The 72060-nt window shown below is 40.9% G+C and overlaps 1 protein-coding gene and 1 long non-coding RNA gene across 2 annotated transcripts in view; one reads left to right on the top strand and one right to left on the bottom strand.

The window, feature by feature from the left end:
• Positions 1–15887: 15887 nt before the first annotated feature.
• Positions 15888–57153, top strand: LOC149313444 (cell division cycle 5-like protein). Its single transcript, XM_089519120.1, has 16 exons — positions 15888–16031; positions 17999–18102; positions 20056–20217; positions 21015–21142; positions 22964–23063; positions 24977–25195; positions 26672–26816; positions 27216–27404; positions 28536–28684; positions 29225–29387; positions 31790–31954; positions 36685–36765; positions 39897–40142; positions 42186–42383; positions 51665–51877; positions 56688–57153. Exons 1-16 carry the CDS (start codon positions 15987–15989, stop codon positions 56790–56792), a joined length of 2412 nt encoding a protein of 803 aa, XP_089375246.1. The 5' UTR covers positions 15888–15986; the 3' UTR covers positions 56793–57153.
• A 9877-nt stretch (positions 57154–67030) lies between these two features.
• The window catches only part of LOC149313443 (uncharacterized), a 14935-nt gene continuing 9905 nt past the window's right edge, over positions 67031–72060 (bottom strand). Inside the window, exons 2-3 of the long non-coding RNA XR_016281072.1 lie at positions 68895–68954; positions 67031–67366 (exon numbers count right to left, since the gene is read on the bottom strand). This is a non-coding gene — a long non-coding RNA (uncharacterized LOC149313443). The remainder of the gene's footprint in view (positions 67367–68894; positions 68955–72060) is intronic.

Raw genomic sequence — 72060 nt, 5'->3', positions numbered from 1 at the left:
TATCAAAAGCATATGCCCCTGTTCATGTTCCCTGTGTAGGTCAACTACCCAAGTTGTTTGTCCCATAGGCAGGCCTGAAGTGAGACTGAAATTTATCTAGATAATCTGTTTAATCCAGGAATGCTTGGAGCTGGGAGGCCACCACAAAGTCCAGTACTTTGCCCAAAGAAATGATATTGCAGACTAGCCAATAGTTCTCCAATATGGTGGGATCCAGGGACAATTTTTTCAACAAGACCTTCACCACAGCCTCTTTTAAATACAATGTAAATCTTTCTCGCTGTGGTGAGGCCCTTACCAAATCCACCAGTCCCCCTTGAGCTGCCAGGAAAAGAATGGGTCTGGTATGCACATGTGGCTCTCATCTCTCCAAGGATTCCATCCCGACCCTCAGGTTGCACAAACTGAAACATATCCAATAACACTAGACAAGCAGGGGCCAAGGTTACATCCACTGTGTCTGTATCAACTACAGCATCCAAGTCATAGTGGATCCAAGTGACTTTATTTTCAAAGTGTTGTGCAACCTCTTCACAATGGGCTGCTGAGTGGTTTATATACTAATTTGCAGGGCAGAATGTTAAAGGCCCCTTACCACTCAAGATAGCTCTACTGGGCAGCACTGTGAGGATGCTGGTGACAATGGTGACAATAAAGAAGGATTTCTTCACTGCTGTCACTGCCACAGCATTGGCTTTGGACATGTTTAATCCATAATACACAGTGTTACTGTTATAGTGATGGTAATCGCACATTTATGAACTTCTAATGGCACCCATTTTTATTTCTTATTGTATTATATGTGTTTGTTTAACAGTTTAAAGTATTTAGGTTCAAGTACTTTATGGTCACCTAATTGAAAGGGGGATGAAGGTATTACAGACATAAAGATTTCTTCTAAAGCAGCTGCATACCCATATTCACATGAACTTTCACAAGACTTTTAATTCTCTATGAGGAATGTGGTGAACAAATAGTATCATTCAGAACAATATTCATGCAAAATTAATTTTTAAAGGATGGAAAATATTATCAATGGGATGTTGTGTTTTGAACATTCACCATGAATCCTTTGCCCAACTCAAACCCATTTTACAAGAGAGGATATGAGCAGCGGACAACACATTTCTAAGACACAATTCTGCAGTACATTTGGGCTACATAATGTGCTGACAAAGTTATGCGATAAATTGATTTCAAAAATAAAGTAACACCAAGGCTGGTGTGATTTACACAACAAATATATTCTAAATTCCTTGTTCGAGAGACTAAGTTTTTATTGGTGTTCTACCTGAGAGGCCTAGATAAGCTCCCTAGGAATGGTGGACTTTGTAATTCTTGACTTAAAGTTACAAATTTATCTGTCAACCATTCTGTGATCTGTTTTGTCAAAGCCCTTTTCCCATATGATGAAGACACGGTGGTAATAATTTTTCAGGATTTATCTTTGGAACACTTTTAATGGAAGCTAATCTGGGCTTTGCAGAAATTCAATGTTGACTGACTTTCAAAAAAAGTTATCTTCCATGATCATCCTTCTGCAGTACAAGCAAAAAAAGAAAAAGAAAAAAGCATAGAGCACACACTATTCATGAGGGCACCTGCTGAAGGTACAGCTGACTAGGAGAGTCTTCTTCATAAACTGTATAAACACCTAGTATTAATCCCAGAATCTACAGCAATGTGTAATATATGGAAGCTCCAGAGTTATGGATTATGGATTCCATTTATGAAGATGAAACACTAGTATTAGAAGAAGTCAGTTGCTTCCCCAGGGAATATAAGTTTCTCTGTCTTAATGGACAGCTGATGGGAGGCAGTGTTGCTATCTTTCTTTTTATACCTATAAATAAGGATCAAAGTGAGAAAAATGGCAGACAAATTTTATTTTAAAATAAAGGACAGCAAGAAATAGTAATAGTTACTTCATGCACATTAATCTATTAATAGTTTTAAAAATCTGAAGTGAAATAAAGTAAAAGTAGGAAAAATTGATGTGCTCAGATTTATGCTGTGAATTCTGTTCACTTAAATATTCAACTCAGTCTTATTTTCACTAGCTCCAAAAAGGCAGCACTGATTCTTTGACAATGATATTACACCACTGCTTTATTAAGAGAAGAAAAATAGTTTTTTTATTTTGAAATCTTATATTCCACTATTCTCTTAAAAATAAGATCAAAGTAGCGTGGAAAACTGTACATGCAGCTAGGGTTGCCATAACCCGGCTGCAACCGGGTTTTTCCTGGTTTTGGCGGCACCTGCCCACTCCCGGCATGGGTGCCATCCAAAAACCGGGTAAAGCCCGGTTGCAGCGGGGTTGCGGAGCAACCCGGGGGGCCTCGCTGCCCTCCTCCTCCTCCACCGCGCATGGCCGCGTGGAGGAAGAAAAGGGCAGCGAGGCCTGGGGTGGAGGAGGCTGCAGGGAGGTGGCGCCTCCTGCGCGCAGCCACGCCAACCTCCCCGCCTCCCTGCAGCCTCCTCCCTCCTTCCTGGCCTCTGCGGAGGCCAGGAAGGAAGGGAGGCCCCGGCGATCACTGGCAGCCTCGCGCCTTCCTCCGCGGCCTCTGCGGAGGCCGGGGAAGGGAGCGAGGCCTCGGCGATCGCCCGGGGCCTGGCCCTTCCTCCGCTGCCTCTGCGGAGGCCGGGGAAGGGAGGGAGGCCCCGCAATCGCCCGAGGCCTGGCCCTTCCTCTGCGGCCTCTGCGGAGGCCGGGGAAGGGAGCGAAGCCTCGGCGATCGCCTGAGGCCTGGCCCTTCCTCCGCGGCCTCTGCAGAGGCCGGGGAAGGGAGGGAGGCCTCGGCGATCGCCCGAGGCCTGGCCCTTCCTCCGCAGCCTCCGATCGCGGCGAGGCCCGGGGCCCAGGTGGGGAGGGACAGCCTCCTTAAGTGGAGGCTTTCCCTCGCCGCTTGGCCTCCGCTCCCCTCCGTGGGAAAATTTTGTCCTACATTTTTCCCGTTTTGGAGGTCCGGAGTTATGGCAACCCTACATGCAGCAAAAGGTGATCAGGTCCTTTGGGAAGAACTTGCTGCAGCCAAGGAAAATCAGGTTGGCTACAGTAACCCGGAAGGCCTTTACATCTGCCACTCCTAGGCTATGGAATGAGATCCGTCAAATTACTACTTTTGAGGCCTTTAGAATCATAGAATCGTAGAGTTGGAAGAGACCGCAAGGGCCATCCAGTCCAACTCCCTGCCCATGCAGGAACTCTCAATCAAAGCATCCCCAACAGATGGCCATCTAGCCTCTGCTTAAAGACCTCCAAGGAAGGAGACTCCACTACACTCCGAGGGAGTTTGTTCCACTGTTGAACAGCCCTTACTGTCAGGAAGTTCCTCCTAATGTTGAGCTGGAATCTCTTTTCCTGGAGCTTGCATCCATTGCTCCGGGTCCTAGTTTCTGGAGCAGCTGAAAACAAGCTTGCTCCCTCCTCAGTATGACATCCCTTCAAGTATTTAAACAGGGCTATCATATCACCTCTTAACCTTCTCTTCTCCAGACTAAACATCCCCAGCTCCTTAAGTCGTTCCTCATAGGACGTGGTTTCCAGACCTTTCAACATTTTAGTCGCCCTCCTTTGGACATGTTCCAGTTTTTCAACATCTTTTTTAAATTGTGGTGCCCAGAACTGGACACAATATTCCAGGTGGGGCCTGACCAAAGCAGAATAGAGTGGCACTATAACTTCCCTTGATGTAGATACTATACTTTTACTGATGCAGCCTAAAATCACATTAGCCTTGTTAGCTGTTGCATCGCACTGTTGACTCATGTTCAACTTGTGGTCTACTTGGACTTTCAGATCCCTTTCACATGTAGTCTCGTTCAGCCATGTGTCTGTCCCCCATCCTATATCTGTGCTTTTTTCCACACCCTAAGTGCAGTACCTCACATTTCTCCCTGTTGAAGTTCATTTTGTTAGCTGTGGCCCAACTTTCTAGTTTATTCAGGTCATTTTGAATTTTGATCCTGTCCTCTGGGGTGTTAGCTCCTCCTTCTAATTTGGTGTCATCTGCAAATTTGATAAGTATGCTCCCAATTCTGTCATCTAAGTCGTTGATAAAGATGTTGAATAGCACTGGGCCCAGGACAGAACCTGTGGGACCCCACTGGTCTCTTCTCTCCAGGATGAAAAGGAGCCATTGTTGAGCACCCTTTGGGTTTGGCCAGTCAACCAATTACAAATCCATGTAACAGTTACGTTGTCTAGCCCACATTTTACAAGCTTGTTTGCAAGAATGTTATGGAGAACCTTGTCAAAGGCCTTACTGAAATCAAGATATACAATATCTATAGCATTCCCTTTCCAATGAGCCCTAGCCCATTTTCAGTTGGACTCACTCTGAGTCTTCTGTCATCATCATTCTAGTTTCCATTCCACTCATTTCATCACTGCCAGCTCCCTAGTGAACCAGGGAGCTCACCTGGCTCTATGTTGTGGGAGGGGACATTGAGGGGCAATCGTCTCCATTGCCCTGGTCATTTCTCTATTCCAGAGATCAGCAAGTGCTTCAACAGGATCACCTGCCAAGGTAACAGAAATCCATCTTGATTCATAAGCCTCCTGGGGCAGACCATCGTAATCCACCCCACAGAAGCACTGAGTCTAAACCCTATCAGGTAGTCATAGAATCATAGAGTTGGAAGAGACCACAAGGGCCATCCAGTCCAATCCCCTGCCATGCAGGAAATCCAAATCAAAGCATCCCCAACAGATGACCATCTAGCCTCTGCTTAAAGACCTCCAAGGAAGGGGACTCCACTACACTCCGAGGGAGTGTGTTCCACTGTCGAACAGCCCTTACTGTCAGGAAGTTCTTCAGTCCATGACAACAGAACTACAGAGAATTCTTCTACTCTCAGGTCACTGTTATCCTGCCCAGAGCAAAAACAAAAACAAAACAAAAAAAACAGGTCCAGAGTGTATCCTGGCCCTAAATATTACTTGGGAGAGCCCCATGATTGTCATGGCAGACATGAATTCCTGAGCCGCAGTACAACAATCTGAGGGGACTCCAACAGCACTGGGGAGATCAAGTCAGCCAGCTCAGGAAAGGGGATTGTTGTGCAGCGGGGTGGGTGGTACATCAATAGAATCCCTATTCTATCCCACCTTTAAGTAGACACACTCATACCCAGTAGACTGTGGGTCAGAGCACCTGGTAAGAGAGATTGAATCCCGATAAACCACTGAAACTCCACCCCTCGCCCCCCAGGCCTGTCTGTGGCTGAACTAAGAACCCAGGTGGACAAAGTTGGGAGAGATGGACATATAACACTGAGCTTCATACAGCCAAGTCTCCATGATACAAGCCAGGGTGACATGCTTGTCCAGAATCAGGTCCTGGATCAGATATGTTTTTCCATTCACCAACCTAGCATTGAGCAGCAACATTTGCTATTTCTCTTGTTTTGATCCTCACACATGGTAAGCAAGGTAGTTCTTTGCCTCCCTGCACAAAACTGGTACAGACAAAAAGATGTTGCCCTAAACCAAAAAAACCGTATGGCAAAGCAAAAAGTCTAGGGAAAAGTGACAATGCTGAAATGGATAGCTAGATTTTATTACATGAAGTATTCAAAAGATAATATAAGCAATTATTTTCTGACAAACAGGCAAGCAAAGCTGTGCGCTTTGCCTGAAGATGAGAACAGTCAGTGGTATACAATGTCGGTTTGAATACAGAATAGAAATACAAATATTGCCCTATTTATGAATTGAGGAAGTAGACTGAAATCTATGAAAGCTCATGCTGACAATTTCTTTTTTTCAGTTAATCTCAAAGGTGCTACAAGATCTCTCTACATACTGATTCTACAGACTAACATGGCTATATCTTTGAATTCTACTTATGAACTGAGTGGCTTCCCTGAGCCATGCTTCACTCACCTTACTGAAAATTACTCCAAGTTTGGAAGATAGGGCTGAATATTTGGGAGAAATGCCAATCTCCTGACTAAATTCAGAGCCCCTGTCACAAGACTAAATTTCTTCAGCAGTAACACACCATAAATGATTGAAAACAGAACAAGCTAATTTTGTATAGTTGCTAATGCTTTCTATAACACTAGGGACAGTCCTGGAAAAGAACAAGAGTATAGAGTCGTTTATCACATAAGCAAAAAGTGTTGTCCACATCCTAAGAGATTACTAAATGCTCACTGTTGTGCTCATATGCTGTTTGGGGAGATAAAAAGAAAGAAGAGAGAGACGAAGCTAAGAGGAAAATAAGACATCAGTGATGTCAAAAAGTGGAGCCCAAACCACTTATGCACTAACAGCCCTACACTTGTTGAATAACTCCCAAAGCTAAAGTCATCAGGGGATTCTTTAAAATCTAGTAAGAGCTGTGTTTCAGGAAGATGGGGAAGCCAGACATGGATATTTGCGTTGCTCTGGTTTATTTTTGTTTATTTTTAATTCCTCCATTTCCCTCTCCATTTTTCTCCCTTAGCTAATCATAGAATCATAGAATCATAGAATCGTAGAGTTGGAAGAGACCACTAGGGCCATCGAGTCCAACCCCCTGCCATGCAGGAAATCCAAATCAAAGCATCCCTGACAGATGGCCATCCAGCCTCTGTTTAAAGACCTCCAAGGAAGAAGACTCTATCACCTTCCGAGGAAGTGCATTCCACTGCCGAACAGCCCTTACTGTCAGGAAGTTCCTCCTAACTAACTTCCTTATATGTTTGGCAAGCTGCTTGATCTTTTTGTTTCAATTTTTTTATCTGTGTGGTTGATAGTTTACTAAACTATCAGAGGGCTTAAACCAAGATTTTGAATACTGAATCATTTCATTCATTCATTTACAAACAGAGACCAAATATATAAGTAAAATACGTAAAGATACACACAAATATAGCTAAAATTAATAAAACCTGCACTAAGTACACATTTCTAACAATTTCTAATACCTAAAAAATAAAAGCTGAGGAGGGTAAAGTTTCATAGCTAGCACATTTAAATATATAACTTGGGTGTTCAAATTAAAATTTCTCCCTTAATATTTGTCTGTAATATTACTAATAGCAAATCTCTGTGACTTGAGAATTCAAGTCACCAAGTAGCAGGGAAAGAGAAAAGCTTTCTGATCTCCCTGGAAATTTTTGTAAAATTGGAGTGATTAATCCAGAGCAAGTATCTTGATAAAAGGAGCAATACAACAGAACATGAACAATTGACTCTACTGCTGAATTTAAACATGGGCAGGTACATTTGTCATATGGTATTTTATAATATATATATTTACATTACAGCATGGTTGATGGCAGCATGGTAAGACGTGCTGCAGTAAAAACGCATCTAAATTTAGGATTATTTTTAATTTGATTTTTATTGTTGCATTTTCACACAAATACAAAAAACAAGAAGACACATTATAACATCACATCACATACCCTTTTACACAATAACAATAACCCTAACAATACACATACCACTACAAGATATGACCTATGTCTAACTATTCTTATACTAAAAAACATATAACATAAAAAGCAAACTTCCAACCACCTGAGTCTTTTCTTTTTGTTCCTTTAGTATTATTTATAGTTGTTTTGTCTATATATTATTCTCACTGCTGACTTTACACTTTCTGATCCAATTCAGAAATATAGTTCTCGTTGCATTTAAATTTGGTTGCTTAACCTACTTCTGTGCTTTTCTTTTGAGTAAACTCAATTTCTCTCCAGTTTACATAATTAATTGTATATATGATCTCATTTTCTATGATTAAGCTATATCTTCCTCCTATAGTTACATTCTTTCCTTACATTATACAGAAATTCTGATTACGATCTTATTTCTCAATTGTTATCTCCTTCCATCTTTTTTCTAGATAGTTATAAAAGTCCTATTCTCTCTTTGCTTTGTCTTCATATTTATCCTTCATCCAACTTGTCATGATGTCCATTTCTGCCATCTCATATGTCTTAAGCAGCCATTCATCTGTGTTTGGTGCTTTGCTTTCCAATGTTTGGCATAAATAATTCTAGCACATGTTAACAGGTAAAATAACATTTCCCATATTTCTTCTCTATCCCTTGTTCTACAATTCCCAACAGAAAGGTTTCTGGGTAAAATGATATCTGTATATTCAATTCTACTGTTAATATATTAAAGATTTCTAACCAATACTTCTTTGCTATCTTACATGACCTCCAGATATGGTAGTATGAACCTATGTTAGCTGCACATTTCCAACAGTTTGGCTTGGGTTTTTTGTACATTAAAGAAATCTTTTGTGGCGACAAGTGCCACCTGTAAATCATTTGTATACATTTTCTTTTAGTTCTTGACAGACAGTGTATTTCATTTTCCTTCCCCATATCTCTTCCCACATATGATATTCTATATTATGTCCTACATTTTGTGCCCATCTTATCATACTTGGGCTTGTTACAGACTGCCAAAATAAAGCTGCTTCGGGTCTCTTTGGAGGTATGCTATTTAAATGATGCATGGGTCCTAAGAGTCTGGAGGTTGCGCCAAAGCCACACTCCATTCCTAAGCACTGGAGTGCAGCTTTGGTACAGCTTCCGGATTCTTAGCATGCATGCATCATTTAAACAGCATACCTCCAAAGAGACCCGAAGCAGCTTTATTTTGGCAGTCTGTAACAGGCCAATGTCTAATTATTTCTTCTTCAGAGTCCCATTTCAACAGCATCTTACAACATCTAGCAATCACTTCCCCCTTCTTTTATTTACTATTTCGTCCCATTCGGAGTATCCATTTAATTTTTGAAATACCTTCTCTTCCAAACAATGCTTCATGAGGGGAAAACCACTGCGGTATTTTCATACAAAGTCTGGTTTTATATTTCCCCCATACATTTAATAAAGCCTTTCTCACTAAATGATTTTTACTTTCTTTATGGATTTTATCTTTACCAAATAGCTGTGCCAGCCCAATCTCAATTGGTCTCCTTCTAAGCTTAACAGTTTCTCATATTCTAAAGGTAATCCATACAAGCAAAGTAATAAAGCTTTAAATTTGGCAATCCCATTTCCCCTCTTTTTTTTATCATCACATAAAATTTTTAATTTTATTCTAGCTCTTTTCTTCTTCCAAATAAAATTAGTGATTTCTTTTTACCATATGTTTAGAGGTTTAATATTATGTATTATTGGCAATGTATTATTGGCAATATATCAAACAAAAATTTGGGAAGCACCTTCATTTGTATTACTGATATTTTGCCAAGTAACGAGAGTTGCATCTTATCCCATTGTTCCAAGTCTTTTTTTTAATGTCTCTCCATACTTTCTCGTAATTGTTGTGGTACAAGTCTGAATTTTTATTTGCAAGATTATACCTAAATACTTTTTTCCTCCACATTATATCCACTCATTTCCTCTAAATTCTGTTCCTCTTTCCTAAGCATATTTTATTTATTATTGTTGTTTTCTCTCTATTCACTTTAACACCTGAAATAGTTTCAAATTCTGTTAACACATCTGTTAATGGTTTCATACTCTGTTGTGGGTTCTCTAAGGTGTAAACAATGTCATCAGCAAATATTCTCATCTAAAATTCAAATGTTTAAATTTTTATCCCCTTAATGTTTTCTTTTTGTCTTATTCTGTTATTCAAAGTTTCTAGGGCTAGAATAAATAGAAGGGGGGGGGGACAATGGGCAACCTTGGTGGGTTCCTTTGGTTATTTTAATTTCCTCTGTTTTTTCCAGGTTTACAATTATCTTGGCTTTTTGATCTCTATATATTGCTTTGATCCAGTTTAAGTATAGGGGTCCCACCTCTAACTTTTCCAGTGTTGTAAATAGCATATCCCAACTTAAATTATCAAATGCCTTTTCCAGATCTACAAAGATAAGTACAAGTTTTTTTCTCATGTTTTTCAAAGTATTCTATTATGTTCAAAATGTTTCTTGTATTATCTCTGAGTTGTCTCTTCAGTAGAAATCCTACTTGATCTTCGTATATCCATTCTTTAAGTATTTTTTAATTCTTTATGCCAAAATCAGAGTGAACAACTTATAGTCCATATTCAACAACGAGATATGTCTGTAGTTCTTTACATCTCTATGACATCTCTGTTTTCCTTTGGTATCAATGTTAAGTTGGCATGTTTCCATGTCTCGGGTAAATAGTCTTCTCTGATTGCATTCATTGTCAGTTTAAGTGGTATAAGTAGTTGTTCTTCAAATTTCTTATAGTAGTCTGCAGTAGTCTGCAGGGAATCCATCTGGACTTGGTGCTTTTTGTTTTTTAATTTTTTTATTACTTCTATTATTTCCGCTGTTGTAATTGGACCATTGAGCACATTTCTTTGATGTTCTGAGAAGGGTTTTAGTTTAGCTTTTCCCCCAAAAAAATCTGTTATTTTTTGTTTGGGAATATGAGTTCCTTTATACAATCTAGTATAGCATTCTTCGAAACATTTTTTGATTTTCTTTTGATCTGTTGTTACTGTTGTATCTTTTGTTTTAATTTTTATTATGACATTTCTTTCTTTCAACTTCCTTAGCTTGTAGGCCAACCACCTTCCTGGTTTATTTGCCTGTTCAAAATAGTTTTATTTTAAATATTTCAGTTTATTTTGTAATTCGGCAGCTTCTTCTATTTCTACTTGTTTTTTTAAGTGTTTTTATTTCTTTTAGTATTGTAACATTCATTATATTATCTTGTAATTCTTTTTCTTTTTCCTGAAGTTTTTAATAGATGGAATTTAGCCTTTCTCTTTTTTGCCTTTGTATGATATGGCTTTGTTGGATTAAGTATCCTCGCATTGTGGCTTTTGAAGCTTCCCAGACACTTATCTATATTTTCTTTCATGTTCTCTTCAAAATACCACATCAAAGTCTCTTTCCCTTTCTTGACTATTTCTTCTTTCTGTAACAAAAATTTGTTTAATCTCCATGAAAATTCTCCCCGTCTTGCCTTTTTTTTTATTACAATTGGATTGTGGTCCGATATTGTCCTTGGTTCACAGTCCATTCTTAATATGTCTTTGTGTAGTCATTTGGTTGCGAAGACGTGATGACCATGTCTGAATGTTGTTGTTAACTGCCCTTGAATCAACCCCCAACTCAGGGCAACACTGTGGATGAGACATCTCCAAGACCCCCTATATTGCACTGCTCTGCTTAGTTCCTGCAAATCCATGCCCATGACTGCTCTGATTGAATCTATCCATCTGGTGTGCAGTCTTCCTCTCTTTCTACTTCCCTCTACCTTTCCTAGCATCATTGTCTTTTCTAATGAGTGATATGGCCAATGTACAAGAGCTTCAATTTGATCATCTTGACTTCCAAGGAGATTTCAGGCTTTTAAGGACCATTTGTTTGTCCTTTTGGCTCGTCATAGTATCCTCTGCACTCTTCTCCAGCAGTGCATCTCAAACGGGTTGATACCGTTCCTATCCACTTTCTTCACTGGCCAACTTTCACATCCATGTGATGGTGATGGTGAATATGATGGTTTGGTGCTCAGTTATATATCTTTACTCTTTAGGACCTTATCTAGTTCTTTCATAGCTGCCCTTTCCAATTCTAATTTTCTTCTGATTTCTTGACTGTCGTCTCCATTCTGATTGATGTTTGATCCTAGGTACAGGACTTCTATTACTATTTCAATTTTCTCATTGTCTAGGTAGAATTTATGTATTTCTTCCATGGTCATTTTGTGTTCTTTATGTTGAGCCTTTGCACTGCCTTTGCACTATCATCTTTGACCTTCTTTAGTATTTGTGCCCAGTCTGTGATGTTTTTCACTAGTAGTAAGGTGTTGTCTACATATCTTACTGTTGATGTACCGTCCACCATCTTCACTCCTCCTCTTCTGAGTCTAAACCTATTATTTTTATATTTTCTGCATACAAGTTAAATAAGTAGGGTGACAATATGCAACCTTGCCTGACCCCTTGCCAATTGGGAATCATTCTGTTCCTCCATATTCTGTTCTAACAGTAGCCTTTTGTCCTGAGTACTGTCAGAACTAGTTGAACTCTTCCTTCAAACACAGTAAATAAGGCTTCTGTAGATGAACAGTAAGCTGTTTACTTCTGCAGTCATTAAAGGAATAGAAGTGTCTAGTAAGGCATCTTTGGACAGAACTAATGAACAAGGATACATACATCAAATAAAAGCATTTGAAGGCCTTAGTTTCATCTCCCCAAATTGGCGGGCTTATACATTTCACAGTTCTCAAAACAATTAGTTTTCCTTCAGTTATTTTGCCTTTTTACCCAGAGAGTTTCATTTAATGCAGGCCTTCAAAAGCCTATAGCAACCACAAAGGAAAAACACTCCCACATATTCTTTTATCAGGTATTCAGCAATCCTAATTAATACCTTTCTCTGAGGCTGTCTCAGACTAGGCAATTAACATATTTAAAACATAGAGCATCAAATATTCTGCTGTCTATATCACTATTAATCTAACCAAGGTTACTTTTTTGTTAAACCCAGATAACTAATTCTACATTTTCCCCAAACTGTCACAACCAAGTTCTACATGCCATACCAACTAGTAGGAATAAAGCATCACATTGTCATAAATCTATAGCTATGTTGTTGTTGTTAACTGCTCTCGAATCAATCTCAACTCATGGCGACCCTATTGATGAGACACCTCCAAGGCCTTCACTGCTCTGCTTAATTCCAGCAACCCCATATCTATGACCACCTTAATAGGGTCCATCCATCTAGCATGTGGCCTTCCTTTCTTCCTATTTCCCTTCACCTTTCCCAGTATTATTGTTTTTTCTAATGAGTCCTTCCTTCTCATGATGTCTCCAAAGTCTGGCAGCCTCAATTTGGTCATCTTGCCTTCCAGGGAGGTTTCCAGCTTGATCTGCTCTATGATCCATTTGTTTGTCCTTTTGGCTGTATATAGCTCTGCATAACATGTATATAGCTCTGCGTAACATAATATATCATAACATTACATATATATATATATATATATATATATATATATGAGAATATGATAATTCCAGGCATACACAAGTCAGCAAACCTAGTTTGGATCAAATGCATATCATTTAGCACATATATCATGTCATGTCACATACATCTAGGGATGCCATATCCCGCCTGCAGGCGGGGCAATCCTGGCCCAGTCCCGGTCTGGTTTCCAGCCACAAGCGGGACTGCCCCACCCGTGGCCACCCACCTCCTCCTCCTCTCCCCCCGCGCGTGCCCTGTGCATGGCCGCGGCTGCTCATGCAGCCAGCCGGCCATTCACTTCGCCTCCTCCTCCTCCGCCTCTATAGCCCCGCACACAAGCAGGGGCGAGTGTGTTCTGCCGCCGGCCAGGGCCAAGGCAAGCGCCCAGCGCGGTCGTGCAGAAGCACGCAAGGCGGAGGCGGGTAGCTGCCTGACTGCTGCCTGTGCACGCGGACGGGGAGTGCGCCAAGGCAGGCGGAGGCAGAGGAGGAGGAGGAGGAGGTGCCCGCCTGCCTTGGCGCGCTCCCCGTCCGCGCGCACCGGCAGCAGGCAGGCGGCCACCCACCTCCTCTTCCGCCTCGCGCGCTTCTGCGCGACCGCGCTGGGCGCTTGCCTTGGCCCCAGCCGGCAGCAGCACACACTCACCCCTGCTTGCTCGCGGGGCTATAGAGGCGGAGACGGAGGAGGCGGCTGCCTGCCTCTGCCGCTGGTCCTACATTTGAAAATTTTGTCCTACATTTGTCCCAGTTTGGAGGTCCTGACTTATGGCAACCCTACATACATCTCAGTTAACACATCAGAGATAAACCCTCCATTCTTTGTAATCCCCCAACATGTTTGTATACAGCAAATGTCCAAGCCATATCACATGATACAAAACAGGACTGCCTCAGCACTTCATCCACCATCTTGAGGGAGAGAGAGGCAGGCTAGCTCCACCAGACCTGCCTGGAAGAAGAAGAGACCTCCCTCCAGTCCACCTGCCTTGGTCCAGGCCTCAGAGGGAGAGAAGAATGCTGGACCTGATCCCCCCCCCCCCCTCACCATTCCCTTCTCCTTTTGTGTCGTGTCTTTTTAGATTGTAAGCCTGAGGGCAGGGAACTGTCTATTATCCCCTCTGTGGTTGCTCGGATTCCCAGTGACTGGGCGGCATATAAATAAATCCTATTATTATTATTAGTAGTAGTAGTACATATTTCTCATCAGGACTATCAGATGTAGTAGCACTCCCATGACCTTTATTTGAGCTTGAGAGCAAACAGATTCAAACTGAATTGGAAAAAGGGAGAGGTGCTTTTGGTCAGTTGAAAGACAGATGTAGGAATAGGGATTCACCTTTGTTATATGGGTTCACCCTTCATTTGAAAACAGAGGTTCGGTTTGGGAGCGCTCCTGGATTCAGCTCTGAGCCCAGAGGCCCAGGTTTCAGCAGTGACCAGGAGCGCTTTTGCAATTCAGGCTAATGCGCCAACTGCACCAGTTGCTAGAGAAGGGCTTTAAAAGGGCTTTCCATCTGCCTTGGTCCAGGCCTCAGAGGGAGAGAAGAACCCCCTCACCATTCCCTTCCCCTTTTGTGTTGTGTCTTTTAGATTGTAAGCCTGAGGGCAGGGAACCGTCTATTATCCCCTCTGTTGTAAGCCGCCCGGATTCCCAGTGATTGGGTGGCATATAAATAATAATAATAATAATAATAATAATAATAGGTTTTATTAAAATAATAAATTTTAATTTATTATTTTATTAAAATAATAAATCCTATTATTATTATTATTATTATTGTTATTGTTATTATTAAAAGCTGTGCAACTCAAGATGTCAAGGTTTTTATATAGCTTTAAATACATTTTAATTATTTCATGTGTAATATTTTAAACTTTTTAAGATGTTTGTTTTTTAAACTTTATACTTTTCAATGCTTTTGTGTTGTTTCTAATTTGTAACGCTTTAAATTGTTGGTGCCGCCTTGAGTCCCGATATCAGGAGAAGGGCAGGATTTTAATAACTAAAGTAATACCAATAATAATAATAATAACAATACCTGCTACAATTTGCTCTTCTTTGGAGCAGAGCAGTGGATTAGTGGATACTTAGGCCTGTTACAGACTGCCAAAATAAAGCTGCTTGGGGTCTCTTTGGAGGTATGCTGTTTAAATGATGCATGGGTCCTAAGAGTCTGGAGGTCGCGCCAAAGCCACACTCCATTCCTAAGCACTGGAGGGCAGCTTTGGTGCAGCTTCTGGATTCTTAGGATGCATGCATCATTTAAACAGCATACCTCCAAAGAGACCCGAAGCAGCTTTATTTTGGCAGTCTGTAACAGGCCTTAGCCACTTGGTTTGAAGCCTTAAATTTTTTTGCATGGTCCCAAGAAAGTTTCTCATGGGATAATTACAAGATATCCCTGAAAGCAGTGTCTGGAGTGACTTCCAAAACAAATGTGGATTAAGGGGAAATCTGTGCCATTTGGTTATTGGCATTTAAAAAGTTAGCACTTCTTAGTTAAAGCAGCAATATTGCTTCTGGTATGATCAGTCTCCCATTTGTACTCCGCTTGGGCGACTGACCAATGATAACTTCTGCTTCTTCCACATTCCTTGCAAACTCTGTGCTGAAACCAGGAGCCCTAACTGTCCCTTTAAGAGATTTTGGACTTCAACTCCCAGAATCCCACGCTATTCGCCAACACAGCTGAGGCTTCTGGGAGTTGGAGTCCCAAAGCTCTTAAAGGGCACATTTCAGGGAGCCACTGGTCTAAAGAGGAAAAAAAGGCTGAAGCCCCAATTGCGGCTTCAAGATGGAGCCAGCCCAGCCAACCATGTAACGATACGGGGGAAAAAACAAAAGTCACCTAACTGCGCATGCGCACTAATCATCGCGGCAACTGAACGCCGCGCCCACCGAAGGCGCTTCTTCCGCTTCCGGTCCCCGAGTGCGCATGCGCGGCCACCTTTTTTTTTTTTCCCCTCCGGAAACTGCGCCTGCGCGGGTTCGAGAGCGCTTCCCTTTAGCCGCGTTCCGTCCTCTGCGCCGTTTCGCTCCGCTGTTGCCGCCGAGGCTTTCGCTGCCGCCAAGATGCCGCGGATCATGATCAAGGGGGGCGTGTGGCGGAACACCGAGGTAGGCCCCGGACTCCCCCCCGGTGGCCCTTCCCGACGGAGACCGCCTCCTCCTCGCCCTGGGCCCGGAAGGGGGCGGGCAGCTCTGAGCCATGTTTCCTCATAAACCCTACAGACTAATGGAGCCTCCCCGCAAAGGCCTTTTCCTCAGCGGGGCTGAAATGGCTAGCCCTCGCCCTTCCTCTGCCCGCTTTCCTGGTCCCATCCCTACTCTTCGTTCCCCGAACCCTCGGTCAGGTCCCCAAACTGCACCCTTTGTTAAGACATTTTGGACTCCATCTCCCAGAATCCTCAGCCGTGTTGGCCAATAGCCTGGGATTCTGGGAGCTGTAGTCCAAAGTCCCTTAAAGGGCACAGTTGGGGGACCACTCCTTCTCTATATATACCCATACTCATTTATCTATCTATGTCTCAACGTCTATGTTACATATATTTGTACATAGACATACCTATATATGCCCTTTAAGAGCTTTTGGACTCCATCTCCCAGAATCCTCAGCCATCTTGGCCAATAGCCTGGGATTCTGGGAGCTGTAGTCCAAAATCCCTTAAAGGGCACAGTTGGGGGACCACTCCTTCTCTATATATACCCATACTCATTTATCTATCTATATCTCAACGTCTATATTACATATATTTGTACATAGACATACCTATATATGCCCTTTAAGAGCTTTTGGACTCCATCTCCCAGAATCCTCAGCCATGTTGGCCAATAGCCTGGGATTCTGGGAGCTGTAGTCCAAAATCCCTTAAAGGGCACAGTTGGGGGACCACTCCTTCTCTATATATACCCATACTCATTTATCTATCTATATCTCAACGTCTATATTACATATATTTGTACATAGACATACCTATATATGCCCTTTAAGAGCTTTTGGACTCCAGCTCCCAGAATCCTCAGCCATCTTGGCCAGTAGCCTGGGATTCTGGGAGCTGTAGTCCAAAATCCCTGAACGACGAGCACAGTTTGGGGCCCGCTGATTTAATGCCAGGCCAGCCCTGGCTCTAGGGTCGCCCTCTGCTTCGCTCCTTATAGTCATAGAATCATAGAGTTGGAAGAGACCCCAAGGGCCATCCAGTCCTACCCCATTCTGCCATGCAGGAAATCACAATCAAAGCATCCCCAACAGATGGCCATCTAGCCTCTGCTTAAAGACCTCCAAGGAAGTATGCTGTTTAAATGAAGCATCTTAAGCGTCACCTGCAAATGTGGTCACCTTATGCTAATTGTTAACTCGAGAACATCCTTAAACATAATACAGATTTTGGGGATCTCGCTTCAGGGATCACCAAACAGGAAGACAAGTAGCCATCATTGGCAAACAGACACGAGTCCATTTTCTGTAGGAATCATTTGACAGCCGGTTCTGTAAAGCTCCTCTGAAGGTTCAGTTTGAGCTTCAGATCCTCTAAAATGGTTCTCATTGTTATATCATATCAGTTAATTAATTTGTAGTTAGAAGAACTAACACACCTGTTGATGAGTAAAATAGCTTTCTTTTCCTAATAACGTCAAAATGTTGAGTTATCACAGTATTCGGTTGCTTAGTATTTGCTTGACCAGCTGTAGGTAAACTCCTTCCAAAGCCAAAGGCTACACATAGAATATACAGAAAGTTTGCTGAATGTAATTTATTGCCTCTTCACTCCCACAAAGAGCAAAAAATAACAATTTTCAGTTGCTAAAATGCATCTAGGCATTTTGTATTAAGCAAAAAACCCAGTGTTGATATTGGGGAAAAAATCCAGCGATGTTGTGCTGGAAAAAGGTGTGAAGTTCCTTGATTTACACAGTATTGTGATGGAGTTTTGTTACACAGCCTCATGGAGGCTTGCCCACTGTTATTCAACATGTAATAATAGCGTAGTGTAAGGCTGAATATTTTTGTGTTGTCGTATTTTTCTTGTTGTCTGTGAAAATACTGTAAGGAATACAAATAAATATTTCTTTTTTTTTTTTAGGATGAAATCCTTAAAGCGGCTGTAATGAAATATGGCAAAAACCAGTGGTCTCGTATTGCCTCTTTGCTGCACAGAAAATCAGCTAAACAGTGCAAAGCCAGATGGTATGTAATAGGATGTAATACCTTGTGTGTGGAGTGGGGGGCTGGCGGTGGATTGGAGATGCTTTTCCTTTTTTATCAAACCATTTCTCTGTTGTCTCTTACCACACCAAGGACCTTGAGGTGAAGTACAGTATTTAAAACATTGAATACAGTCAGTCAGTCAACTTTTATTAGGCATAGAAAAACAACATGCATTTACATTAAAACTTTAGGGTCGTTGTTAAAATTTAAGCCATAATCTTGTTGCCTCCACCAGAAAATTGGCCATTTAAATTCCTTAAAATTGTTCAAAAGCCACAGACAAAACAGCCTTTGTAGGCATCCCTGATTTTAAGGATTGAAGGCCATATAAAGTAGTTTTTAATAGTTGTCAGAAGTTCTAAAAGGTTGGAGACCTTGGGAGGAAATTCTGTAATTGGAGTACAGTGGGCCCTCAGTATCCGTGGAGGATCTGTTCTAGACCCCCACCCTGCGGATACCAAAATCCATGGATGCTCAGGTCTCATTGTCCTTAATGGTGGCGTGGCCATGTGGCTGCACCACCATTAGGAAGAATAGGACTGGAATCCTCCCATTCCTTATCTCCTTCCTTACCTCCTTTCTTCCTCTCTCTGCCTCCAAGTCTTCTGCCCCAGCTTGGCTTTGGGGGCGGAGTCTTGTGCCAGTCAGCTGGGGCAGGGCTTGAGTCTCAGAGCCCCTGTCCCCAGGCCGAGCACCTGGAATGGAGCCTCCGGGCTCCGAGGCCCAAGCTCCAGCCCTGGCGCTAGCTCCTTCTGTCCAACAGGGCTTCAGAGACAGTGCTAGGTTTTGAAGCCCCATTGACTGGAGGGAGCCAGGGCTGGGTCTTGGAGCCCATGGGCTCTGATACTTAAGCTCCAGCCCCGGCTGACTGTGTGCTAGACTACGTCTCCAAAGGCAAGCCAGGGCAGAAGCATCGCCATTGGGGACAATGTGGGCTTGCCATCCACAGATGCACAAGTCATATCTGAAATCCCAAGTCATATCTAACGAGACTGCTGGCAAAAGCCTAACTGCCATGTTTTGTGTTAGCTCTGACTTCTGGGCACTTTTCAAGAGCATTAGAGTATCCTCTAAGGCATTAAGTACTGTGGCCACATCTGCTTCCGCTCGGAAAAGGTTCAGTTGGCAAACAAACTGATACTGAACTGGGCAAAGGCCACAGAAGTTACGTGGCATTCTGTGCGCAGCACTGGGTGCAAGAGCACACCCAAGTTACAAACCTGATATTTCAGATGGAGTACAACCCCATCCAGAACAGGTCCTAATCCCAACTTTAGGTTAATTTTCTAGTGGCCAACCAAAATTCCATCTTGTCTAGATAGAACCTCAAATTATTCAGCCACATCCAATCCTTCTCTGCTTCCAGATTGTGATTTAAGACTGCCACAGCCTTCTTGGCATCAGTTGTAAAAGAGAAAAAAACCTGGATATCATTGCCAAACTGTTAACTTCCTCCCCACAGGTCTGGATGACCTCTGTAGCAGCTTCATGTAGATGTTAAGAAGCATAAAGGGCTTTTTAAAGTTCACCTAAAAAAAGCAAGGCTCCAGTTGTCTATGGCTAGCCTATACTAGTTTGGGGGAAAAGCAGTACATGTAAACATCATTTCTGCTCTGATTCATATTGGTGAAGAAGGGCAGTTTTGATACTGGAACTTAGGGACAATGTTGTTCTAATGCTAGGACAGTGTGATTCAGCAGATGTCATGCAGTCTTCGCCAAATATTGGTATCCTAAGACAAAGTTGTTTTCCCCTTTTACATCTACTGAAAATGTAAATATTTGCAAATGTATGAATGAGTGTGCCATAGTCATATTCTATTTTTATATTGTTATAAGATATGTTGATTTGAACTCTGCTTAATTGACAGGAGTCGATTGATTGTTTATGGACTCCTGAATTAATTATTTCCTTTTCACCATTTTGAATAAGGTATGAATGGCTAGACCCAAGTATCAAGAAGACAGAATGGTCACGAGAAGAAGAAGAGAAGTTGTTGCATTTGGCCAAACTTATGCCAACGCAGTGGAGGACTATTGCACCAATTATTGGGAGAACAGCTGCACAATGCTTGGAACACTATGAATTTCTGTTGTAAGTAATTCCCTTCTATAAGGGAAACACTGCTTGTTTGATGTTGGGAGGCTCTCTAGAGCAGTGGTTCCCAACCTGGGGGTCGAATTACAGTTTCATAGGGGTCTCGAGGGACCCCCCTCAGAGCACCACTTTTCAAACAAAGGGCCTCCAAGCTAAGCTCATTAAAGCAGCAGCCATCTCCAGGCCTCTCATTTGCTTAGCAACTGCCCATAGCCTCCCATTTCTTTCCTCTCTCAGGAACAATGAGCTATGCAAAAGGAAGAGAGACAGCACAGCCAATGAGTTCCAGTTTCACTTTGAACCACTACCCCTCTGCCCCTCTATGATGGGGCTTTCTGGACAGGTTTCTTCAGAGGGGGCTGGCCATTGTCACCCACTGAGGCTGTTTTTGTGATTAATCACTATGCTTTAGTTACGTTCAATTTGTAACAATGAAAATATGATTCATAACAGTAGCAAAATTAAAGTTATGAAGTAGCAACAAAAATATTTTTATGGTTGAGGGTCACCACAACATGAGGAACTGTATTAAAGGGTCGCGGCATTAGAAAGGTTGGGAACCACTGCTCTAGAGGCCTTCGTGTAGCAGAAGTGAATTCAGAAGAAAGCTTTTAAATATTTGATGTTGGGGAAATGATAACCCTACTCAGCAGATGCTGCTAAGTGATGGGAGAACTGTATGAGAGCTACTGCTTTCTCTGGTGCCTTTTTGTCAGAATTACAAGGAACGTGTCAAGTTTTCCTAGAGTATATTTGATTCATAGCTTAGTATTGCTGTATTTATATCATTGCAGAGATAAGGCTGCTCAGAGAGATAATGAGGAAGAAACTGCAGATGATCCCCGAAAACTTAAACCTGGGGAAATTGACCCAAACCCAGAAACCAAACCAGCTAGGCCAGATCCCATTGATATGGATGAAGGTATGCTTGAAACACTTTCTGTGAAATTGCTTCTTTTTGTTGCTACATCATCCCTTGACATATTAATCATAGCAACATGTGTCCTATATTTTATTTAATCTTATTTAATTTTATTTTCATGTGGCATATTTTCTTAACTTAAATTAGAGATGAGCAACTGTTTTGCTTTAGATGATTTTTGGTATTCAGGTCCACTAGCCCTAGCAAGCATACATAGTGATGAGGTATTATGGGAGACATCTGGAGGGCCACAGCTGTCTGTGAAATTTAAATGAATGGTATTGTTCTCCATTGGTATTGAGTATTTTTATACTATTCTATCTCTGTATTACAGTGATTTGCATAAGTATTCATTTCCTTTTACTTTTATATGTTTTGCTGATAAAAATTTGTCCCAGAATACTTGTAGTAATTGCTACCTAAGGTTCTTCTACCAAATGTTGACTCAGAAGTGAATACTTACACAACCAACAAGTTATTTACGTAACATTTGTGTCACTTTGTACCTTCATAGTGTTGAGTATCTTGTGTACATCAAGTGAAAACAATGCCAGTTAAATCCATTTGATGCACAGGATGTAACAAAATGAAGTGTGGAAAAATCAAGGGGGAAGGGGTGAAAGCATTATGTACATTGTATATGCAAGTCATTGTATGGCACAAACGTTCTCCCTTCAACAGTTTGGCTTTCTGTTTGTTGCTGAAAGTGTTGAGGATAACAACATTAGACAAGGACAATTTCAGTATAATAATAGTATTTGCAAATGTTTCCAGTTTTGCAGAAAACCTATTTCTTGGTTAAGTGTGTAAAGGATCATAGTCCAATGTTGCAAGGACAAAAAAAGGTTAATACAAGGCTTCTCTCTTGAAATACTGATGCCATGCCATTGTATTATGGGAAGAGAGGGAGGGAGGGAGCACATTGTCCAAAAGCAGTCCAGAAAACTTTCCAGCCCAGAAAACTCCCAAGGAGGCTGCTTGTAATCATCCTACAGCACTTCTGCATGGTCCAAACCATGGGGAGTTTCCTGGGTTGCTTTTTGATTGTCTGCGCCCTTGCCTGTTCCCTTGACAGCCTGATCTTGGGTGATAGCTATAGATGATTTTCCAGGGAGCCCATGCTGCTGCATGAGGGGGAGTGAGGGAGCACATTATTCCAAAGAAACCCAGCAAACTCCTACCTGGTGGTTGTTCTCTATAAATCAGGCCGGGCTGTCTCCCTCCATCTGTCCCAAGGGCAAGATATGTTGTTCAACTTTGCATTCAATAGTATTGTACCATTAAACATCTTGATATTGCTGTGTCTCTTTGCCACAGAAACTGAACCAAACAGTAGCTGAACCTATGGCTGACAAGAAGTCCCTAACTACTGCAGCCTCCCATTCACCTGTCTGGTCCTTTGTATCTCTCCTGGCCGTATTTGTCATGACTTTGGACATTTATGTGTGGCTTGTCCGTGCCCCCCTATAACAGGCTCATAATGTGCAACAGAGGCAGTCGGGCTCTGGGAGGGCTCATGAGGCTTGCAGAGAGATTTGGAACTTGAGATGAAAATTATGAATCCCTGTTAAAGATGGTATAGGGCAGCCCCTGACGTGGCACCAAATTATCCATGAATAATCTAATTTGTGAAAGCCAAATGCATGAATATTGAGGAATGCTTGTAAAAGAAAATCCTGATAAATGTTCAGAGGAGTCATAAGTAATAAATAAATAAAATAATAATAAGTAACCTGGATTCTGTAGTAGTTTACAGATTTTTCCCATATGATGCCAGCTGTAAATGAGAAAGTGTTCATTTTGTACGTATTGCTTTTCCAGATGAACTTGAGATGCTCTCTGAAGCTAGAGCCCGTTTGGCTAACACTCAGGGAAAGAAAGCCAAAAGGAAAGCAAGAGAGAAACAGCTGGAAGAAGCAAGGTCAATATTGTTTGTTTTAAGGGTTTCTGGACTCATTTACAGTGGTTTCTAATCAGAATTAGGTTGAGATAATATGCTTTTCATCTTTTCAGATGTCCTGTAGCTGATTTGTGGTTTCCTAATCATATGTGATTAATGGCAGTAGGGTGATAATTCCTTCTTTGCAACGCCTGATTTTTGGGGCAATGGCATCTTAAAACTGGCAGCCCTCCTGTATGCTTCTGAGCTAACAGACATCCTGTTGATATTTTGACAGGTTGATGTAAAAATATTGTGGAAAGAATAGGAAGAAGTCATGAATATCAGTGCAACTGTGCCATATTCATATTTTCCTCCTGTTCTTCTCCGTTTTGTCGGTGATGAGTTTGGTTCATCATTTCCATGTATTAGACTAATAGAATCATAGAGGTGGAAGGGCTATCCAGTCCAACCCACTGCCATACAGGAATACACAATCAAAGCACCCTTGACAGATGGCCATCCAGCCTCTGTTTAAAAACCTCCGTAGAAAGAGATTCTACCATTCTTTGAGACAGCGTGTTCCACTCTTGAATAGCTGAAAGTCAGCACATGTGAGGCTAGTATTTTAGTGGCTGCAATGTTGAATTTGATGTGCAATTCCCAATTTCAAATCGTTTTCAGCAGTGAGGTTTATGGGGGTGGCCTGGAGTTTGTTAGTGCTTGTCTGTTTAGCATTCCACATTTATTATAAAACCATGTAGTATTTTGGAAGAGTGGCTGTTACTTTTTATGTGCCTTCCAGTTGTTTCCTAAGGCAAATCTATAATGAATAAAGGGGAATTAGTTCTACAGTCAATGAGAAAAGGTCCATTGAATGACTATACATTCTAAGTCGACCTGTGTGTAGAATTCAGAGATACTGATATTTATCAGAGATGTTACCCTGGAATATCAGTATGTAAAGGGATCTTGTAGCACTTTTTGTGCAACTAATTGTGCAAAAGAATTTGCAGCAAAAGTTTTCATACTTGTGGTTTACTACTTGATATAACACATATATTAGGAATGAGAATACACAAAAAGTGTGTTGCAGAACATTTCAGTCTTCAGTGCAGGAGACCTTGAATAAAAGAACTGCAAAGGAAGATTGCATTGAGAAATAGCTGGATTCAAATATCCACAAACTAACCCATCCGCAGTGGGTTGAACTAAGACAGTGGCTTCCTGGCACACTATACATATTATAACACTGGTTAACGTGCCAGCCTCACAAGGATGCTCTTAGCTAGTTTATCATATTTCCTTTCCGTTTCCAGACTCCACATACCACATTAATGGAGCTCTGGTGGTTAAATGCCTGTACTGTAGCTACTCACTCACAAACCGCAAAGTTGTGAGTTCAGTACCAGCCAAGGGCTGAAGCTCGACTCAGGCTTGCATCCTTCCGAGGTTGCTAAAATGGTTACTCAGCTTGTTGGGGGCAATTAGATTACACTTTGTAAACTGCTCAGGGAGTGCTTAAGTGCACAATAAGCGGTATAGAAATTTACATGCTATTGCAAATTCCAGAATTCCCTCCTCCATTCATGTGGTCATCCACCCACCCTGGCTTCAAACAACATCATTCCTCCTGCCTTTGTTCCTCAGTGACCATAGTTAAAACTGAACTTGTCACCTCATCCTCATACCTAGGTTTTGCATTCTAAGGCTATTCTTATAGTCTGATTATACAGCTCCATGCATCTGAGGAAGTAGACCAAGTCTACTAAAACTTATGATACAACTTCTTTCACACAGTCTTAAAGGTGCTACAAAATTTCTTTGCATAAGTCAACATGTATGGAAGTTCCATTGATTCAGTGAGTCTGCTTTGGTTAGAGAAATAGGTGGTTTGTCCTTTCTTGCAATTCGTAGCATTTTAAAATTTGGTTTAAATTATTCCACTTTGTTAGGCGGCTTGCTGCTCTTCAGAAGAGAAGGGAACTTCGAGCTGCAGGGATTGAGATCCAGAAAAAAAGGAAAAAAAAACGAGGAGTGGATTACAATGCTGAAATACCATTTGAGAAGAAGCCTGCCCCTGGCTTTTATGACACATCAGAAGAAAACTACCAGGCATTAGATGCAGATTTTAAAAAGCTACGGCAGCAAGACTTAGATGGGGAACTGAGATCGTAAGTTGATTATTGAGTCAAGGTTGCGCTCAAAAAAGCAAAAAGATGCAAAATAATACTTGTAATATAAATATTTACGTAAAACATTAATGTTGTTGCTAACCTTTATGTCTTACAGAGTTTAAAATTTATATTCATAACTTATTATAACAAAAAAAGAAAACGCATTTCTCACTATCAATGAAAAGAAAATACAGTGTGGCCACATTATACACAGCTTTGAGCATATGTGTTGAAGCCACGCAGGAGCGCGCAGGGCGGCATGTCCTATTCAAATGCTGCTGCACACACGAGCCCCATTAAAGTGAATGAGGGCTCAAGCATATGTGGAATTCGCCTTCTGCGGGGTGGGGGGGAGGTCTGGAATGGATCCCCTGCATAAGGCAAGGGTCCACTGTAATCATAATTTGTTTAGTTATCTGTTGAATATTCAGAACACAATGTTGGGTCTGATAATGGTAAAAGCTTTGGTGATTCAAATTAATGTGACAATTAATTTTTACCTTTCCCTTTTTATCTTCAACAGACTCCACACATAACTGTTCCAGAGAGGAGTAGTAGTAGTAGTAGTAATAATAATAATAATAATAATAATAATAATAATAATAATTTATATTCTGCTTTTTCTCAAGGAGTCAAAGTGGATTACAGCTTTGAGTATCCCATCCCTTTTGAACAGGGAGGTGGAGTTTGGTCTGCTGACAAATTGCAATTTGTTGGCAGATGAACATGATTAGATACAACCTGTAATTTTAAATTCCTTGCTACTTATTTCAAAACTCTTTAGAAAAAACTTTAAATCTTGGGCTGAAAATAATATTGCATGTATGGTTGTATAGCTCTAGTGCCATTAGCTGTAGCGATTTAAAATGTTAATATTATTGGTATTTCTCTTCAAAATAAACAAAATAAGATTGATTTATACACAGTCATAGATATTTCCAAGTCCTAATACCTTACTGAAGGAGCATGATAATGTGATTAACTAACTGTATGTGGATGAGCTGCAAGGTGAGAATTGAATAAGAGAAAAACGGTTATTGGAAGTGATTTATATTCTGTTTGTAGCTTTGCTAATTTTATAGTGCTGTAAAGTGAAGGATTTATCCAAAATAAAGCATTCCAGACAAATTTGTCAAGGATCTTTAGACATCCATGCTAAATACTAGTAGAATGTCATATGAAACAGAAAAAGACCCAGTCACTGTCACTTTGCTTTTGGTTGCAGTGTTATTACTCTAACATGGAGAATAAGCAGTGACAATTTGAATTTTGACAATTTTGAATTTTTCCCCTTGAAAATTTATACTTTTCTCTGGCGTATAAATCATATTATATGCCAGTTAAAAGTAATGGTTTTAGTTCTGCCTTGAAGCACTTAACATACTTAAGCAATTCCATTCCTTTCTAAATTTATTACTGTTTTTAAAATTAAGTTACTTGTATGTATTTAAGAGGGCTTTTAATTTTTTTCAGGGAAAAAGAAGGTAGAGAGCGAAAGAAAGACAAGCAACAATTGAAACGGAAAAAAGAATCTGATTTACCATCAGCGATTCTTCAGACTAGTGGTGTATCAGAATTCACTAAAAAAAGAAGTAAATTGGTACTTCCAGCTCCTCAGGTAAATTTGTTGTTCCTATCATCATCGGAGGGGCCACATTTGCTATGAATCAATCTTCTTTTTTACTTAAGCTGTAAATGTAGATATATAATGGGAAGGGTGAAACAGAGAGAGGGCGAAGCCAAGTGAAAGAAATGTTTTTGAGGAAAATTTTCACTTCGAAAGCCTAGCATTGTGTGAATAATACATTGAAGAACTGGGAACTTAAAATGTTACATGAAATTCCTGGATAAATTAATGACTTAATTGGCATATTGATTTTAAGCTCTATTGTAGTTTGTATTGTTTCATTATTACTGTATTTTCTGATGTCAGGTTTGGGCTTTTACTGTGTTTTTGCCAGTGCACTGGGAATCTTTTTTTGTGCGCAGTGCAATTACTAGATTTATCCTTTGTAAGATTTCAGACACAGAACTTGAAGAAGTGGTAAAAGTTGGCCAAGCAAGTGAGATTGCACGTCAAACAGCTGAGGAGTCTGGGATTACAAATTCTGCTTCTAGCACACTGTTGTCAGAATACAATGTTACCAACAACAGCATTGCCCTTCGAACACCCAAAACTCCAGCAGCGCAAGACAGGATCCTACAGGTATAGCCTAAATCTGATACAATGTTTGATTTAAAAATTCTCCTGGAATTATTGTATCGTATTCCATTGTGACGTTTTATGAAGTAATTGACTGCTAAGATCTAGGATGAGAACGTTCTGCTTCCTGGCATGCTATATGACTTGATGTGTATGGCCTTCTCTTACTTGAAGCATAACCAGACTGGAGAGGAAGGAAAGATATAAGAAACAGTTAAAATATAGAGTAAGAAAGTTGAACCCTGATTAAGCCACATTTGCTACCATGTTTAGAGGTAGTTATTTCTGGAAGGAATGGGGAGCCCAAGATATTAACAGAGGTAGTAACACTAGTTTCTTGCCATATTTTAAGACTTCACTTTTTAAAAATTGCATTTTCTTTGGTTTTGGCAGGATTTAATACTTTCCAGGTGGTTTCAAAGGGGGGGGGGGGGGATATCGTATATACAGTGTACCCACGTCATACGTGGGCGCCTTTTATGTGGCTTTCAGCTTATGCTGAAAGCCGCGTGACGAAAACAAAATAGTGTCCATGCCGCGCCGCATGCACGGGTCCTATTATTGTTAATGGGGCTAGAGCATATGCGCTATTTGCTTTACGCTGGTGTGTGTGTTCCAGAACAGATCCCCACGTAAAGCAACTGCGCACTTACTCAACTATAAGTTGACCTCATGTATAAGTTAAGGGCATGTTTGGGGGCTAAAATTATAGATTTTGATATGACCCATGCATAAGTCGAGGGTAACATTTAAGGGTATGTGACAAAAGGTATATAGGATGAAGCAAAGGAAAATGATGCCAAACAATGTAACAAAATTCCAGCAGGCATAACTGTGCTCCCACTAAAGGCTGCATAGATGAGAGAGCAGAGGGGAAGTCAGTTCTTTCAGGACAGATTACATTTTTGTCTTTCAACAAGGGATGTTTCCCTTTTTATAAGAGTTAAAGTACAGTACTTACATTGACCCATGGACAAGTCAACTCAGTTTTTTGGGGTCAATTTTTTGACTAAAATTTCTAGTTTTAAACATAAGTATATATAGTAGTGAATCTTTTCCTTTGGCTATTAGTTTAGATAGGAGGTTTATAATTTTGAGATGATTATTTCATATTTTGCATGTCTTGCTTTATAGGAAGCTCAGAACTTGATGGCACTTACAAATGTTGACACCCCCTTGAAAGGTGGGCTTAATACACCCCTTCATGAGAGTGACTTCTCTGGGATAACACCTCAGAGACAAGTTGTTCAGACTCCAAATACTGTCCTTTCCACACCCTTCAGGTATGTCAAGTTGCTTAAAATTGTATGTATATGAAAAATGGACTCAGGTTTTCCTTTACTGAAACCAAAAATTTGGTATACTTTTAAAGTGATCATGCAGTCACCAAAGGATTTTCTGTTTAGTCTACAGTTTTAGACTGACTAGCTAGCCTGGCCAAAAATTGTAGTTACCAGTTTCCATCTTTTGGCGGAATCCACTGCAGCTTCCCTCTGATGATACCACCCCTGCCACTTGAGTGCTGATTCAAAACTAAGAGTAAATAGAAAGCTGTTAACAAGTATTCTGACAGATGTATACATTTTTGTTATTCTGTGCTTTGAAGTTGATTCCAACTTATGACAACAGTGTCCTTGAATTTTCTTGGCAAAATTTCTTCCACTGTTTTCCTCCAAGACTGAGAGTATGACTTGCTCAGTAGCCATGGGATTTGATCCCTGGCCTCCCAGGGTCCTAGTCTCACACTGCATACACAAGACGTACACAAGAATTGTGCTACTTCATTCAGGTATATTGTAGCTGAGCAAAGATGTATATTTTAGGACACCTGTTCATGGAGCTGAAGGCCTGACTCCTCATAGCGGAATGACTCCCAAGCCAGTGGTGGGAGTGACTCCAGGCAGAACTCCGCTACGGGATAAACTAAATATTAATCCTGAAGAGGGAATGACAGATTATAGTGACCCATCATATACAAAACATTTGGTAAGTAGGTAATTATTTAATAACATAGCCTTCCATGTTTTATTTGCATGCAAATGGGCTGTTCCTGTATAGAACTGAGTTTGTAATAATGGTCATTGGCACAAAACAGGTGTGAAACAGAAAAACGTAGAAGACCTGAATCTTGAAAAATGGCAGGGAGGAGCTTTTTGAAGAATGGCAGAGGGATGACTCTAGGTTTTGTAATAGTACTGAAAATGGGAGGACTATTTTAATCTTTTCCTTCTCCCTTATCATCAATCTAACCACCCTTCCAGTAGCTGCTAATTGCTTTTTCATTAAACTAGAGGGAGATTCGAGTAGAGTATGGCAAGGTTCTGTTGTGGCCTTGTGACAGTGACTTAGAAGAGAATGTGGACAGAATCCTTATTAATTTTTAGATGAAACAGAAGTGGGTGAATTGACTAATATCCCAGAAGATGAGAAAGAAATTCAAAATTACTTTGACTGTTGGAAAACTGGTCTGAAACTAGTATTGTGAAATTTGACGGAGTCGTCCCAGGTTTTACACTGGGCCCTAAAAGGGGGATTGCGCAGATGCAGATAGATGACTTGACAGTAGTGCATGTGAAAAGTTATAAACTAAATGTGAATCAGTAGTGTAAAGGAGCTACAAAACCGAATAAAGACCTTTTAGACTAGTTCAATTGAACATGCATCAGTCTATGTTTCAAGAAATAATAGTTCTGCTTCATTTCACAGCAGCCAGACATCATCTGTAGTATGTGCCTGCTTGTTTAAGACAGATGACTGCCATCTTGTTGGTTATTCCCAACTAGATTAGACGTATTCAGTCTTTTGAATGTCCAACCCATATGTAGGCAAATCCTACTGATTGAATGGAATTTAAGCTGATATAGACAAACAGAAAAAGATTGAGAGGAAGGCAGTTAAAATGGTCAGTGATTTGGCAGCAAGTCCTGTGAGGCCAAGATGTAGAATATGTTTATGTTAGAAAACTTTAGAAAAGAGGAGACTGAGCAGACAAATGGTAGCACTCCTAAAAACATGAAAGCCTGTCACGTGAAAAAGGGCAAAATTTGTTGTTTGCAATCCCAGACAGTTGGACTAGATTTAATTTAATGTGTCGGCTTTGGGCTGTGTTGGGGACATGGCATTTACATGACGCACAGTTGGAAAGGCACCGAGCCCTCTCCAACCTGGAAGAGCTGGTACAAAAAGGAATGGCAAACAACTGCTCCTTGCCAATGCCTTGGTTGAGGGCATTGACAACCAAGTGGCCCGGATCAGGACTGGCTCCATGCAGTTTTTGCAATCCTTGCCTCTGGCCACTACATAGGCCTCTGATGAGAATTCAGTAGCTTTAGGTTTCCTTCATCAAGCAGGGAATTCGACTGGATGGCTCAAAAGCACCCTTCCAACTCTGTGACTGTCTTAAATATGATCTGAGTAGGTAGCAAATCTCTTGTAGAAGTTTGTTGCCTTAATCTTTGTATTAAAGATGGGTAATACTTTTAATTAGGACCACTAAAGTGCTACACAAGTCACACCTTTTTTTTTATTATACCTTCATGTTTCTAGTAGAAGATGATACATCTTAATCAAAGACCAGTTTGGCAAAAGTTTCTGATAAAAATTATTATCCCTCTGTGATTTTTGTTTTTCCAGGATAGATCATCCTTTGCTTTAAGGAAGCATGTGCCAGTTTAGAATAAGAGTAAATGCACAATAATTTTCCTATACGTGATTCTGGCTTTTTCTTACATTCTTTCATAGATATCTAAATTTCTACAGTTACAAATGGGCTATACAGACCGCCCCAAAGGGGCTGGATCGGTGTCACGGCAGCCAAACATTGCCCTATGATCCGACCTCTAGAGAGCACGAAAAGGAGCCTCAAAAGGGGCTCTATTTTGCACTCTGTAAAGGGCATCACAGCTGCAGCATCACAGCTTCGTGACACCCTTTTGGCGCTGCATCATGATATCGTGTACCATCTAGAAGGGCACACAGCATCATGATGTGACAGGGTGGAGTTACGGCATCCAGTGTGCGGATGCTGTGGCATGGCTCTGCCTATAGGCCGGCACAAAGTGCCAGTCTGTGTAGCCCCAAAGTTACTCGTTATTCGTTGTAGCTTCTTTATGTAGGTATATATAGCCTATGGATGTATACTGTGTGCTTCCTGCTGCTGTTATCATATATGGATAGCTGAAATACTAGCAATTACCTTCTCTTATTTTTTAGATTAGTCAATTAACACGACACTGGTTTGATAGGTAGCTCAGAGAAAAGGGAAAGTTATAAATAATGAATTGGTCTACTGTTAATTGATGGTCATGGAGAAGGCTGAAAAGTTAAATGGCTCATGTTGGGAAAATGAATATTTGGCTTGTATTTAATTTATTAATTTGTTTTAACAGGCAAGAGAATCCCGTGAAAATTTGCGCTTAGGTCTTATGGGCCTTCCAGCTCCAAAGAATGACTTCGAAATTGTTCTACCAGAAAATGCAGAAAAGGAGCTTGAGGATCATAACACAGATGATACACACATAGAAGATGCAGCTGATGCAGATGCTCGCAAACAGGTTTTTATTTTTACGCATTTTTATTTATTCGGTAGTAGAATTATCAGTAGTTGAGAAGATTCTGAAAATGAATGGTTCATAGGATAAGAAATGAATAGGAGGACTTAACATGTAGTTCTGTGCTATTTATTTATTATATGCAGTAATATACTCTCTGGGAGGCTAAAAACAATAAAAAGAATTAAAATAGCAAAACATTTACACAGCAGATATGGTTAAAAACAAGGGAACATAATGGTGGTATAATGTAGCCAGCCATTGCTGTGTGTCCAAAAACCAGAAGAATGATTAACAAGCAACCTTTTTTGGGAAGAGTATTAAAAGTCCTGCATCTGAAAAAGATTCCCCATCTACCTTATTTCAGCAGATTGGAGTGCCTTTAGCAAGGCCTCCCTCGTTGAGCCTGGTATGCAGGCAATTCATGTGGGAGAAGATGTTCTCTCCAGACCATAAAAGACTTTAGTGCAGTGAACTCCAAACTTTTTCCAGCTACCACCCACTTTTGTCTTGGGTGACAACCCTAGCACCTTGCCTTCCCCCCTCCTTCGGCATGCATATTTCTTATATTAGGTCTACTGTTCTACTGCAGATTCAAAATATCTTTCGTATTTTCTGGCATATAAGACAACTTTTTAGCCCTGTCTTATATGCCAGGCTAAGTGTTTGGTGGCCTCCACAAAGACAGGCAAATGGCATAGCCACCTCTCCATCTCCAGGGGGGATCCTTGCAGGCACCGTGGCTGGGCTCTGTTTCTTGCCGCCATTGATGGTTTCAGGGGCTGGAAGCCAGAAAAGGTGGCGGAGAAGCAGATTCAGAGCCGGTCCAGTAGGAGAGGGATGGTTGGGCCGAGGGAAAGAGCCGGCCCCTTATGCCCCGCCACTGCTGCCTGGGATGTGGTGTTGAGTGCCCCTTTGGGCCGGACTGCGGGAGGCCCTACTGCCACTTCTGACATCCCGCCTTCCAGGCCTCCATAGAGGCCCCCTCAAGCCGGCGCCCGTGGGCACCAGACCCCCTTAATTCGGCCTATAGTAGGCCAGGGCACTGCTTGCATGCGAGTTGGGGGTAGTCTTATACGCCCAGTCGGAAAATACAGTAATTGCTTTGTATGTGGTCACTCTGGGAACAAAACTGAGCAGCTGGGTTGATAGCAAAGAAGAAGCTTCTCACCCATACCACCTCTCTAGTAAAGGCCTGAGTGGGCAAGGGACATCTTGGTCGCTGCTCAGTTGCTACTTCCAAGGTAACCAGGTGCGAAGGGATAAGCTTTTCCTTGGCAAAAAAGGATTCTCAATCTTTCTTCATTGGGGAAGGGAAAGATGCAGCCAATGTGTGTGCCATTCTGAGCCATAGAGGCAATGTCTTGTGCCCAAGCCTTGCAAGAGTTTCCCAACCACCAGTGCCACCACCAGTGAAAGATGCAGCTAAGGGGTGAGCTAGTGTGGATAGGCAAAGGGTGGGAGACACCCCCACATGAAATGATCAGTGAGTCAACATTGAGGTTTGGAGGGACCTTGAACTGATGTTTCATGCAACCCTCGTCCCTACCATGGTCCTAAAGGCTGTTGGTTCCCCTTGTCTTTTGTTTGCACTAATACTTTGACTGAATCTTTTCACTGCTCCCCTGGAGGAGGGGTGTGTACTGCCCACTTTGGGAACCACTGTTTTAGTGCAATGTACGTAAATTTTGAACTGTGTTTAGGAAACAGAGAGGTAGTCATTGTAATTGTTTTAAAATTGGCAAGATTCATTGTTTTGGGCCTATACCAGTTAGTAGCTTAAGAGCTGTTTTGGACTATGGTACAACATCTGTACTCATGGGACAGGTAATGGTACCCACAGATTCACTTATTTATGTCTGAAAAAAGGTGCAGAATGGCCTGAAAAAATTGAATTGAATATAATAAAAATTAAGTTAAAATTGAAGTAATGAAGGCAACACTTAAGTAAACATTAAGTGGGATGGCATTTCCTGTGATGTATTCAGTGAGAAATGGAAGGGAATGTAGAGTTCCAGAAGTGAGGTGCAGTTCTATTGTGCTCTCTCATTGTTTTGTGCTCTCGTGTCTTCTAGCAAGGTTTTTTTCCTTGCTGTATAGGTTTCTTACTGTATGCAGTACAGTATGTGCTTAGTAGCCCTCTAACCTTGTTTTGATCTGATCTGATTGTAGTGTGGTTCTCTAAAGTTTTTGTGCATGTGTACAGTGAATTGCTTCTTTTTGGAAAGTGCTTCTTCTTTGAATGTGTCCTTTTTTTTTGGAAAATGCTTGTCATTGCAAAGTGCTTCTGCTTGCAAAGAGCTGGTGCTGTTAACAGTGGCCTCAAAGCACAAGAGTGGTGACACTGGCAAACTTGATAAGCCTAAGAGAATCTGTAAAGTGTTTCCTTTAAGTAGAAGGTGAAAGAGAAGAAATCGTGTGGTGAGGTTGCGAAGATCCTTGGAATGAATCGATCTTCCATCCATGAATTTGTGAAGAACGAAAAATAAATCTTTGCTAGTTTGGCTGGGGCACCTCAGACTGCAAAAGCCACACTGTATGAAAAGTATTTAATAAATATGGAGAAGGTCTAAAATTTCTGGATGGAAGATATGACCAGAAAACGAGTTTCTATCCAGAGCTAAGTGCTATGTCACAAAACTCTGAGTATATGGGAAGATGTCAGCAAGGCATCTCCTGAAATGAGTGACACCAATCCATTTATTGCAAGTAAGGGATAATTACACAGGATTTAAGCACAGGTTTGGGCTTAAAAATCTAACAATGACAGGAGAAGATGCATCTGCCAATGAGGTAGTGCTATCACATTTCCTGAAGGAGTTTAAGAAGTTAATTGAGAAGAAAGGATACCATCCAGTACATATGTTCAAGGGTGATGAAACTAGGCTCTTGTGGGGGGGGGGGAATGCCCACTAGAATGTGTATTCATAAAAATTCAAAGGTGGCACCAGAGCATAAAGCATGGAAAGAGAGATTAATGTTGATATGATTAAGCCTGGAATAGGGTACCAATACAAAAACCCATTATCTGCCTATGTTTGACAGAATAATAGGGTGTGGTTGATGGCCATCTTGTTTACAGAATGGTTTCACTGCATCCCAGAAGTGAAAAGAGAAAGGATTGTCCTATTGAAATTACTCTTAGTTGTAGTCAGTTCTCTTGGCTATCCTGAATCTGTATCCTATGAAAATGTAATAATAATAATAATAATAATAATAATAATAATAATAATAATAATAATAGTTTTTACATTTCCCACCTCTCCCTGCAGATCAAGGCAGGAGTACAACAGTAAATTTAAAATTAAAGTTCAGTTAAAATTACAGTGTATATAAAATATAGATGTTTTATTTTTTCCTCCCAGTAAAACTTCATTGCTTTAGCCCCCTGATCAGGACATCATTTATGAAGGCTACTTGGTGTTTGATCACATTTTATCAGCAATTGATATAGACCATAATGTGGACCTAATGCAGTGCTGGAAGTCATTCACTTTTGCTGACAATAACATTAATTAAAGCTGCAGTGGATGACTTAAAACAAGAAATTGTAAGATCCTGCTTGAAAAACCTAGAGTGAAGGTGTGGCTGATTTTCATTGATTCACAGGGATCAATGGAGAAGTTAGAAATAAGCAGTAATGCAGCACGACAGGTTGGTGGGGATGGGTTTGACAATATGCTTTTTAAAATATTTTTATTATGAAACAAAATCATAACATCCATAGCACACATTCAACAATACAATACATACAACCTAGCTAAACATAAATTCCTATTCTAAACAATAAAAATTTATACCTTTCAAACAAAACTTCCTTACTTTTCAAGTTTACCTGATTAATTATTGTATAGGTTTTTCTCCCTGTAAATTATCACATGTAAAGAGATTAATTCCACATAATTTTAACCAAACCATCATATTTGTAAATTGGTGTTTTTCAAACCTGTACTTCTGTACATTTTTCCGATTTTATTAATCCAGACCATTCTAGGTAACAAATCGAAGGATTCCAGTCCTTTTTGAATTTTTCTATAGTTGACAAGTTTGAGCGTGTCCAGAGGAGGGGGGTCAAAATGGTGAAAGGTCTGGTAACCATGCCCTGTGTGGAGCGGGCCTGTTTAGCCTGAAGAAGAGAGTGTGAAGAGGTGATATGATAACCTTGTTTAAACATTTGAAGGGGTGTCATATTGAGGATGGAGCAAGCTTGTTTTCTACTGCTCTGGAGAATAGGACCTGGAACAATGGATGCAAGCTACAGGAAAAGAGATTCCACCTAAACATTAGGAGGAACTTCCTGATAGTAAGAGTTGTTTGACAGTGGAACACACTGCCTCAGACAATGGTGCAACTGGTGGCTCTTGTGGTATTTGGATTCAGAAGTTAGTAGCCCTCAAGACTGATTTCACTTGTCATTTTTTTTTGGGGGGGGGGCACTACCTGGGTCAACTTACTCCACACAAATATTCCTGCTATTCAACCAATCTCTCCTTGGGTAGGTGTTCTAAAAGAATGGTCCTGGCTTGTGGCATGGTTGCATTATCTGCTTGATCCTCTTGGTTCCCCCCCCCCCCCCCCCCATTTTCGACTCTTATAAAGACACCCTTGCTAGAAGCAGTGCATTGTTATTTCATAATTTAATTTATTTTATAATTGAAATTTATAACTTGTTGCTGATAGTCTTAGGCTGTGTTGACAGCATTTGATCACAAATGTTTTCAATGTCTTTCTAGACTATTCGAGAAATGGAGCGTGTAAAGGCACTGAAGCGGATGCACAAAGCAATTCAGAAAGATCTTCCAAGACCCACTGAAGTATGTATTAAATGGAATTAACAAAGATAAAACATGTTTAAAGCAAGTGGTGTTTTGATGTTATATAGTGGAATGTTTAAAGGACATTTGTAAGTCACCCTATAGGAGCCAGCAGCTTGGCCAAATTTATTTATTATTATTATTTCTTTACTATGTATGTGTAATGTATGTCTCACCATTCTCCCAACAAGGGACCCAAGGTGGCTCATAACATAGAATCATAGAATCATAGAATCGTAGAGTTGGAAGAGACCACTAGGGCCATCCAGTCCAACCCCCTGCCATGCAGGAAATCCAAATCAAAGCATCCCTGACAGATGGCCATCCAGCCTCTGTTTAAAGACCTCCAAGGAAGGAGACTCTATCACCTTCCGAGGAAGTGCATTCCACATGATTAAAATAAGATGCAACAAAAAAAACTTGATACAAGAGTTAAAAACTATTAAGTTACCCGTCAAAACACTCATAATTTAAAACAGTATAAAATCATTTAAAGACATAACAACAAAAATAAATGCAACACACACGTTAATAGGTATTATAAGCCATTTTGCACCACCCATGAATCATCAGATTTTATATGTCATAGCACTCTGAATTGTGTCCAGAAACAAACCGGTAGCTACTGAAACTGTTTCAAACAAAGGATTTATATGTTCCACTCTAGCTACATTATTTTGAACCTGCTGAAGTTTCCAAACAGTTTCCAAAGATAGCCCTGTGTATAGTGTGTTATAGTTATCCCAATGAGATGTCCTCAAGAAGTGTCACCATGGCCAGATCTGACATCTAAAGGAACGGGCACAACTGGGACACTAGTTTTAACTATACACTGGCAACAACTGAAACTAGGATCGGAATCCAGCAGTACATGCAAACTACAAATCTGAAATATCTGGGGGAGTGTATCTCCAATCCTGCATAGGATGAATCTCTCATTCTTGATCTGCCTTTCAGCTGGCTGGGATCACCTCTGTTTTGTCTAGATGCTATTATTGGGTATGTAGGAATGCATATAGGGATGCAGTGGCTCAAGTGATTAAGATGCTGACTCTGTTGATTGCAAGATCGGCAGGTTGGCAGTTGAAGGCCCAGGTGCCGCATGATGGGGTGAGCTCATATCGCTAGTCCCAGCTTCTGCCAACCTAGCAGTTTGAAAACATGCAAATGCAAGTAGATAAATAAGTACCACTCCAGTGGGAAGGTAAACAGCATTTTGTGCAATCATGCAGGCCACATGATCACAGAGTAGTCTCTGAAAATGCTGGCTCTTCGGCTTAATAACAGAGATGAGCACCACCCCCTATGGTCGGACACGACTTGACAGCCTTATCAACGGAATACCTTTACCTTTTACTATTATTAGGTAGATTTGTAATTGCTACTGCCAGATGAATTTGTAATTGGTTGACTGGCCAAATCCAAAGGATGCTCACCAGTTGCTCCTTTTCATCCTGGAAATAAACAGCTAGTGAAGTTTCACACGGTTCTGTCCTGGGCCCAATGATATTCACCATCTTTACTAATGGATTGAATGAAAGAATAGAGTACATGGTTATAAGATTTACAGATAACCCAAAGTAGAAGGACTAGCTAATACTCGAGAGGACAAGATCAAAATGACCTTAATAGATGAGTAAGCCGAGCCAAAACTAACAAAATGAATTTTAGCAAGAAGATGTAAGGTACCACACTTAAGCAGAAAAAAGGCAGAAAAAAATGAAATGCACAGATATGGGATAGGGGATATCTGGCTTAACAACATTACATGTGAAGGATCTAGGAGTTCTAGTAAACCACAAGTTGAACATAAGTCAACAGTGTGATGTGGCAGCATGCATGGTTCTGACACTATGCGCCAGCTAAAAAGGCCAATGCAATTCTAGGCTGCATCAATAGAAGTATAGTGTCTAGATCAAGGGAAGTAATAGTGCCACTCTATTCTGCTTTCATAGAATCAATCCTTTGGTCAGGCCTCATCTGAGATACTATGTCCAGTTCTGGGCACCACAATTTTAAAAGGACATTGACAAGTTGGAGCATGTCCAGAGGAGGTGACAAAAATGGTGAAGGGTCTGGAAACCATGCCATATGAGGAACAACTTAGGGAGCTGAGTATGTTTAGCCTGGAGAAGAGAAGGTTAATAGGTGATATGATAGCCCTGTTTAAATATTTGAAGGGATGTCATATTGAAGAGGGAACAAGCTTGTTTTCTGCTGCTCCAGAGAAACATTGGATACAAGCTACAGGAAAAGAGATTCCACCTCAACATTAGGAGGAACTTTCTGACAGTAAGGGCTGTTTGACAGTGGAACACACTCCCTAAGAGTTTAGTGGAGTATCCACATTTGGAGGTTTTCAAACAGAAGTAGGATGGCCATCTGTTGGGAATGTTTTGATTGTGTATTCCTCCATGTCATGGCATCTACTGCAGCAAACACTGGTTTAGTGCTGAAATAGCTTCCTTGGAATTACAAAGGAGACAGAACTTGGTGTTGCCAGCATACACCAGCTGTTCTGTCTGTATATTGATAAAACCAAGCTTTTAGGGACCCCACAGGCCAACATCCAGAGTGCCAAACAGGAATTCCCCCTTATCACCATCTGAGATCTCTCCTCCAGGAAGGATCAAATCCATTTTAAAACAGTGACTTCAAGTCAAACTGAACTACCAGCCCTCCAGTTTGCTGGTTGGTAGGAAAAGCTTGTTGGAACACATACTCGACATCCCTTATTTTCTTCACAGAGTGAAGGGGCATTAGCTACAGATTACAAGGCAGCTAAGTAAAAATGAATAAAAGCAGCAAAACTTTCAGTGCTGTTCTTTATGTTCTCAGATTATGTCTTCCCAGGAGCCAGTTTTATAGATAGATTAATAACATTTTAACCATAACCTCTTGTATATATATTATCTGTGGTGTTTAGGATCCATGGTGGTTTTGCCTTTATAGGCTACTTTGAGACCCAGGAGAAAAGTTGTATATAAATAAAACAAAGCTGGACCTAAAGTATGTTGGTCTCTGGGACATGTATTTGCAGGACAAAACACACAGATCAAATATGAACAGTGTTACTAGGTATGTTGCAGAGAGAATGCTTTTAAAGGTTATTATGTATATTTTTGGCTTAGGTAAATGAAACAATATTAAGACCTTTAAACGTCGAGCCACCACTGACAGATTTACAGAAGAGCGAAGAGCTGATTAAGAAAGAGATGATTACCATGCTTCATTTTGATCTTGTGCATCACCCTTATGGAGAGCTCCTAGGTGGCAAAAAAGGGAAAGTCCCTGGATTTGGAACAAGTAGCACAGAACACATGACTTATCTTGAACACAATCCTTATGAGAAGTTTACAAAAGAAGATCTAAAGAAGGTACCTAGAGAATATATCTTTGTGTCATTCATGTTCGTTGTCTTGTCCCAAGGTACCATAGTACTGTATTTTGCAAGAGGAATACATACTCTGATAATCTCTAATAACAAGCAATTAATAACAATACCTTTATTGGGCCAACCAAAATGCACAGTTACATGTTGCAAACTTTTGAAGTCACCCTGGCTTCTTCATCAGGCAAACAGGAGAAAGAAATTGAAGATGTTAGTCTTAGGACTGCATTTGCTGTTTCTGGTCTTAGTTCAGATGTTAGGGAGGGCTATCTGCAGCTGGCACATCTGAACTAACACCAGAAACAGAAAATGCAGGCCTATGACTAACATCTTCAATTTCTATCTTCTGTTTGCCTGATGAAGAAGCCAGTGTGACTTCAAAAGCTTGCATGTAATTGTGCATTTTGGTTGGTCCAATAAAGGTATCATTGTTTGGATGTTATTGGATTTGCTGTATGACTAACATGGCTACCCCTTGATAATCAATAAAGCAGTGGTTCACAAAGTGGCCAGTACCACCACCTTGGTGGTGTGGAAAGATCCAGGAGGGTGGTGAGGGAAACTGGCAGTGGGGGGGGGAGTGTCATTTAAAATATTGGGGTGCGGGGAAGACAAGGGGAACCAGCAGCCTTTAAGACAATGATGAGGATGAGAAGCACATGTAGCCAGGGAAGAAGTAGCAGCAAAAAAGAGCTTTCACATTTGGGACCCTGCTTAAGCTTTGTGAGCTTCGCTGGGACTTGATTGTCAGTTTGGAGCTCCATTGCTGTTCCTGCTCCTGCTTTTGTAGGACAGGCCAAGAGAAGACATGGCAGAGGAAACAATGTGTGTGAGGTGGGGATGACAACCTTCAGCTGTGTGGGGAAGGCATGACTGAGGAGGGAGGTGGAGGAGTATCAGGTGAATTCTTCAGAAAAGTCCTTTGCTCTCTTACTCTCAGATTGAGAGTCCTTCACTGGGGAAAAAAGTGGGAAGCTGGCTGTGCCCCTCCTCAACCTTAGTCTCTTTGCACCCAGTCACCTTGGGAACAGTCACTGAGCAGCCAGTCAAGCAGCGACCAAGAAGCCTCTTGCCTGTCCCAGCCTTGCGGCAAGGGATGTCATGGGAGAGAACCTTCTAAGTTGCTACTCAGCCAGCTGCTTGGTTGCTATTCCTAGGATGACTGGGTGTAAAGGAAGCAGCGACTGAGCAGCTGGTTGATCAGCATCCAAGAAGCCTCTGGCCCTTGCTGGCCTTGCAACAAAGGCTTAGTTGGGCAAGAGGTTTCTTGGTCATTGCTCCCTTTGCACCTGGACCTCCTGGGAGCAACAACTGAGTAGCCAAACCAAGGCTGACATGTGCGTAAGGGAGGAACAGGTCCAGGCCACTGCTGCTGTATTTGCATATGAGAGGCTAAGAAGGTGGCGATGATAAGCTGGGTGTTGCTGAGGTAGATGCCACAGGCCAGCTGGCTATTACACAAATGGTAGACGTAATATCAAAGAAATAAGCATGGGGGAACACTAGGTTTGTCTTTCAAGAGAAAAGGGGATTGTAGCCTGAAAAGGTCTGGGGACCACTGCATACCCTTGGGAGTATTTGAGGATACTGCTGATCAGTCAGTAAACAGCTAACTCTCTGCTAACCAGCTTCAGTCCTAGAGTTCCTTCTGAGGTGTTGCAGTAGCAGATATGTTATGGGAGCAAGTGCATAGGAATGAAATGAAGGAATGATGCCATGATTGTTTAATGTAGTCATCTTCATGCTTTTAAAACACTGGACTCACCTAGATATACAGTTAAAGCAACTGATACACAGTGGCTTTGTAATTGTTTTGTTGACCCATGAAACATCTGAATTGTTCATCACATTTCCTGGTAAAAATACCATTTCTAAAAAGTATTGAATTTGATATGTAGATCTAAATTAACTTGCTACTCCCAACTAGAGCAGATCCATTGAACCAGTGATATTTATGTAAATGCTTCTGTAACTTGCACTTTGATAATTCAAGCACAGCAGGAAAGTTAAATTTGTTAATTTCAAACAGGCTGAAGAACTCTTGGCTCAAGAAATGGAAGTGGTGAAGCAAGGAATGGGCCATGGAGAGCTTTCCAGTGACGCGTATAGCCAGGTGTGGGAGGAATGTTACAGCCAAGTTTTATTCCTTCCAGGACAGAATCGCTACACACGAGCTAACTTAGCCAGCAAAAAAGATCGAATTGAATCACTTGAGAAGAGATTAGAGGTTAGTATAACTTCTTGGTTTTATATCTGATTTTGTTGGTAGCTGTTAATACTTTGCATTTGATAAAGCAAAAAAATCTCTGATATTGTTGGCAGCTTTTATTACTTGTGTGATGGGATTACAGAGCAGTTCTAAGAGGAGCAATGAAGATTTATTACATCTTCTAGCCCCTCTCTGGATCACACTAGCCTGGAGTAAAGCAAGAGAACTGTGGGTGACAAGTGTCTAATCACTTGGATGCACCAGGAGTGTATGTGAATATGCTTGCAAGTTGCCTGTTGATTTATGGCAATCCCATTAATTCCACAGGGTTTTCTTAGGCATGGAATACTTAGAGTTAGTTTTGTCAGTTCTTTCTTTTGAAATATTGCACCTGATATTTGTTGGTGGTCTCCCATTCACATACTAACCAGGACTGACTTTGCTTAGCCTTCAAGATCACACAGAATCTCTTGCCTTTACAGTATTTAGGCAAGTCCATTCAGCATAATTCCTCCATAAGGAAAAAGACTGCCTCTCTATTTTCAAGGCAGGATTGACTCGTACTATTTAATTTAGGAGAAGCATGAAACTACAATCTTCATAGCTCCTGAAATTGAAAACAGGAGCACACTTTCCTTTTTTAAATCCAGATTCTAGTGCTATCTATCTGAAATGGCATGCCAGAGACGTTATTTTCAAAATTGCCCACGTATTGGGTGTTTGCCAAGTAAGCTTGCCATTTGTTTGTACAAATTAAAAGTACAGTCAGCCCTCCCCACAGGTGGGCTTGCCTTCCATGGCTTTGAACATATGCGGAAGGCAAGGCTCGGCAAATGTAATGGGACACGTACCTGTGCCACTGCGAGCACGTGCCCCATTATTTTCTATGCAGTTTGAGTATACGCTCTTTTCCCCATGTGCCGGGGGGAGGGACGAATCCTCCGCATATGGAGAGGGCAGATTGTGTTGAAATACAAGCTAAGATCCAAAAAGTTAAATGTACTTTCAAAAAATAACAGCTGAAGCTTTTAAACAACAAAAAGTTGGGGAAATCCTCAAAAGAATATCTAAATAAGCTTTTGGAAGAATTCGTGGAATAACAAAATGCTTCTGGCAAAATACTTAAGTGCATCTACTTTACTATATCTCAGATTCTGAAGTGATGTCAGTTTCTAAATTATGAAAATTTTTATAATGAATGTTCTCATGTTCATTTTGAGAAAATACATCTGATAAATAATTTGGTGATTTACCTGCGCTCCCAGATATAATATCAGATTTAGACCAAAATGTCAAAAGTATTAATTAATTTTATCAGTCCTTGTGTAGAAAATGGGGGTCTGCTAATAACTAGTAAGACATCCACATACAAGACTGTCCTGTATTTAGCTTGTCCACACACAAAACCTTGAATCACAATGTTTTAGCACAAAATAGGGTCTATAAGCATAAATCATGTATCAGAAGGGCAGATAGAAGACAACCTTGTCTTGTTCCTCTGTTGGAACAAAACCATGGAAAACTTAATGATGGATATGTGAAAACCTGTGACTTATGGGAGACAGTTACAAAATTTGAAACATTTTTGGGGAAGTATTTTTTCTCTCAAAAAACCCTAAAATTAGCTACTATTGACTAAATTAGATAATTGAAGCTCAGTCATTTCTTTTATTATTTAAAATACTTAGGAGATATATAAAAGGTGATCTGCTTATCTAATATGCGATCGCTGCTTGTGTATAAATATTGTATTTCAGGTTTACTATGTAGTAACCATAGCCAGAATAAGCACAGTTGCCAAATAAAATGGTTTTCGTTTTCCTTTACGGGGAGTGTAGAGTGTACATGCATTCCGTATTGGCCAGCAGAGTGCACTATTTCACCATGTAATATATCATGATACAGCCATGTGACACAGAAAGATGAACTGTTAATTGCTTTCTTCAATACTTTTGAATATATCTTTCTTATTAATGGAAAATGGCGTAGTGTCTTAAATATTAACTCTTCCATGTGCCTCAAAGCTAAGGCTACAGTCATATAGGCACTTACTAGAGAATTCAGTGGAGGTTACTTCTAAGTACACACACATAGTATTGCACTGTATATAAGTGGAAATACAGTTGTAAACAAAGTTATCTATAATAATTTCCACAATGATTGGCTGCTAGCAGTGTGTGCACTACTCTTTATTTGTTCTTGGAATTTGGAGCTAGGGTTGGGGGAGTTCTGTCATCTTCACCTGATTGGTATATTGAACTTACCTAATTAAAGCAGCACATACAATAAGAGTATGTATGTGTATGCATGAATGTATTATTTTGAAGTTGCTTTGGAAATGCTCAGTTCTGTTTTTTCTTAAATCTTCAGAAAGCGGTGAGGAGTTAAATGTTAATTGAAAGAGGTTCAAGAGAGAAGGCTAGCATTAATAAGCCACTATTTAATATATTCGTATCTCAGTTTTTACCCTGATTTTTATCGAAACACAGTTTTAAAATTACCATGATGTGCTGTTTATGCCATGAAGAAGATGGCAGGGGGTTTAGAATCCAGTTTTAATGACATTATTTTCTTCTGTGACATTCCAGTGTGGACGCTTGAACTAGTGCTTGCTGCTGCTGGGTTGAAGAGCTTTTTGCTCCCTTTGGCTATGGAATTTCAAAAGTAATCTTTAAGATGGAAGTTGTTCAAGATAATATAGAACAAATAATGCCGTAATGGCAACTGTAGCACTGAATAGGTAAAGTGGTAGTACAGAAATCATCCAGGGCTGTATGATTTGTTTTCAAGAGAACTAAAAGATCTTGCAGACGTAATCTCAAAACCACTGTTGATCATTTTTGAGAATTCCTAGAGGAGCCCCAACTGACTGGAAGTGAGCAAATGTTGTCCCATCTTTAAAAGGGGACGGGAGAGAGGACTGAGCTACTATCAGCGAGTCAGCTTTATGTGGATATTAGGAAAGATTTTAGAACATATCATTATAGAGTCAGTCTTTGAGGAATGATGTAATCACTAGAAGCTAGCATGAAGTTCTCCAGAAATGTTTTGCCAGACTGAATATCTAGATCTACATACAGATATAGATAAGCTTGGTAGGTGAGGGGGCTGATGTAGTATGTGTTTATTTCAGTAAGACAAGCTCCCTCATGATATTTTTAGACAAAAACTGGTACAATGTGAGCTACATAGAGCTGTTGTTAGGTGGATTTGTAACTGGTTGATAGAGTGCCCAGCAACGGTTTCTTGTCATCTTGACAAGATATTGTTCTCTTCCCCTTGGTGCCATTTGAAGACCTGTTCCAGAGAATTTCACAGACCCTTGAGGGAGGTTTTGAGAACGTGTTAGGTGGCAAGTGTGCTATAGGGCATTGTAGTGAGTGTGGTCTCTACCAACAGATAGATGAATGTTAACATCCTTGTCAGCCTCATGCCCAAATATTGACAGCTGCTCAGTGGCATAAAAAGGGTTAGTTTGTATTAACTAGGCCTTACTAGATGAAAACAAAGCTTAGACTCATGAAATAGTTTTGATTATATGGTTGAAGAATTATGATACTTAAAGAACTCCAAAGGAAGGTGGATTGGTAGATGTAAGGGAAGGTAGATGTAAGGGAGATAGCGTTCCGTGTCTTCGCAGTCTACTAGAAAACTTCTGCCACTATCTCTGCTTGTCAGAACCTGGCCCACCAAAGCTTCATCAAAAAGTCAAGTTGTAGAACTACATCTAAACTAGAAACTTTATTGACTAAAAAACAATGATATAAGTGCACAGTACAAGACGTTATAGTCAGATCTAACTTATAATAACAAATTGGCCATTTATAATTATAACGAAAAACCCTCCCCACATCAACACCCATTGACTAAAAAATTCCCGCAAAAAGCACAGATGACAACTTAATTACCCCCTGAGCCAACCTTCCCCCCAAATAGGATGTTTTGAGAACCACTGCATGGACGGTAAGTTCCCACCAAACATCCCCACAGCAGCAAGATAGCAGGTTCTTGTTCCCACCAGTATATAACCTTGAATTAAACCACCAAAATGCTTATGACTTCAAAGGCCACCTGTTGATATCCATTCAAACAACCTTTTCCCATCTAGCTATCCCATCAGGCTGGCCTAACATTGTGAGCGACCAAAAAAAGGTTGCAGCACTTCCAAGACTGAGAACTGCCAAAGCTATCCGTTACCATGATTACCATTCCTCTCCACTGCATCCATTCCCCCCCTTATCTTCACTCTAAATGTTAACCCTTTCGCCAGCCCAACTAACTGCTCAGTCGTCTTCTTCTCCATCTTTTCCAGCTGCTACCTCTCCCTAATTATCCAATTACATACATTCCAGATTCTTCCATATTTTACAATCGCAAATATGGAAGAATCCAATCAATCAACAACAACAACACTAATGGAAGAATCCCAGTTTTACGTTAGGATTCTGACACTGCTGGTGATTTGTGTATATGTGCCGTTATGCTTCTAAATACTATTCAGAAGACCTGCGTAGTAAGTTTGAAAGAATAAGATTTACTAATCTAGTTTGGTCATTTGTATAAAGGACAAAGTTGTTGAATGAAAAGGATGCTCTGAAGTCAGCTGCTTAGTACAATGGAGGGTAAACAGTTGGATCTTAGTCTTAGCAATGGTTCTGTTTTCCAGGTTAGATTTTCCATTATTTCATGAGAGACAAAGCACAGACCCAAATACAGTGAAAAGCAATGCACCTGGGTAGAGGCCATAAGATGCTGAATCCTTAGTCTGATGAAAACCTATATCTGTAGACTAAATTCTCAGTCTAATAAAATACCCTTAATTTGATCAGAAAATAGATTTTGATTGGCAATAGCCTGCATTCTGTGTATTTATTTATTGCCTCTCAACTTGCCAGGCCTGTAAGTTGAGACACAACGAGTAAAGAATGCTTTCAAAACATTAAGTACCTTTTAAAAATCCAATCAAAACACTTCTTACATCTCTATAAAATAATTAGAATCATAGAATAGAATCATAGAGTTGGAAGAGACCACAAGGGCCATCCAGTCCAATCCCCTGCCATTCAAGATATCTCAATCAAAGCATCCCCGACAGATGGCTATCCAGCCTCTGCTTAACGATCTCCAAGGAAAGAGACTCCACCACTCTCCAAGGGAGTGTGTTCCATTTTCGAACATCCCTTACTGTCAGGAAATTCCTCCTAATGTTGAGATGGAATCTCTTTTGCTGTAGCTTGCATCTATTGCTCCGGGTCCCAGTCTCTGGTGCAGCAGAAAACAAGCTTGCTCCCTCCTCAAAATGACATCCTTTCAAATAGTTAAACAGGGCTATCATATCACCTCTTAACCTTCTTTTTTCCAGCTGAACATTCCCAGCTCCCTAAGTCATTTCTCATAGGGCATGGTTTCCAGACCCTTCACCATTTTAGTCGCCCTCCTTTAGACACGCTTCAGTTTCTCAACATCCTTTTTGAATTCTGGGGCCCAGAACTGGACATAATATTCCAGGTGGGGCCTGACCAGAGCAGAATAGAGTGGTACAGTTGATGCAGCATAAAATTGCATTGGCCTTTTTAGCTGCTGCATTGCACTGTTGACTCATGGACTCCCAGATCCCTTTCACACGTAGTTACATTCAGCCAAGTGTCCCCCATCCTATACACGTAACAATCATTTTTAGAAACAATCACAGCAGATACTCCTAATTTTAAGATGGAAAGGCCAGGCAAAATAGCACAGCACACATAGCACTGTTGTAGTGAGGATAACATTTGTTGAAATGTTGGAAATGTTATTTTCATTAATGGTTTTGTACTCTGAATTAACTTACTCATCCTGTTGGAGGTAATACAGAACTCCCAGAGATGCATCATTAAATATGAGGTTACATTTGAAAGTTGGCCACTATGTTGTGCCTTAAAAAAAAGACCACCCAGCCTTCAGGCATTAATACTGTACTACAGCTCCTGCTAAAACGTATGCACTCCATACAAAATAAAGTGCAAAAAAGACCAAAACAACCTATTCAACTCTGCAGTCAAATTTCCTAATCTGTATGGGAATACCATATAACAAATGTGGCATAGTTTTAGCTTTAAGCACATGAAGAGCACTAGATATAAATATATATTCCTTTTGTAAAGAAGAACTGGGTTTTAGCTTGGATATTATTTGAAGTATATTACAGCACAGGATTTATGGGATGTCCACAAGCACGAGGAATGAGAGATGGCCCACAAACAAAACACACATAATAATCCATTTGCTCAGTGGTTAGAAAAAAATAATTTTTATTTCTTTTTTTGATAAAATTACCAGCTTGGAAATGAAGGGAGTGCTGTGGGTATAGTATATCTTGATTTCAGTAAGGCCTTTGACAGGGTTCCCCATGACATTCTTGCAAACAAGCTAGTGAAATGTGGGCTTGACAAGGTAACTGTTACATGGATTTGGGATTGGTTGACTGGCTGAACCCAAAGAGTGCTCAATAATGGCTCCTTTTCATCCTGGAAAGAAGTGACCAGTTGGGCCCCACAGGGCTCTGTCCATGGCCCAGTGCTATTCAACATCTTTATCAATGACTTGGATGACAGAATTGGAGGCATATTTATCAAATTTGCAGATGACACCAAACTAGGAGGAATAGCTATTACCCCAGAGGATAGGATCAAAATTCAAAATGACCTTAATAGATTAGAAAGCTGGGCCAAAGCTAACAAAATGAATTTCAACATGGAAAAATGTAAGGTACTGCACTTAGGGTGGAAAAATGAAATGTACAGGTATAGGATGGGGGACACCTGGCTGAATGAAACTATGTGTGAAAGGGATCTGGGAGTCCAAGGAGACCATACATTGAACATGAGTCAACAGTGCCCCTTCTGATTTTTCCCCTTTGGCACATTGGGGGTCTGAGACTGGGGTCGTTCTATCACACTAGCAGCTCAATGTTATTCCAACTGACTCCATGGCAATTCAGCCAGACCCAGACTCCACCCTTAGGGTGAGCTCTAACCTCCTCAGAGGTCAGAATCAGATACTCCCAGCCTTCTCCTTCATTCTCCCAGACATTGGAAAGAATTTAAAATATACACCATGCTGGAGACCAAGCCACTCATAGAGGAGAAACAGCTTTCGTTCCTCTGACACCCCACTTTGTTTCCTTTTAGCCCTGTTCTATGGGCAAGAAGGCATCATTCTCCATGCCTTGCAGGTGGGCCAGGCCCGGCATTACTACCTGCCATAAATCCTTGAGAGGTTACCACCAGAAACCAAGCCACCCCATGCCAGAGACTACAGGTGCATGAGCACCTCTAGCCATCATAGGTCCTATAGCAAAGACCATCAGGGTGGCCACTTACAGGCCACCATACACACTTGTTAGACATCACCAGCTTGACAGCTTAGCTTAGCTGCGGCTGCTGTTGAGAGCAGGGTCTTGCAGCAGGTGCTCAAACCTATGTCTCTGAAGGGCCAGCACCGCCCACCCTGTTTAGATCGGCTTTGGTAAATCCCAGACTACAGGATGTGGAGGTCTTATCTACTGGGAAAGGGGGCATTGGTTCTTACATGTGATATGTCCATTTCCAGTAGATAAGAGCCCCACATCCTGGCCCACCCTCAGGGGTGCTGGCATAAGGATGGTTCATATCCACATAGTCTTTCCCTATGGAGAGCAAGCTAGATTGCTCACTGCCTGTCTTGGTCACCGTCCAGTTCTCTATAGTTTGATATCCAAATAAATTGTTTATGTTTTTTCTGGAGCATTCGGCTGTTGTACGACTGGCCTTCTAGGGTTAGCTCCACCCATGTGGGGTCACCATAAGGTCTCTCTTTTTACTTCCTGCCTATCTGGAGTGATTGGGAGGAGCATAACCCAAACTACAGGATGTGGGGCTCTTATCTACTGGAAATGGATATATCACAGGTAAGAGCCAATGTCCCTTTTCCTTCTCGTTTTCCAACGCTCCCATTCTTTTCTTCACGTCTTTCACTTCTTCTGTTATCCCTTTTATCGTTTCTTTTAATTCATCTATATTCCTTCTTCAAGAACACCCACTCTTGCTGGGTGTCTTTTTTCTTTAACATTTCTAGCCATGAGATTTCACCCGTTATTTCCCTGAGCTTGTTAGAGCCAGGTTTCCTGTAATCCAAGGTCTGTTTTGAACTTACTGTTCTTAACTTACTCTTCTTTGCCCTGTCCCTCAATCGTGAATTCTAGCATTCCACCTTCCACCTAAAGAACAGACCACTTTGATTCCAGTGACCAGCCCCTATCAGTTAAGATCAAGTCTAGGATTGCCAGTCCCCTTGTTCCTTTCTCTGCTTTTGAAATAGAAAATTATCTACAAGCCTGGTGAAAAGTTTGTTTGAAATTCTTAACAGTGTTAGTCTCTCAGTAGATAGCAGAGTAATTGAAATTTCCCCCACAACTACTAATTCTTGCAGCTTTGAAATGTCTGAGATCTGTTTCTGAAAAACATCAGCCTCATGATTTCTTGATTCTGGGGCCTGTAGTAGACTCCTAACATTTTTTTTTAATTTATTCATTTATTTTTACCCAAGTTGGTCCACTTTAATCACTCATTGATTTCTGTATGACTGAGTCAGGTCAACTTGAAGGCTGTTAACACAACAACACCAAACATTTTTTACGTAAGCGGAAAAATTTTTGAGCATATTTCTAAATCCTTATCCATCTGCTTCCTTAAATTTCATCCACCTTCCCTGTGAATATTGTCATTTCGTCCTAGGATATACCTTTCTGTTTACTTAATAAGTCATGAGAAACAGTATGCAAAACAAAGAGCAACACCCCCCCCCCCCCCAATCCTGGTAGGGATTTGATAACAGTGTCAAATCACTGTTATGCAAATTGTTTGCTGTATGAAACTATTGCATATCGAGGTAGCCTTCAAGTAATGGCTATTCTTTATCAAGTGAGCCTCAGTTCCCTGTGGCTTCAATTTCACCTTCATGAATTTACTTTTTTGCTTGTCTTCTGATCATTCTTTTTTTCTTGTCTTGTGATTGAACCTTCCACTCTGTTGTGACACTGTTGCAAACTCTGGAAAACCTGTTTTGTAATGTTGAAATGATCGACTTTGTTTGCATTAATTCCAAGACTACATGAATAACCTCAAAGTTTATACTTGTTTTTACCAGTGGCCAAAATAGTTTTGTGATATAGTAGCTTTCTGTGCCCACCTTACAGGTCTTCCAGTTATGCTACAAAAATGTATTGGTGAGCTAAATCTTAACCACATGTGAAATGTATGTGTACATGATTCTGTCAACAGATTAACAGAGGCCACATGACTACAGATGCTAAGAGGGCTGCCAAAATGGAGAAAAAGCTGAAAATCTTGCTTGGCGGTTATCAGTCCCGTGCAATGGGACTCATAAAACAATTAAATGACTTGTGGGACCAAATTGAACAGGCTCACCTTGAATTGCGCACATTTGAAGAATTAAAGAAACATGAAGATGCTGCCATTCCAAGGAGACTGGAGGTAGGTTTGTTGGCTACCTGAAAGAAGAAGCAGTGGTAATATTTTAAATATGAAGAATTATGATTAGTGCTAGAGAACAGATGGCATAGAAGGGCACACTTACTAACTGCTATTATGTCTGTGTGAAATCTTTAATACTCAACATATAAGCTTATGTTTTAAATTTGTAATTCTATTTTTAATCTAATGTGATTCTTAAATTTTGTAAATGGAATCTTCTCCTATTGGTCTATGATGGTAAATAAATATATACAGTTCTGTACATATAGTATAGCTCAGCATTGAGCATTCTGCATAGCTCAGTGCTGAACTATGACAGGATGCAGTTTTAATCTCTGATTAGATAAGGATGGAACATTCTGGAACTTGGGTTACTCCTCCCCATTTCCCAGTAGATAAGACCCCCACATCCTGTAGTTTGGGTTATGCTCCTCCCACTCACTCCAGATAGGCAGGAAGTAAAAAGAGAGACCTTCTGGTGACCTCATGTGGATGGAACTAACCCTAGAAGGCCAGTCTTATCCTGCTTATCACTCCAGTAGGATGTGTTTGCTGTTGCTCTGCAACTTCTTCACTACAGCCATTCCAGTCCTTTTCCTTCTCTTCGTTTCTCTTGCTGCCTTGGAAACATGAAGAAAGATATAATATGGCAAGGGCTTCCAGGATTGGAGAAAGGTCTTGGCTTTGCTAATGACTCTCCCTCTCCTCCAAAACTGCCCCTTTTCATGGTAGCAGCACAGGGGATTTCTGCAAACAGCTTTACAGCACATGGGAACCGTGAGAACAGATGGTGAGGGTTATCCCCTCCATGTCTTTGTTTTTTCCACATCACCTCTGTCCAGCCTGTTCAGGGCCAGGTTTTAGGGAGGCAGCTGGCCAGAAGTTATGGAAACTTCCCTTCTCAACATATCTGCCCAGCCTGTTTAGGGTCAGGGTTCAGAGGGCAGACCAGCCAAAAGCCATGGCAAAGAGTATTCTCCACAGCACCTCTGCCCAGCCTGAAACAGGGCCAAGGACAGAGAGTCAAGCCAGCTAGAAGACACAGGATAAGGAGTGATTCTCCCCTAGTAGGCAGGATAAGATTGAAGAGAGCCCTCCCCCATATCCACGTGAAGGAATAGGACCCAATACCAGGATAAGGATATCTTTTTCATTGGAAGATTTCCCCTTTTCTGCTAAAGAAAACAAGGCCCTGAGCCTGAAACTCCCGGAAGCCCCGATTTCTTCACATGACCCAGAGATACGAGAGTGGGAAGTAGTCCACTCTCAGTAGTGGGCTTTTTCCAACCACTCCAATGGAGATGCCCTTCTCTGCCAACATCATGCAAGTGACCAGAGAGGAATGAAACAGGGTGACAGCGAAAAGACTTTCCCCTAGCCTGGTAAATCAATTGTATAGCCTACCTCAGGTAGTCAAGGATCAACTGCTGGTCCTCCTAGTGAACACCCCTGTGTCAGCACTTGTGTCCTCAGCATTTTATTTTGTAGGGGTGGAGAGGACTCATTGAAAATCCCTAAGGATAAAAGGGCTGAGACAGTCCTAAAGAGGGCATACAAAGAACTCTCCTGGGTAATAACGATGGCATCAGTCTCGATGGTGACTAGAGCAGCTCTGTATTGGACCAGCAGGCTACTGAGGGAGGTTCCCCTTAGTGAAACCAAAATCAGGCAAGGCCTAAACAAGGCCTCAACTTATGCAGCAGACAGAACATTGGATACCATTCAGTTTTGTGCCCAGTGTGGCAAGTAACTGTGGCTGAAGAACTGAAACGCGGATGTGAAATCGAAGCAAAACATGGCATTCACACCCTTCCCCAGAGCCAAGCTATTTGGAGAGTCTCTTGAACCAGTCAACATTGATGGAGGACAGGCATAAGAAGACCCTAGCCACAAGTAAAAAGAAAGAAGAGAGGAGACATTTCAGACACTCAGGTTCCTTTCAGACTGCCAGGATCAATTTCTTCTCAACACCAAACCAACTCTTTCAGTCCAAGGAGTTGGGAAACCAGAGCTTCTCAGAAAGGAACCATTCCTTGAACACCATGGAGAGAACCAACCAGAACATAGGTATGACATGAACCTACTAGTAGGGAGCAGACTGGGGATTTTCCAGGGCATGGGAAACATCCACCTCCAACCAGTGGGTACCGGAGACCATAAGACACAGGTACTGGATAGAATCTGACTGTAGACCATGCCATTTCTTCATAGCATCCCCCAGGTGCAATGATACCAACATGCATTGCCTCCTACTGGATGCAAACATAACCCTGTAATAGTCAGGGGCAATAGAAAAAGTAACAGCTGTCTTGTTTACCTCTATGGAGGACAACACAGCAATGGAGTATACAAATAAGTAGTCCAGAATCTGGTCCAAAGGTCGCACAATAAAAGTCTGTCACAGCAAAGGAGGGAGGCAGGAGCATAGTCACAAGGCAAGTCCAGAGGTCAGATAATTGGAGTAGTAAATCAGTAAAAACACAGGAACAACCAGGCTGCAAGATGAATTGTCGGCTGCAAAGAATTTTAGCAGCTGGATTCTTTTAAAAGGCCTCCGCGTCTCTCAGCTAAAATCTATTAGCTCTCCCCTTGGCAACAGTCATCTTGATAGCACCAGCATGGTCAAGGGCATGGGTCTCCTGAGATCATCAGTCTGACTATGGGACATTTCTAACTGCCCACACATCCATATCTCTTACCACAAGGACTGGTGTTTCACACCAAGCCAGCATGGCTACAACTACACGCTTGGAGATTGTTGAGGGATAAAGGCTACTTGGTCAGAATCACTAACATGAAGGCTTACTATCAGAATATATGATGAGTACATGTTCCAGGTGTTCCAGCGATTGTGTAAGTGAAAACATGTGGGCTACTGACACATCTCAGTGGCAGCATTGCTGAAGTTCCTCCTAGATGGAACCAATCATGGGCTCAGACCATCAAAGGACAAGTAGCAGCTATTGCATCTATTTTGAAGTCTGTAACTTCAAGAAAGATATGTACAACTTGGCCCCAACAACAGCTCACTGCTTCTTCTTCTGGGACTTGCACTTAGTGCTAAAGGCATTGGCAGTGATACCCTTCGAGCCATTACGGAAGGCATCCCTAAAACAGCTTACCTGGAACATGCTGTTCCTGACAGCCATAACCTCAGCACATAGGATCTTGGAGGATCTCCACAAATCACAGTAAGTAATACTTCCCTCATTCTGTTTTCATTCATCCAGAGAGCTAGAGAAAATACTGCACACCCTCAAGGGCCATCAAGATTTACCTGAAGAGGGCCAGGGTTTCTCCTCTTTGGAATCCCTATTCATACAATTCCAATGACGGTCTATGGAAAAGAGAGTTTCTAAGTGCACACTAAGTAGATGCTTAAAGGTATTCATAGCTGCATGCTATGAGTCAATGAAGATCCTGGCACCTGTTGGGACAGTGGCACATTCCACCAGGAGTGCAGTTACCACATCAGCATGGATGACTAATACACGATGGGGAGAGATCTGTAGAGCAGCCACCTGGAAATCAGCTTCCACCTTTGTCAGGCATTACAATTTGGGCATCTTTGAATCAGCAAAGGCCGCTTTTGGAAGAAGTATTCAGCAAGTGTGCCAAGCCTGAAATTGCCTCCTCCACCATAATATCCACCCATTTGGAGTGGCTCTGGCAAGTTCCGAGTTCTAGGATGTTCAATCCCTATCTACTGGAGAAAGGAACATTAGAGCCTACCTGTGAAACATTCATTTTCAGTAGAAAATGATTGAACAGTCTACCCACCCTTGGAATGCTGTTGGACAGGAGGAGTGTTTAAGGGATCAAAGCCAAAACTGAGGAGTGACAGTCAACACAAGTAATCAGTCTCTGAGTGCCCTAGGGGTGGCACTGGCAGAGTGCACTTGTCCCACCCTGGGTAACCACCAGAAGGTAGAGAATTCTCCTGTAACTTCTTTTTAATTTAACTCCACTGGCCTATGGGTCTGTTTTATTCCTATCATTGGGGCTCTGTAAAAGGCAATAGGAGGTTTCTTCCCCCATGTGGATATGGGAGAGGGTTCAATCTTGTCCTGGCTATTAGGAGTGAATGGGGAGGACCAACCCAAGTTCCAGGATGTTTGATCCTTATTTACTGGAAATTAACATCGTACAGATAAAATCTAACATTTGTTTTTATACACTGAGAGACCGTTTATTTCTTTTCATTTTACTTATATTAATTTATGATTTCTTTCAATGCCCATCAAGTGTCATCTTATCTTGACTTTTTCTTGATTTGCCTATAAACTACAGCGCGCCCGCGCCATATGCGGCCTTGAGCATACGTGCTCAAGCCGCGGGGCGGAAGGGGCGGCACGTCCCATTCAATTGAATGGGCACGCGCGCCCGTTGCGCACCGCCGCACCGCCGTGCACAAGCCCCATTGTTTCCAATGGGGCTCGAGCATAGGCGGAATTCGCCTTATGCAGCGGGATCCGGAACGGATCCCCCGCATAAGGCGAGGACGGACTGTATATTAAAAATGACTTTGTACAGTTGAACCACAACATTTCATGAAGGATTTACAGTCACATTATCAAGAAAAAGATTTCTTTTAATTCCCAAACCCATTTTCCTTTTTTGTCGTTTCTTTTACATTATAAACGTGAAGACAGATATTGTTTTATTTACTGTTGTAAGGTGTCTAATGTAAAAAGTGGGCAGGGACAGTTTTATTGCTATGTTAGTTGAGAATCTCTGTACAAATGTATGTATGGCATGCTGCTACATCTTGCACCTCTGTGAATCAACTGTATTATATTTGTTATTGCAGTGTCTAAAGGAAGATGTTCAGAGGCAACAGGAGAGAGAGAAAGAGCTACAGCAGAGATTTGCTGAATTCATGCTGGACAAGGAAACATTTCAGTCAAAATACTAAGTCTCATATCTTGCTTAAACTATGGCTTGTAACATTTTTTTCAAATGCTGTAGACTTGTTTTGCCAGTGAAGCACTCACAGGCATATTTAGCAACAAATACTCTGTTTTAAATATATACATTGTACAGTGTGCTCATGCATTTTCTCCCCTTTAGAGATGGCCCGAATGAAACAACAATCTGATCCAGCAAGAATAATTTGTATCAACTAAAGATAGCTATGGAGGATATTAAAAAAAATAATCCAGAACTTGGTATTGGTTATATAGTGATCCTCATCGGTATTGGTTATATGGTGATCTTTTTTAATGTACCACTTAAAAGTTGATGTTTTAACATTAAAATAAATCTGCTGTATCTTAGTCACATCATTTGCCAAAGTTAGTATTTGTGTTCTAGTATTTTACCATAGTTAAGAACTACAAGTAGTATACAGTTTATCATCTGGGTAATGTGAATCTGAGTTAGAAAGAAGGTATTAGAGTGTTTGTTTATTCAGTGGAATTTATAGCTTCATTTTAATAACTTGCTAATAATTCCTAAGTTAGACAGAAAAGGTTTGCAAAGATCCAAAGGCAGAACGAAGAATCCACTGTGAAGCTTAAGTATTAGCGTAAGTATAAATTCAGATTCTAGAGAGGTCCTGTGTAAAATCAACATCATTTTGTTAATAGAAAACCGGGTTCTTAATAGCTTGAACCACTCTCCCTTAGTCCATAGCTTGACAGAACAAAGTAGGCAAGAGGACTCAGATAATCGCTGAGAATTCAGAGTTTATTAAGCCGGCAGACCTCAGTGGAATTCCTATTCCAAAAGTTAAACTGGGGCCCAGAACAGAAGAAAATGGCTATCTTTATAGTAGTTCAGACAAAGAAGTCCTTAACATACATTCTTTTGGCTGGTTCAAAGTTTAAACGTATAGGACCTCTTTGCAATCAGAGCAAAGATACATGAATACATTAAAATATACTTAAGGTACATCTGACCACATTCCATCCTGTTCTTATCACCTATGTGTTATATTTGCGTACCCCCTCCTTTCCCTGCCAGGGATGCTACTCTCTTATCTTTGATTTATTATGGCTTTCAGAGCAGTGCCAGGTGCCATATGGGGCCTTGATAAGCAAGGGTTTTTTCAGAAACTTCATTTTGTTTTCTAAACAGTTCTGCTCTAGCATCCTTTGCTGAGGCCGTATTTCAAATCCTTCCCCTGTGTGCAGTTAGGCCAAACCTTTGCCAATACCTTTAAATCTGCTTTCTACATTTCTATTATATATTTGTAGCTAAATTTGATCATTGAAACCCTTCCATCTCATTCCCTCCTTTTGATGTTTCATCAATATTCATATTGCATGATATCATCAACCATAATTCTTGTTCACAATATTGCTGGTTTTTGTATTTGTTCCTGAGTCTGTTAATTAAAGACAGTACAGACTTGGGAAGTAGTTTTTGTTTCTACCAATGTTTCTATCTTTTGTCTTATAAATTTTAGAATACAGGGCATATACAAACATCCTAACACCAAAAACAATATAATCAACAGTGCGATGCAGCAACTAAAAAGGCCAATGCAATTTTAGGCTGCATCAATAAAAGTTTAGTGTCTAGATCAAGGGAAGTAATAGTGCCACTGTATTCTGCTTTGGTCAAGCCCCACCTGGAATATTGTGTCCAGTTCTGGGTGCCACAATTCAAAAAGGACATTGAGAAACTGGAGCGTGTCCAGAGGAGGGTGACTAAAATGGTGAAGGGTCTGTAAACCATGCCCTATGAGGAACGACTTAGGGAGCTGGGGATGTTTAGCCTAGAGAAGAGAAGGTTAAGAGGTGATATGATAGCCCTGTTTAAATATTTGAAGGGGTGTCACATTGAGGAGGGAACAAGCTTGTTTTCTGCTCTCCAGAGAACAGGACCAGGAACAATGGATCCAAGCTCCAGGAAAAGAGATTCCAGCTCAACATTAGGAGGAACTTCCTGACAGTAAGGGCTGTTCGACAGTGGAACACACTTCCTCAGAGTGTAGTGAAGTCTCCCTCCTTGGAGGTCTTCAAACAGAGGCTGGATGGCCATCTGTCAGGGATGCTTTGATCTGGATTTCCTGCATGGCAGGGGGTTGGACTGGATGGCCCTTGTGGTCTCTTCCAGCTCTATGATTCTATGCAGCAAAAAGACAAATTAACACAGATTAATAGCGGCACAACGATGGCAAGACTAAATCTGGGCTTACTTGTTTCAGAATAGACACACATAGGATTGTTCTGGTACTGATACAGTGGAACAAACCACATTGGGACAAAATACAGAAAACTAAAGAACCAGTGAGCATGTGCAAAATGCAATCTCATCAGTATTTGTAATCAGCATTCTCACTAATCACAAGATTTCCATCTGAAATTGCTCTGAGCTATAATTATTTTTGAAGGCAAAGCAACGTCAAAATAAACATAGAAACCACAGAAATCTAATTCCCAAGCATTTCAAGTTTATTTGGTTTATCTCTGCTTTGATTGTCTCCCACAAGAAAGCACCTCTAAATTGTTTTAGGATCTAAAGTGAAGTAATTGCACAGTAACTGCCCTGCTCTGTTCTTCCAATTCTCTGCTGCTTCTGGAAGGCAGATGCAATAAGGCCAAAATTGACATAATAAGTATGTTTGCCAATACTGTTGCAGTACAGATGATTATATTATGTCAGTTGACAGGCTTATTCCCCTTGGAAGACAGGCAGGCTGGCTGAACAGACAAGCTAGTGGGCCTATGATTCTTTTATGTCTACAGCTGAAACAGATGTTCAGAGATCATCCTTGGGCACTGGGGAGTCTCTGTGAAACCTAGGATGTGAGCTTTTTTGCCACATTCTTTTAAAATGGATTAGAAGTTTCTGCAAGCACTTAGGTGGTGTCAGTTTACAAAAGTTTAACAATGTGTGCCCACTGTTCATATACCAAAAAGCTAATCAGGAAGCGACCATTTCTTTGTGTGTATGATAGCAGGATTTCCTAACTGAGATATTTTTCTGACAGGACCTTGCAGAATTTGTACTTTTGTGAGTCCAGTATTGAATATTTGAACATCAGTATACTTTTCAAGAAATGATACAGCAACAAGCTAGTAAAATGTGATACTGGAGAAGAGGTTTGCAGATATCATGGACTGCCATAAAGACAAATAAATGGATCCTATAGCAAATCAATCCTGAACTCTCCTTAGAAGCCAAGATGACTAATCTGAGACTGTCATCCTTTGAACAAACATAACTCATTAGAAAATACGATACTAGTTTTTCGTAGGGTTTATAGACTATGTGGCTGTGTTCTGGAAGAGTTTATTCCTGACGTTTCACCAGCATCTGTGGCTGGCATCTTCAGAGAATGCTGGCATGGAAGTGAGTGGGGTATATATATACTGTGTGACCCTTGGTTGAGAGGAAGTGATTTACACGTTAATCTCTGTGTTGGCCTGTTGTTGAATGGCAAGGCCTCAGGGAGTCCATTTAATTGGTGATCCATTGCCTGTTGGGAAACTCCTCTGACTCTGGGTGGTTTTTATTTGCTGTTGCTGGGTCTTGATTTTGGTGTTTCTCAGGACTGGTAGTCAGACTTTGTTTACTTTAAGGGTTTCTTCTTTCCTGTTGAAATTATCTGTGTGTTGGTGGATTTCAATGTCTTCTCTGTGCATTCTGGTCTGATAGTTGTTGGTATGGTCCAGAATGTCAGTATTTTCAAATAGCAGTTTATGCATAGGATGGTTTATAACATGTTCTGCTACTGCTGATTTTTCTGGTTGACCCAATAATAGCAATTATTACAGCTAAGCAACCCTAGAAAATGAAAATGTCCAGGGAAGGAACCACCTTTTTAGTTGAACTGTTCTACCATCAGGACTTTCCTCCTAACATTCAATCAAAATGTATCCTCCTGTACCTTGACCTGTTTCTATCCTCTGGGGCAGCAGAGAATGAGCCTGCCCCCTCCTCTCAATGGTAGCCCTTGAGTGCAATCATGTCATCTCCCAGTCACCAAGCTGAACATGTCCACAACCTTCATCCTCTCTTCAACTTGTTGATATCCTTCCTAAAATGAGGTGCTCAGAACTGAATGCAGTACTCCAGATGAAGCCTGACTAGTGCAGAATGTAGGGACTATTATTTCTTTTCACTAGAAAATTATGAGTCTATTAAAGCAGGCTAAAATATTTGTGTTCTGCATCATCACACTGTTCAACCTATGATCAGCAATAAACCCAAGATCCTATTGACATGTATTGCTGCTAAGCCAAGTATTCTCTATTTTATAAGTAAGAATTTGATTTTTGTGGCATAATCGTAGAATTTTGCATTTCTCTCTCTTGAATTTCATTTTATAAGTTTCAGCCCATTTTTCTAGTTAATCAAGGTCTTTTTGAAATATTTACTTGTCTTTTCCACAACATTCCCTTCATCTACCAAGGTCAAAAAAAGAGATTGGATTTGTCTGGCATGTCTATGGAGATATGAAGCACTGCAGCAAAAGTATTCATAGAATCATAGAGTTGGAAGAGACAACAAGGGCCATCCAGTCCAACCCCTGCCATGCAGGAACTCACAGTCAAAGCACCCTCAACACATGGCCATCAAGCCTCTGTTTAAACATCTCCAAAGAAGACTCCAGCGCACCCCAAGGGAGTCTGTTTCACTGTCAAACAGCTCTTACTGTCAGGAAGTTCCTCCTAACGTTAAGGTGGAATCTCTTTTCCTGTAGCTTCCATCCATTGTTCTGTGTCCTATTCTCTGGAGCAGCAGAAAACAATCTTTCTCCATCCTCAGTATGACACTCCTTCACATACTTAAATAGGGTTATGGGATCACCTATTAATTGCCTCTTCTCCAGGCTAAATATACACAGCTCCTTAAGTGTCTCCTCTTAGGGCATGGTTCCAGACCCTATTTGTGGCTACACACTACATATGTTAATCGTGACATTAAACAGATGGCCCATTCACTCATCAGTGAAAGTCTGCTGCGGGCTACGAGAGAGATGACATTTCCTCTGCAACATAACAATTTGGACATCACAAGATATAGAGTTACAAGCTTTTTTATTATTCTTATTCTCCCTCCTGAAACTCCTAAAGGACGACCCCAAGGAATTTCATCTGATCTTGGTAAACTGAACTTGTTTTATGCCATTCTGATCAGTCTGTTAAGAGCTGGCAGCCAGCAGTGGAGAGAATATCTAAGTGCACTGACAGCAGCAGATGGATAGTCCTTGTTTGGTGACATGAATACTATTGGAGCTCACAAATTTGTCAGTCTTGTATTGGAGAAGGATTGGTATATGCAGTAGTGGTGGAGGAGGGAACAGAATTGTAAACATCACTTATTGTATATGTTCTACTGTGCCACATACTAGTAAAGTGAACATCACAGGGGTAAAATTAAAATCTGGGGTAAAATCAAAATTAAAAAAAAAAAGGAAAATCAGGTTATGAACCTGTTGAGAAACTTTCTAGGCGTTTCAAGATTGTGCACTGGTTCTTAAAATCCATGGACACAATAATGTCCCAGCATGCAAATTCCAATTGAAGCTAATCAGAGCAATATGTGTATTCCTAAACAGTTCATGTATAATAATGGGTTTAAATGTAGAAACTGCATAGTGGAGCAAAGACCTTAACTAAGTACCCATCGATCTATGCCCATAGTTTTATAAATTTTTAAAGCAAGACAATAGCTGAGACATGGCCAAATCTACTAGGGGGTGAAACAGGCCGCCCCAAAGGGGTGGCTTCAAGATGCCCCTTCTGGAGACAGATGGGCTCTGGTAACCTCATGCCACAGCACTAATCCATGTTTTTGCTAGCCAAAAAAGGAGCGGTAGAGAGCTTTTCCCGCCCCGCCATGGATGGAAGCTAGTTTTATGGTGCTCTAGTGGCATGCTGCATATAAACATCATGCCAATGGAGCATCTGGAAGCTGGTCCATGTGTGGGCAGCCGGAGAGCTGGAAGCGTCAAAACACTGCACTCTGAAGCCACTCGGACAGAGGTGCAAAGGGACAGTTTGTTTCACCCCATGTGAGTTCTGCATGCAGGGCTCCACTATGGCTCCCCTATTACCACCCCAGGACTCACTGTATCATTGCAATAGCCCTCCAATGTCCATTCAGTGGCTGGTGGACAGCATGGGAAGATCAATGAAACCAGGGTAATTTGGAGGTCTCAGTGGCTGATGGTATCATTCTCCACTTGGCTATAGGAATATCTGGCTTTAGGCAGATGTTTTTCTGATACTCTCCTCTCTATCAGCAATGGAATGGACATTGGTGTCAGCCAGTGCAGTGACCCAGTGAGTCTGGGTTGGTGGAAAGACTGGTTGTTGTGGAGGGAGGGAGGGGAGGATGGAATACCAACTTCTGCAGTGAAGAACAAAAAATATACATACATTAGTGTAAGGTGGAATTACACTTGCTTGTGTCATTAACAAGATGTTGGCATCCTGTTAATGCAATTGTTAGGGAGTTGGGAGAATCTACATTTTTGAAGTCATTTACAAAAGTTACATTCAGACCCCTTTCCCATTCACTGTGGCCATCCACTTGGTACTGACTGCTGTTACCAGTGTTAAAACAAGAGAATTTTCACTGGGGAGGTCAAAAACAAAAATGGGGTTAGCATAGAGGCGTTTGGGCATCAGTCATGAGAGATTTCTATGGGGAAAAGTTTCTACGAGTAATGACAAAAATAATTCCCCGTCAATGAATTTTAATGAGAAAGCATGTTGTGGTGCTTTCAGAAAAGCAAATCAATTTAAAATAAAATATTTATCATATGCAAAATAATTAGGTAAACTAAGTAACTGTAACTAGGAATTAAATGTATATATTACAAAACATCTCACTACAATGATATGAATTGTTAATAAAGCCTACCATGATGTCTCTGCTGTTTTCTGTGCAAAAACAAAACAAAACAAAACTCCACATGTAAACTTTGCACCAAATAACTCCTAAATTGCAATTGTTATGATCAGTCCAAGATTCTTTGTCAAAATTTCGTAACACTTGAAAAACACATTTTTCTAACATTTTTAATATCTGAAATATTCTTTCCATTCCTACATATTCTTTCCATTCCTAGAGGATAGTTGTAACAGTTGTAACAGCTCCAGAGCCCAAGCCATTTAGAATTTATAGTCTGAAATCAGTAATCTCAACGCAGGCCGGAAGTAATGAGGGAAACCATTGTGTAGGTCTCTCCTTCCCTTTCTATGTGCATAGTCCCACCACACACACCCCATACCTGTGTTTTCCACTAGTTTCAGTCTCTTAAAATTTATTATTATTATTATTATTATTATTATTATTATTATTTATTTATTTTCTTATATCCCGCATTTCTCTCAATATAGGGACTTAAGGTGGTGAACAGCAACAGGAAAGACGTACTTGTGTTGGCAGGCCTTTGCAAATTGATAAGGTCTAGGAATGTTGTGCTATTTAAAATTTTAAGGTTTGTATTTTAACTTTTGATTTTAACTCATAACTGTTTTAACCTTTTAAATGGTTTAATTGGCTTTTTATATTTATACATTTTAATACTGTATGGTTTTTAAATTGTATTGTTTTAAATTAAAAAAACAATATTATTGGAAAGGTGGTATATAAATAAATTTATTATTATTATTATTATTATTATTATTATTATTATTATTAAAATACAAACCTTAAAATTTTAAATAGCACAACATTCCTAGACCGTATCAATTTACAAAGGCCTGCCAACAGAAGTACGCCTTTCCTTGCTGCTGGAAGGACAGCAGGGATGGAGCCATCCTGGTCTCCCTAGGGAGGGAGTTCCGAAGCATGGGAGCAGCCAGTGGGAAGGCCCTCTTTCTTGTTCCCACCAAACATGCCTGAGAGGGTGGTAGGACAGAGAGAAAGGTCTCTTTTTAAACTGCTTCCAAAAACACTCTTTAGACTACTGCGGCATTGCACTTAGGATTCTATAATGATTGAGGTAGTGACTGCAAAGGGCAGAATACTCAGGGAGCAGCCTGGAGTATTCTGGTCCTCAAGTGCCACAATGCACCCTCTCCCAGTTACCTGGGCACTCATATTGCAAAATCACATGGCTCTTGGCACACATGTCTCACTGTGCTGCCCAGCATATCCACAGCAGTGGTAAGTCACTCACCCTGAGGTCAGAACAAGGTGCCAAGCATAAGCATATGGGTGGGTACCTCATTCTGACCTCAGAGGGAGCAACTCACCATGACAGTGGTGGCACTGAATGGTACAGTGGGATAGGTTTCAAACAGCTGTCCGGCATCACAGCTTAGGGCTCTGGATCTCCCTGTAATATCCAGAGCAAAAAGTAAATTATTTGAATCTTTATTGTCTGGGGTTTGGACCACACATCATCAAGACTCCTTGACAAAAGGACAGTGGGAGGACGTTTTATTTGGCTCAGGCAGACAGAGCCTAAGTCAGTTATTTGATCTGAATCTGGATTTTCACCAATGGAAACTGTACAGAAATGATCCTGGTTAGTACCACTACTTGTAAATGTAATGCACATGTAGAAAGGAAAGCTACTTACCAATGTTGGGTTTTTATGGTATTAAGCTTTCACTCTCAATTATTAACACAGGATGCTGGACTCAGTACAAAGCTGGACGCTGAGAAATCAGACATATCAGTTTGGAGCCTGTAACTACAATTAGAGCTTCAACATAGATTGACTGAACTTGCGAATGAAAAGAATAAATGTGTGAGTCATAAAACTGAATGAAGAAGCTCTGCAAGTTATTAGATCATTTAGTAAAATGAAAAATCAGAGTGGCTTGCTGCTGTTTCCAGTCCAAGGCTAGTCTTGCTTTGCTTTGAAAGGCTGATTGAATAAAGTATTTTTATTAACTTCACATTTTGCCATTCATTTTTTCCCTGTGCTTTTTATATTGCTGGCTCAGAGAAACTCTGCTTCTGAAAGTGATGTTTATTGGCCCTGATAGGTTGCAACATCCCTGCAGGCTTCCCACAGAAAAATCCCAAAGTGCAAACCACAAAACCAGAGGAGCTTCATCTGTTGGTTGAGTTGAGAAATTGCTACAGAAACTTTCCCCATTATTTTTTCTCAGCCATATGCATATTGTCTCTTCCTCTGGAAGAAGCTGTGAGAGGCATGAAATGTGGACAGAGTTATCAAAGGCTTTCCTTTTAATGGAGGGTGTCAAATGCAGTAGAAAGTAGACCCCATTATTATAGCCATTTCACCCATCACATTTCACAGTGTATAACTAAGAAGCTTAAAGACCTCAAAACCAATGGACAGCTTGTCCTACTATCATCTTGTCCTACTTTGCACGGTTGGAAATACAGCATCTGCAGACATCTAGGTTTGTCACAACATAATATTTGTCTAGGAAATTTATATGCTGATACAGTTGGCCTTCCATACCCACAAATTTTTTTATCCATAGATTCAAGCATCCATGGCTGTGTGTGTGTGTGTGTATGTATATTCTAAAAAAAAAACAAACCTTGTCTTTGTCATTATATGTAAGGAACACCATTTTACTATGCCATTGTATTTAATCCACTGATTTTGGTATCCATGGGGTGTCCTGAAGCCAAACCCCGGCAGATAAAAAGGGGCTAATGTATTTTTATTCTTTTCTAATATACAAGAAGGAGGCACTCGGTCTTGTGACCTAAGAATGCCTGCAATCTTGTGCCTATATCTTCCTCATTTAAGTGTCTCTGAAAACTGAAGCACCCTCAAAGGTTTTCTCAAGGAAAATAATTGCTTGGAAATGGGTTTTCGATTGGGTGAAGGATTAACTCCATCTGTTTACTGCTACAGTCCCAATCAAATACAGCCTCCTACCACCATAGCTATGTTTTGTTTTGTTTTAAGAAAAAGGAAACATCAATAGATCCAAATGCATGTCTTTCAGCTTTTGTTTTTATTATTTATAGTTTCCACATAACATCCAAATAACATAAAACATACATCTATAACATCTATAACAAAGTACATACATCTCCTCCACATACCCACATGTCCCTCTTACAATTTTATAAAACACACATAACATAAATTTTACTTCCTGTTCCTCGTAGTTTAACAATATGTTCTCTCTCTTTTTCTTTATCTTGTTTTATCACAAATTTTCCTTTTTACTACTTCTTCACATTTCTAAGGTAAAATCTAAAACATTAATTGTAATCTTTCCTATACATTATCAACTTCATAATATACCTTCCAGGTTTAGCCTATAACATATATTGGCAAGTAAAGTTTTCATTTGAAAATAATCCAAGACTATGATCAAGATCTCTTTTTCCCTTAAACATACTGATTTCTTCCTTTATACTTTATCCCCTTTGTTTTTGTTAAATTACAACAGAATCACATTATTCCATTTGTCTTTTAAAAGTTCATAGAACCATTCCCATTCCTTCCCGACACCTTCTTCTGTTTTATTCTTTAACCAGCATGTCAGTTTGTCCATTTCTGCTGTTTCGAGGACCTTGATCAGCCACTGATCTATTGAGGAAGCTTCTTCCATCTTCCATTTCCTGGCATAGGTAATTCTTGCACATGTAAGAAGGTAAAATAACAGTTTCCCAAAATTCATATCTAATTTATTATTTACCATACCTAGTAAAAATGCTTCTGATGTAAAAGTTATTGGTATTTTAAGATCAACAGCTATTATTTTATATATTCGAATCCAGTACTTTTTTGCCTTTTTACATGTCCACCACATGTGAAAATATGTACCGATTTCCTTCTTGCATTTCCAACACATTGGATTATAGTTTTTCTTACACATTAATGCAATTTTTTGTGGGGACAAGTGCCACCTATAGGTCATTTTATAGATATTTTCTCTTAACTCTTGGTTCGGTGTGTATCTTATTTTTTTCCATATGTTTTCCCATTTAGCGTATTCTAAACTATGACCCACATTCTGAGCCCATTTTAACATGCTTTCTCTGATAACTTCTTCCTCTGTCTCCCATTCTAGCAGCATTTTATAATTCCTTGTGATCATCTTTTTCTTACCCTTATCTATGATTTCTTCCCATTTAGATTGTGTTTTGCTAATACCAGTCAGTTTCTCATCCATTTTCCACCTTTCTCTTATCTGTTTATACAGGTACCAATGGCTTTTGGAGCTGCTCAGTGCTGCATGCCTGATAGCCAAGCCCCATACAGTTTTACAGGTGGGAGTCAGATCATTCTGAAAAGTTTTTGCGGGATACAGACCGCCCCTTTGGGCGGCCTGCACCTATCCCTTTCCCCGATGGATCAGGGCCTCAGTGGCCACAGCGGCGGCCCCAGAGGCCCCGATTCACTGCTGCTCCAGGCCTCTGGGAAGCGGCAAAATGCCACTTCCCCGCAGCCTGGAAAGGGGTGTCCTTGGGGCTTCATGTGGTAGGGAAAGAGAGAAAGGAACCGCTCAGCCCCTTTCTCTTCCGTATCGCTGGCGTGGCTGTTTAAAGGCCATGCCAGCGATACACATGGCGAAAGGAGCACTGAAAGGGCGCCATAAGCGCCCTGTGGCGGCGCGTGCACATCACACCCACACCACGCCGTTTGTCTGTGGCACGGCCATGACGTCATAATGGCGGCGCCCATGTAGACAGGGCACCACCATTTTGAGTCTGCGGTTATGTGCTAAGGTTGCGGGGCGTCTGTAAAGGACGCCCTGAGGCAACCCTAGTATGTATCCAGGCCGGCGCAAAGCTCCGGTCTCAATACCGCCCACATCATAGCCACACACAGGGATGTTCTCCAAAACGAAGTGATGGCTGCAGTAGTCACAGCTGTAGCTACTTATCCTGGGTTCTCAGCTGCTGTGAAAAGCAATGCAGTGTGTGATCTCCAGTGGTATTTAGATGAACAGATCTATTATGGCAATGTCAGAAACATCAAACATCTGTTAAGAGTATTTTATAAGTAGAAAGTCAACATTATTTTATTTCATGGACCTTTTCTCATACGTATTCTGGATCCTCTTCAAGAGGTAGCTGATATTTTAGTTACATTGCTTTCCCCCTACAGCTGTTTAGAAATATGTGAGAAGCTGACTGAACAATTATAAAGATTACATACCTCCTGCTGGTTTCAGACCAGACTTAAGGCTGTTTCATGTTGTCTCAAGTTCCACAATGCCTGGAAAACAAAAACTAAGTTTGAAGCTTTCACAGATACTACATAGAGCTGTACCTGAACACACATACAGCAGTGTGAATTTATCAGCATGTTACGTTTAGGCAACCATCTTAATTCATTAAAATACATCTGCTTTCATTCATCTGAGAGTCAATTGTTTGCCTTTAGGTTAAAAAGAATTCTAGTAATTGTGTAAAAATCAAGGATAAGTTTATGTAAACAAGATTTCTTACTCAGGCATTTGAAAAATTTAAGTATGGAGGGCACATTTGTGCCAGCCCTGCACCACCTATTCCCATTCCTCCTATACTGACAGGAAAGCTATTAAAAGAAAATGTAAACATATGTGGCTGTATAATTTACTATGCTCTACATAATCAAATACATTAGAAACAACATGCAAGAACTGTGTTTTGCATTAATGATATTTACACTTTACACAAATACAGTTTGCACTCTATGTACACTCATTCAAATGTTTCTGAGAATCTAGTGCCCCTTATGAAGAACAAGAGAGGGGACATTTAGACTAGCTCTGCCCCTCCCCTGTTCCCTGTAGCCTCTGGATGTGGAAGGTTAATGTCTGCAGACAACCTCTTCAACCCATGGAAGCTACCCCTAAAATTTTCAGTTTTCCAAAGTTTCTACAGTCCACAGGAAGGCTTCTATGGACAAAGGAGCATCTCTTTTGCACATATTAATCCTCCACATGAAGATATAAATAAGAATGGTGAAATATAGGATGGGGTGATTAAGGACATTCCTAGATACAGTTAGCAACTGTTGCAACTACATTCACTAATTGCTAGTTTGCATCAGTTTCACTACACCCATCCTTCCTGTAGTGCTTCAGCCGAGGGCCATTTGTCTTTTTCTTTGTCCTCCATTGTATTTGATTTTTGAAAGTAAAATTACTTGTACGTTTTACAGGTAAGACTAAGCTTGTTTCTTTCTCTTTAATGTGCGCTTTCCACGCATGTACTCAAACACATACACACCTTTCAGTAAATACAGCATTATTTGTGTGTGTAAATATGGTACCCCATGAATGGCACTTCCATTCCTCAGTGGTGAGGCTCCACTGATTACGCTCCACCACCCAGGTACCCACACATGCCTGTAATAACCTGCCTCCTGAGGTAACTCTTCATAAATACAGTGAAATAGCATCCATAAAACAGAAATAAGCATCCAAAGTGGTTATGCATGGATTTTTTTATCCAATAAAACTGTGAAATGCAAAGAAAATGAAGAGAAAAAAAACACAAAAACTTTATAAATGTATTAAAAGATTTAAAAAATGAGATGAAAGCCTCCAAATATATCGATAGTTAAGGAGATTAAAATGCTCCAAAAACAAATATCAATGGATGATGCAATAGAAATACAAAATAAATTAAGTTATGCTAAACAAGCTTATGTTTTAATAAAAAAAAAATTAAGCTTATTTTTTAGATTGTAAGCCTGAGGGCAGGGAACTAACTAAAAAAAATTGTAAGTTGCTCTGAGAGCCTTTGTGGCTGAAGAATGGGGTATAAATACTCAAAATAAATACAGTCCGTCCTCGCCTTACGCGGGGGATCCGTTCCGGATCCCCCGCGTAAGGCGAATTCCGCCTATGCTCGAGCCCCATTGGAAACAATGGGGCTCATGCGCGGCCGTGCGGCGGCACGGGCACGCGCAGGGCGCAACGGGTGCACGCGCCCATTCAATTGAATGGGATGCGCCGCCCCTTCCGCCCCGTGCGCGCCCCGCGGCTTGAGCGTGTATGCTCAAGGCCGCGTATGGCGTGCCTGCGTATGGCGCGGGCGCGCTGTAAATAAATATTTTGAACATTCTAACAAACCTGGTAGATGGTTGGCTTTTAAAATTAGAAAAACATCCAGTTGGCAATGGCGCCTGGCTGACTTAGTGAGTCATCTAAGATTCATTTGTTAAACATAGATTGGGAGGCTGCCAGAATTATTACAGAGAGCCAAAAATACCCCCTTGGCATAGGGGGTTCAGAGGGGCATAGGGAGTTCTGATACTTGGCATCTGATTTTCCTTTACTCTTACTTACATTCCACTTCCTCGGCATTCTGTTCAACACTATTTTTGCAATCTTCAGTCTGTTAACTGTGACCATCTCAGTCAGTCTTTGGATTCATCTCTCTCTTCTCTATCTCTTGGGGACTCTGCTGACTCAGCAATGTCTTTATTTAACTCTACTCTTTCTTCAGCTCTTGACAGCTTTGCCCCTGTTTCCGTGTGCGTGTCCTCCTCTACAAATAGGCCCCAGCCCTGGCTTACTCCCATTGTTAGGTTTCTCCAGTCCTGCTCTCGAGCGTCCAAAAATCTGTGGAAAAAGTCCTGGGAATGGGCCGATTTTACTCATTTTAAATTTGTTCTTTTATCCTTCTCATGCTCCCTGTCTATGGCAAAACAGAACTACTTTAAATCATTGATCTGTGCCAATGAAAGGCGCCTGCAGCATTTGCTCTCCTGTTTCAACACCTTGCTAAAACCTTCCTCTCCCCCTGTCTCTTCACTATTTTCCCCTACCAATTTCACCAACTACTTCATCACCAGGATCACTACTATCAGAACTGAGATAGTTCTTGATTTGTCTTCTCACACTAATCTTCTGGTAACTTCAACTAAAAAATTCTCTGTGTTTCCTCCTGTTTCTTTGGATGAACTCTCTACACTGCTGAACTCTTCCAAACCTGCAACCTGTTCTCTTGATCCAATTCCCTCTTGTCTCCTAATCTCTATAGCCTCGTCCTTCCTCCCTTCACTTCTCTCCATCTTTAATCTCTCTTTTTCCATGGGCTCCTTTCCTTCGGACTTTAAACATGCTCCCGTTTCCCCAATCCTGAAAAAATCTTCTCTTGACCCCTCTTCATTGTCCGGTTATCATCCAATTTCTCTTCTTCCTTTTTTTTCTAAACTTTTGGAATGGGTTGTTTATTCTCGCTGTCTTGAGTTTCTCAAAACCAACTCCATTCTGGATCCCTTTCAGTCTGGTTTCGGCATTCTACTGAAACAGCCCTCACAAAGATCTTGAACGATCTTTTACGGGCCAAGGCGAATGGCCTTTACTCTGTGCTCATTCTCCTCAATT

The sequence above is a fragment of the Sceloporus occidentalis genome, unplaced genomic scaffold (assembly GCF_023333645.1).
Source record: "Sceloporus occidentalis isolate IW3139 unplaced genomic scaffold, rSceOcc1.0.p SCAF_4, whole genome shotgun sequence".
Lineage (NCBI taxonomy): Eukaryota > Metazoa > Chordata > Lepidosauria > Squamata > Phrynosomatidae > Sceloporus > Sceloporus occidentalis.
Note: the sequence above shows the minus strand (reverse complement) of the source record. Positions and strands in the feature narration are given on the sequence as shown.

Bases quoted from the DNA above. Each gene is read 5' to 3' on its own strand.
- LOC149313444 (XM_089519120.1), top strand. From the start codon at position 15,987: ATGCCGCGGATCATGATCAAGGGGGGCGTGTGGCGGAACACCGAG. The intron at 18,103-20,055 runs GTATGTAATAGG...ATTTTGAATAAG, and splicing joins AAACAGTGCAAAGCCAGATG to GTATGAATGGCTAGACCCAA. The intron at 20,218-21,014 runs GTAAGTAATTCC...ATATCATTGCAG, and splicing joins GAACACTATGAATTTCTGTT to AGATAAGGCTGCTCAGAGAG.